The sequence below is a fragment of the Somniosus microcephalus genome, chromosome 27, assembly GCF_052327205.1.
Source record: "Somniosus microcephalus isolate GS21.2 chromosome 27, FLI_Smic_1.0, whole genome shotgun sequence".
NCBI lineage: Eukaryota > Metazoa > Chordata > Chondrichthyes > Squaliformes > Somniosidae > Somniosus > Somniosus microcephalus.
In genome coordinates, this window is record NC_141013.1 from 18,013,596 (window position 1) to 18,085,684 (window position 72,089).

At 44.9% G+C, this 72,089-nt stretch overlaps 1 protein-coding gene across 2 annotated transcripts; it reads right to left on the reverse strand.

The window, feature by feature from the left end:
- Positions 1–389: 389 nt before the first annotated feature.
- On the reverse strand, positions 390–25,010 carry slc24a5 (solute carrier family 24 member 5). Of its 2 annotated transcripts, none has more exons than XM_085968605.1 (9): positions 24,566–25,010; positions 23,858–24,037; positions 21,337–21,420; positions 20,694–20,797; positions 20,154–20,254; positions 16,422–16,705; positions 11,445–11,651; positions 9,317–9,418; positions 390–737 (listed from the first exon to the last, which is right to left on the reverse strand). In XM_085968605.1, the coding sequence occupies exons 1-9, from the start codon at positions 24,723–24,725 to the stop codon at positions 421–423; spliced, it is 1,539 nt and encodes a 512-aa protein (XP_085824731.1). In that variant the 5' UTR covers positions 24,726–25,010; the 3' UTR covers positions 390–420. The 2 variants fall into 2 exon arrangements, with proteins under 2 accessions (XP_085824731.1, XP_085824730.1); XM_085968604.1 differs by having other exon boundaries at positions 23,858–24,040.
- Between the last annotated feature and the right edge of the window lie 47,079 nt (positions 25,011–72,089).

Sequence of the window (72,089 nt, forward strand, 5' to 3'; positions counted from 1 at the left end):
GAGCAGGAGGTGGGTCTCATGGACAAGATGAGCTCCGCAAGGGCATGAGGGGCGATGGTGGAGAAACTAGTGAAAGATGCCAGGGCAGGGGGCAAGCTTGGCTTGGTGGGGAAGAGGGCGATTCGGCTGAGACAGCTGAATGAATGGTCTCGATCTTAGTGACAAATCTATAAGCTCCTTGAACTCTGAGGTGAGGGGTTTAAGGAGACTGATGGTAGTGGAGAAAAGTCAAGGGCCACTTTTGCTTTCTAGATGATCCTGGAGTGGTGAGTAATTTTGGCTAAGGAGAGCAGGGCCCAGTAGCACTTGATGTGGTCCTTGTACAAGGTCAAAGTATGAAAGGAAGAGAATCGAAGAAGTAAAGTTTCATCTTTGGTTACAAACAAAAGTCATAATTGCACCTTAATTTGTATTTCAGTATTAGTCGCATATCCTTGCAGAAATGTTGCCTAGTATTCCCAGTTCATTTAGAATTGAGATAGTGAGAAAAACTAAATAGGCAAACAAACATGTTGCTCCAAGTTTCTTATCCAGTTTCCATCCATTAATTTGAATCACCACAAATATGAAAACAATGGATAACAGAAGAGAGGTGGTCGTGTAGGTCAGGCCACTGCTGTTCACTTCTACAGGTGATGTGTCAACAAACACAGTTTTAATAAACCAGGGCATACCTAGACAGAGCATATCAAATACATTGGAACCTACAATGTTTGACATGGCCATATCTCCTTTGCCTGCAGGGGAAGAAAAATATTGTACTCATTACAATTATAGTAAAGCCATCAAATTCCAATACCCTACATTTATATAGCACCTTTAACATAGAAAAATGTCACGGTGCTTCATAGAAGTGTAATCAGACAACAATAGATGGCAAGTCCAAGGAAGGGTGACTAAAAGTTTGGTCAAAAAGGTGGATTTTTTTGAAGGGCCTTGGAGACAGAGAGGCAGAGTTTAGGAAGGGAAATCCAGAGCCTCGGGCCCTGACCGCTGAAGGCAATGAGTGAAGAGTAGGGGGTAATACATAATAGGCCTGGCTTGTAGGAACAGAGGGTTGTAGGGATGGAGAAGGTTAGAGATGGAAGAGACAGCCATTGAGATTTAAACAGGACGATCCAGTGAGTATTGGTGGTGGTGGATGAACAGGATAGAATAGGGGCAGCAGAGTTTAGGATGAACTGTTTACAGAGGATAGAAGGCCAACCAGGAGAATATTAGAATAGTAGTCGGTGTTTTTTGGCAGAAGTGGGCGATGTTATGGAGGTGGAAGTTGGTGGTCTTTGTGATGGAGCGGCTTTGGGGTCAGAGGCTTGACTTGGTCAGATAGGATGCTGAGGTTGTGAGCAGTCTTTGGCGGGCGGGCGTTCATATGAGAGAAGCTGGCAGGAGGATGGAAGCAGTGGCAACAACTGGCAATTTAGATAGTGCCTTTAACATAGTAAAACGTCCCAAGGCCCACAAACCATATGGAGTTTGTGGCAGGGGCTGAAGATAACTGCTTTGGTCTTTATGGTTAACATAAGGAAATTGCAGCACGGCAGACTGGAGGTCAAACAGCAGAGGTAATGGAGGGGTAGAGATGGTGGAGAGGTTGACAAATGGTACTTCTATTTCTAAAACTCTTACCAAATAAATTAGGAAGTTACTATGCCCATTGACCAAACTCTGAAAAAAGTTAAGTGAACCTTGCAGTTAATCTTGTAGAAAATGTGTTAGTCACTGAATCTAAAACTGGGGTGTCTAAAGTGCAGTCCCGAGCCCCTGGAAATCTAGCCCTTTGACTAGGCAACTCTTCGATTTAGATAGTGTGCTTCTGATTGGCTTATCTTGTTTGAATTTTGTAGGCATGGGGGCTTGAAAGGGCTGTTGCCTCATTGATGGATAAATCCTAAATCAGAACACTGGAGATACTACTTCATTGTATATACAAATTTAATGGAAATATGTTTAAGCTTTATAATGTGGCCCTAAAGAGAAGACCGAGACCACCCCTAATGTAAAGGATCCTTACAGGTCACCCTTGAGTTCTGACGGGAAGGTATTCAGACTACAGATTGTGGAAACTGATGTGATAAGTACTTTTCTTCAGATTTGGGTCCAGTCGTATTCAGCAGATGCTTTTCTATCAGTGTGACTTTGATATTTATACGCATGGCTGTAGTGCTTCCTCTCTGAACAATTTGCTCCAAAGAGCTAGCCAAAGTGTACTATTTGTGCTGAGCTTCCAAACAGAATACTTCTTACCGGAGCTTTCATAAAGTCTTGCATTTAAACTTTGAAATATTTAACCACTCCTGTTTTATTGTTTCCCTTCGCATCTTTCTCTAGCATGCGATCACAGTAAAAATTTAACTTAACTATATTCATGATGTTGAGCCAAATAGAGTTGGGTTGGTTATGTGGGATATGAAGAATGTTCTGTCACGAGAAGATAAGACAACTTGCAATGACTTGGGTATTTTTCAATCTTATTGTCTTCATGTACCACTAATATCAGACCTTCAAGCTTTTGGATGATTCCCAAATTTGATGATCTAGTAACAAGCAGGTCTTCATAAAATAAGTTAAAATATCAGGAACGGTAGGGGGATTTCTGGATGAAGCAGTTTATACATATAAATTAATGCTAAATTTTAATATCTACCCACGAAATGGCACTGGTGGATATAGAATGAGCCTCTTCTTAATACTTTTTCCTGCCCATGACTAATGGGTGGTACGAGTGTACCACTCGTTTTACAAGCACCTCTTCCAAATTTGAAAAGATTATTATTTTAATAGAAGTAATGGGTCACTGGATAGAGGGGGGTCAGGCCTATTAAATTATAATGAAAATGTGGCTTCATCTTTGAGGGTAAAAATCAGACTCCACTGTTGGACGTGGAAAAGTACTTCATTGGCTGGCTGTAAAGTGCTTTGGAATGTTGAGGACATGAAAGGGTGTTTGATATTCCAAAACTACCCAATGCCACCTGACGACGATAGCACTGTTGGCAGTGGTTTGCTTTTTATAGGTGACAGCACCACCAACAATTGTTTTGCAAGTAGCACGGATTTGAAAAATGCACGTATAAACCCAGCTTCTGAATTCGTTTCTAAAGACACTGATCTCCAATCTGCTATTCTGCAAGCATAAGGTAAAGAAACAAACTGGTGCCATGGGTACATGCTCCAAACACAAGGGTGTAGGTACACAGGATTTGAGAATCTGCAAATAAAAAAGGGTTCAATCCTGTGATTATGGCACTGAATATTTTTTCTCTAAGGTCCCTTCTGTAATGATTTTCCTTGCATCCCTTCAGTGTATTGCATCCAGTCTGCTGCAAAATGATATGCCACCTTGCATGGAGTTGAGATGAGGCTGGTATCCTCCAATCAGCAACATTCAAGATATCAAAGGGATGCTCTTCTTTCTGGGATTCCCATCAATAATAACTTTGAATTGTTTGTCATATGGATGCAATTTGTTTTCCACTTCAATTCCTTAGTAAGTAGGAAATCTCTTAAATGTTTCTGTAGGGGTGTATGTTGTGGATAGGAGTTAAACTTTTGCAGGCATTGTGCTGCTATTTCTGAGCTAACTAATGTATATACCTTTAAGGGGGGGGGGGGAACTATCTTTTACAGCTCATGTATACTGCAGTACCGGCAGTGACCACACCTGTATATAGTACTGAGTAGTAATCTGTACAGATCAGTTCCCGAGTGAGCCACGTTGAGTAAACACCTGTTATACCGTTCTCCTCCTGCAGTCTGTGTCTTATTATACACAGACACAACATTGGCGACGAGGCAAGTTCGAACCTACCTGCAACTCTGCATCACCTCCCGGGGATTCGTTCCTGGAGATCAGTGGATTGGAGGTCAAGGCCGGAGACTTGGGCGTCGACCACGGGCAACCGCCCAGTCATCCAGCAGAGACTCGAGAATTGCAGGGGAGGCTGTCGAGAGCCAGGCTTGGCTTTCCAGTCGAGGTGGTCCAGCGAAACGGGCTGGCAACAGGTAGTGCGCAGACCCTTCCCGGACAGCGGCGGGCTAGAGCCCGACCGAGTGGCACAGAAAAGGGCCAAGCAGCGTTGACGAGAGAGAGAGAGAGAGAGAGAGGGCAGAGCGCACAGGGCGCAGCCGGTGTTCAGGGGCCGAGCAGCGTCGAAGAGAGGGGGAGAGAGACGCGCAGAAACCCACAAGGTGCCGCCATTGCCACGAGGACCGCCGAGAGCGGCGTTGGCAGCAGCGCAGGAGAAGCGCGCGAAACCTACAGGGCGCCGCCATTGCCACGAGAACCGCCGGGAGCGGCGTTGGCAGCAGTGGGGGAGGAAGGAAAGCGCGGGAGATGCCATTTTAAGCAATTGGGAGACGCCATTTTAAACCACACCCAAAATGCCAAAGAGTGGCAGTATCACCGCATTTGACAATGAAGTCGAAGATTGGACTACATATGTCGAACGAATAGAGGTATACTGCAAGGCAAATGAGGTGTCAGATGACAAGAAAGCGTCGGTATTGTTAAATTTAATGGGTGCAAAGAAGTATGGTTTATTACGAAATCTAGTAACCCCAACGAAGCCAATGGAAAAGAGTTTTGAAGACATAGTAACGATACTACAGAAACATTTAAACCCCACACCGCTGCCAATAGCAGAAAGATTCAAGTTTCCCCAAACGGAACCAGCATAAGGATGAAAGCAATGTTGATTATTTAACAGAACTGCGCAAACTATCGAAACACTGCCAGTTTGGAGCGGGACTGGCAGATACCTTAAGGGACAAGTTTGTGTGTGGGCTTCAAAGTGAAGGAACCCAGAAACGGCTTTTATCTGAAAAGGACCTTACGCTGGAAAAGGCTTTCAGCATTGTGGTATCATATGAAGCAGCAGCACGGGGCGCTGCAGAGATACAACAGAGACCGCAAGAATATGGCACAAACGAAATGTCATATAGAACAGAGAAGTGCTATCGCTGCGGCAGAACACACGACCAGAATGATTGCTGGTTCAAAGACAAAGTGTGCAGACAGTGTGGAAAAGTAGGACACATAGCACGAGTCTGCAGGTCGGGAAAGAAAACCAGCAATAAGAAACCTACCAAAGAAAAGTACAAGAAGGTACATAAGATGACGGAGAATAGTTCAGACGAACAAAAGAGTGATACCGACTCCGAAAGCAGGGAACGGAGTTGTCTGAAACTACATAATGTGATCACAACGGAGGATCACCGAACCATTTGGGTCACTCTCAAGATAGCAGGAGTCCAGGTAAAGATGGAATTGGACACAGGATCAGCCCCAACAGTCATAAACCGACGGGACTACGAGCGGCTATTCTCACACATACCCTTGGCGAGACACAAAAATTATTTTGAAGACGTACACGGGGCAAAAAGTCTACCCCAAAGGAAAAATAAGGGTGACCGTTATATATAACGGTAAGGAAACACCAAAACTAGACCTGTATGTATTGCAAGATGGAGGACCACCATTACTGGGACGTGAATGGATCCGGAAAATACAACTGGATTGGCATTCCATACAGGCACTGACTGTGGCTGACAAAAAGGATGACGACGTCACACCTGGGCGACTGTCAAAGATCCTAACTGACGTGAAAGAAGTGTTCCAGCAAGGACTCTGAATACTAAAAGGCATGACAGCGACAATTAAAATTGAAGAAAACGCAAGCCCAAAATTTTTTTAAGGCCAGACCGGTACCTTATGCGATCCGCCCAGCCGTCGAAGCAGAGCTGGAGAGTCTGGAACGTTCAGGTGTACTGTCCAAGGTAGACTGGAGCGAGTGGGCTACACCCATCGTCCCTGTGATGAAAAAGTCGTTGAGCAGCACGCCTGGGGAACCAAGGAAGGTTCGCATCTGTGGGGACTTCAAGGTAACAGTGAACCCAGTCCTTCACACTGTACAATATCCACTTCCGCGGATTGAAGATATTTTCGCCTCGCTATCTGGAGGGAAACGCTTCACTAAGATTGATCTGGCCCAGGCGTATCTGCAAATGGAGGTAGAAGAAGCATCAAAAAAATACCTCACAATCAACACCCATAAAGGTCTCTACCAATACAACCGGCTGGTATTTGGGGTAGCATCAGCTCCGGCTATTTGGCAGAGGGCAATGGAACAAGTCCTGCAAGGGATCCCAGGGACCCAGTGTTATTTGGACGACACCCTGGTCACGGGCGAAAATGAGAGTGATCACCTTGCCAACCTGGAGCAGGTGCTCACTAGATTGCAGGAATATGGGCTCCGAGCTAACCGCCCCAAATGCGAGTTTTTTAGAAAACAGATCTCGTATTGTGGCCACATTATTGATAAAGAGGGGTTACATAAGTCCCCAGAGAAGATTGAGGCAGTAGTCAAAGCTTCAGCACCGGAAAATGTGTCACAACTGAGGTCGTTCCTCGGGCTGGTAAACTACTACCATAAGTTCTTGCCAAGTTTGTCTACAATACTACACCCACTGAACACCCTACTGCAAACTGGGGTGCCATGGAAGTGGAGTGACGAATGTAGGCGAGCTTTCCAGAAGAGCAAAACACTAATCACATCGAAAGAGGTATTGGCCCATTACAACCCGGCATTACCAATTCGGTTGGCATGTGATGCGTCACCCTACGGCATTGGCGCGGTGTTGTCGCACAAATTCTCGGACGGCTCAGAGAGGCCAATAGCCTTTGCGTCACGATCACTAACCTCAGCCGAGCGTAACTACGCCCAGATTAACAGGGAGGCCCTCAGCCTAGTGTGGGGAGTGAAAAAGTTCAATCACTATCTGCACGGGCAGAAATTCACCTTGCTGACTGATCACCAGCCTCTTGTCTCCATTTTTAATCCGAAGAAGGGCGTTCCGGTGATGACTGCGCAACGACTACAAAGATGGTCACTTTTTCTAGGGGTGCACCACTATGAGATTGAATATAAGGGCACGAAACAGCATGGAAATGCTGATGGGCTATCACGCCTGCCACTGCCTACTGCGGAGGAAGCACCAGCAGTGGATCCTGTCGAAATATTCCATTCGACTATAGTTGAATACCTACCGGTAACTAATGCTTGTATCGAAAAGGAAACCCGAAATGACCCGACACTGTCTCGGTTATATGATTTGACGGTGAAGGGATGGCCAGCACATGGCGACTCACTGTTGCCAGCATTCTCGACAAGGAGAGAACAGCTGTCAGTATGCCGGGGGACCTTGATGTGTGGATCCCGAGTGGTAATTCTACCCAAGTTAAGGGATAGAGTGCTCAATGAGCTTCATGAGGGTCATCTGGGAGGGGTAAAAATTAAAAGCCTAGCCAGGGCTTATGTGTGGTGGCAGGGAATCGATAAACAAATCGAGGACCTGACCAAGAGTTGCTCAGGATGCCAGAAAGTCCAAAATGCACCACCACTGGCCCCTCTACACCCATGGGAGTGGCCCTCATCTCCATGGCAACGGGTGCATATTGATTTTGCTGGTCCATTCATGGACTCAATGTTTTTAATAGCCGTGGATGCGCACTCGAAATGGCCCGAGGTCATCAAAATGTCCTCCACCACCACGGAGAAAACTATTGCAGTCCTACGGACCATTTTTGCCAGGAATGGCTTGCCAGAACAGATTTGCTCTGACAACGGACCACAGTTTGTGGCTGAAGAGTTCCGGAGGTTCTTGAAAAAGAATGGGGTAAGGCATTACACATCCGCCCCGTATCATCCAGCCACCAAGGGATTGGCCGAGAGGTTCGTACAAACCTTTAAGAAGGCAATAAAGGCTATGTACAATGACAACATTCCGCTGCAGCACAAGGTGGACAATTTCCTGTTCGCCTACCGGAATGTGACACATGCAGTCACCAACCAGGCCCCAGCCATGATGTTCTTTAACCGAAGGTTAAGATCTCGCCTGGATTTGCTCAGACCAAACATACAAAGAGATGTTGAGAGTAAGCAATTCCAGCACATCCATGAGAAGCCAACAAGGAGCTTCAATGTAGGGCAACCAGCCTTGGCCCGCGACCACCGAACAGAAAAATGGCAGCCAGGAACGATATGCACACGGCAGGGCCCACTAATGTACACAGTGGACGTTGGGGAGAGCATCGCGAGACGCCATGCTGACCAGATCCTAGAGTCACAGGAACAAGTCAACCCCATGCCTCGCCCATACGTACCTGGTGATGAACCAGACGTACAGGTCGCATCTACCCCAGAAACAGTAGCATCGGAAGCTGATGAACCAACCGACGACAGGGGGCCAGAATCGCCTCCGCACCAAGAGCAAGACACTCGGGAAAGGCGCTATCCAGAAAGGATCAGGAAGCCTCCCCAAAGACCGAATATATAAATAGACTATTTTCAAATAATGTTGCATGTTAAAAGTGTTAATTGTAATTAGTTTGATATTTAATTGTTAAGAGTGTTATGGTACTGTTAATCTAAAAGGGGAGGAATTATAATGTATATACCTTTAAGGGGGGAACTATCTTTTACAGCTCATGTATACTGCAGTACCAGCAGTGACCACACCTGTATATAGTACTGAGTAGTAATCTGCACAGATCAGTTCCCGAGTGAGCCACGTTGAGTAAACACCTGTTATACCGTTCTCCTGCAGTCTGTCTTATTATACACAGACAACACTAACCAGTAGATGTCTTCATTGGAGAAAAAACACTGTTGCTTAGGTGTATTCATCCATTTGTTGTTTATAAAAAATACATAAATTTAACAATTTTAAAATGACATGGGATTTTTTTCCCCCCAAAAAAGCATTTCCCCCCCGTGCCCTAGAGAAACCCAACTTTTTGAAACCACAGCATGCCAAGTCTTTCAGACTATTAATATTCTAACTTTGATCTGGGAGGTAGTTGATCTCAGCCAGGTTCAGTATCTGTGCTGGGGCAAGACAAAAAAACTCAGCAAACAGCTATCCCACTCTTGATTGGGCATTTTATGGATGTCATTTGCAGCAGGGATAGTGGATGGCAATGAGGACTAATCAAGGGCAGCTTGTGGGGTCACCTGCAATTGAATAGGTTCATTCGTGAACACCCATGAAACTGTCTCTTACACTGCATCTTTAAGATATTGCATTCTATTAAATGTTCTTTCAGTTTCACATTACACCATTAAATTGTATTTAAAGACTAATTGTTTGTGTAATGTATGTCAAATTGGCTAATTTAATGTACTCCCAATTAATAGATGTCTAGCATCAAAATTACTAACTTGCCTCTTTTTTCGCAGTCTTTCTCCTACTCCTTCCTCTCCACATATGTATAAAAACCAGTCAGTTTAATTTTACATTTAAAATGTAGTCATACCTTCTCTGGCAACAAGTACACTGGCCACAGTGTCTGGAATACTGGTGCCTGCTGCCAACAGTGTGAGACCCATCACTGTTTCAGGAATTTCCAGGGTTTCTCCTGAAATTATAAATGAAAGGGTTTGAGCGGTGTCAAGTTGTCAAAAGATAGTTAACACCACCCCTGCCCCATTTAGTTTAGCAATAAGACTGTATAGTCACAATCTATGAAAATGAAATAGTTAAGGATTTAAGACCGACTAAAGGACACATCTTGCATCCAGTATACAAGTTACGGTTTCTGATGGGGTTGGCATGCGATTATGTTCTATAATCTCAGCACAATAACCTTATCAACTGACTGTGGATCAGAAAATAAAACAGGTTTTGATACAGCATACCAACTTTCAGCTTCCGAGGCCTACATTTTTGCCACGATATAGCTTAAGCAAAAGGCCATCAAATTTCTATGTTCACACTTCTAAATTGTATATGTACTCATTCAAGTTTTACAATATTCATATTTTCAGTAATGCAAATTGCATCACCATAATGAGACACTTAGGTAATGCTTCATTTTGGCCTTCCACACATGGATGCACAGCTCTTTCCAAGCTAATTTACAGTAGAATAGCCAGGTCAAAAACAAACCAAAGCTAAACCAAAAATTCTGCCCATGCACAGCAGATTTATAATACTCAGTAAAGAGAAAAGATAGGTTAACATTGAGTTTAAATCCTCAAATGAAGGGCCTACACCCAAACAGTTAACCTTTCCAGTCTATTTACACAGTACTCCAACCCTTTCTTTATCTCTAGCACTGTTAAACTAACCATAACATGTTATTTTATATAGTTGAGCACCACACGAAAAATGCACACTGGCTTCATGAAATGCAAATATACACATATACAATGATTTGATATATTTAGTGCTGCAAGGTCAGAGGTGCTGTCTTTAGATGAGATGTTCAAGTCAAGCCTCGGCTGCCCTTTCAGGTGGATACAATATCCCATGGCACTATTGGAAGAGCAGGGGTGTTCTTCCTTTGCCCTGGCCAACTTTATCTTTCCACCACCACCAAAAACCATGTCATTTATCTCTCAGGCTTTGGGACGGCCTGAGGTAGCAAAAGGCGCTATATAAATGCAAGGTTTGTTTTTGCTGTTTGTGGGAAGTTGCTGTGTGCAAATTGACCACCATGTTTCTGTACATTACAAGTGACTACACCTAAAGTACTTGGGGACACTGAAGACGTGAAAAGCACTATATTAATGCAAGTTCTTCTGTGAATTTAAAAAATTTAATTCTCAAAAAAGGACCCAGTTGCATATGCTTTCAGTGGCCTGTGGAATTTTCTTAAATAAAAATGGTAGTGCAACATTGCCTCCAGTATACTCAAATCCAGACTTAACCATCATTTATTGAACTGTTTGTTGGCCATGTTTTAGGCTATTGGAAACCTTTGGTTTGCCCATTGGCATTCTGCACAATTTATTAAAACATTCCTATATAGCAACTACAATTGGGTCACTTGTCCTTATATTTGCCTCTCGTTGTGACACTGAATATTAAAGGCAATAAAGCAAATTGTGGAAAGTCACTGTCTTTGTGTTTCCATTTATACAAGACCCATTCAGTGAAATGCCATAATTATAAAAATTTGAAGCTTTCCAGAGTGTCTCAAATTTGTGTGAATGCCAGTGAGCACTCAAAGGCAATGATATGCAGTGAATACATAAATGTGTAGTACCTTCCCTTTGTGGCTAAGAGACCCAATCAAGTTTATTTCATTTTTCTAAACATTTGTAGAGTAGGGTTATCAAGTCTTAAAGCTAAACTAATCATGGCTGTGCATTGCAAAGTTAGCAACCCAATAAGAGAACCTACTACTGTAAATCTTAGTTTCCATAATGGTTACTAGCAAAAAACTGATGTAGATTGGACTAATGTGAAATAACAGGAAAAGATCACTTACACTAGTGAGTAAATTACACCCAGGCTTATATACAGATAATAAAAACCAATGCGAAAGTGAACTTTTTACATATACTGCCAAGAGGCAAAAGTACTACCCCACTGATATTTCATTTATACTAACTGAGAAACAGATTTTGCATTATGTATAGTTTCTAGATTCTTCTTACCCACTATGGTTACCATCCAAACTAACACGTATGTAAATCCAGAAATCCACACAGCACACATGAAAAAAGTTAGCACGAACCACTTTCTCCATCGATGTCTGCGACAATCTGGGGTCGTTATGAACAGCAGTGCAGTGATAGGAAGAGACAGTACCCACATGATTCTCTTCATATCTGATTCAGGCACGACAAAAACACTTGACTGATCTGCATCAAAAAAAATTAACCTGGTCAAATAATTTTAGTGTATTAAAAACATCCGGATCATGATAGTAGTTATGTTGTAGAATCCAGTGATGCCATTCAGAGGTTTTTTTTTTTTTAAATTTCCCTCCCCTTACACTTCTGTGAAGTGCCTTGGGATGTTGTCCTATGTTAAAAAGGCACGCTATAATGGTGACAAAAGCAGAAAATACTGGAAACACTCAGCAGGCATCTGTGGAGACGGGTGGAGTTCACATTTCAGGTGTGGACCCTTCATTAGAAAGGTTTTGTTAAATGGTTCTCAGAAACATAGGAACCAGGACTAGGCCATTCAGCCCCTCGAGCAATGTTCCCTTTAAGCTGCGCAGCACTCCAGGGGTCCCACGCAGCTGGAAATCTGGCTTTTAAATTGAAAGAAACCACACGTGCACGCTCTGCTGTGCAGAGAGCCGGTACAGACTCGATGGGCCGAATGGCCTCCTGTGCTGTTATGACCATGACTTTTGAATGGGCTGCGTGTCCCAAAAAGAATTATGGGGAACTTTGCACTGGAGCCTGTTTTGCTGTTCAATCAGGTCATGGCTGATCTGCATCTTAACTCGACTTACCTGCCTTGGTTCCATATCCCTTCACACCCTTGCCTAACAAAAATCTATCAATCTCAGCTGAAACATCAACTTCTGTGCTCTCTCCATTGAGGCTGACTAATCTGCTGAGTGTTTCCAGCATTTTCTACTTATTTCAAATTCCCAGCATCTGTGTTTGCCCTCATTTCTTCACGGTGGAGGTTTATGTTGGCTCATGTTTGTGCTCAAAGCTTTCCAATACTTCATCCAAATGACTATTCCTAAAAATAGGTGAACCTTTAAAGGGAACAGGCTATTTGACTGGGGAGGGGGAGGGGACATGACAGCAGCGCTGAATCCAGTTTGTGCTGGTTGGTTAATCAAAGTAAACCAACTACCTTTCCTTAGTTTTACTTCCAAATATCTGCCCACTTTAAAATGGAGCATTAAAAAAAAACAACTTTAAATTATATTTTAAAGTGTACAGCTTCATAGGATTACATACATATTATATAGGATATACAGCACAGGAACAGGCCATTCGGCCCAACCAGCCTATGCTGTTTATACTCCACGCGAGCCTCCTCCAGTCTTTCCTCATCGAAATCTATCAGCATAACCCTCTATTCCCTTCTCCCTCAGATGTTTGTCAAGCCACCACTTAAATGCATCTATACTAGTCGCCTCAACCACTCCCTGTGGTAGCGAGTTCCACATTCTCACCACTCTTTGGGTAAAGAAGTTTCTTCTGAATTCCCTATTGGATTTCTTGGTGACCATCTTATATTGATGGCCTCTAGTTTTGCTCTTCCCCACAAGTGGAAACACTCTCTCTCTCTCTATCCCCTCTACCAAAACCTTGCATCATTTTAAAGACCTCCATTAGGTCGCCCCTCAGCCTTTTTTCTTTGAGAAAAGAGACCCAGCCTGTCACTTCAGTTACAAGAATCTTTTAAGTGAAAGATCAAAAAAAATTGGTCCAAATCTCTGATGCAGGTGCTACTCAAGAACTTTCCATTTCAAATTATTTTAAAGGGTTTCTTTTTGAAATGAATAAAAAGGTCATCTGTGCGTTCAGTGTAACTAAATTGTAAACCAGTTTATAAAGAATGCAGTTATGATTTCACAACAAAGACAACATTAAAAAAAAAGCTGGGAACACACAGGTCAGTCAGCAGCTGCAGAGAACAAATGGTTGATTGTGTGTGTATTCAAACAAACTGGAAATTAAAAAAATGAATATGGATAGAAATATAAAAAGCAGAAAATAGGAAATGAGTGGATTGCTTGTTAGACGAGGTAGCAGAACATCTCAGATGAAGTAACAGAAAGAAGCAGTAAACAAAATTAAACAATGGACGTGTGAATAACTCAGGCAGTAAGAAGCCCAAGGAAAAGGGGAGATGGAAAACCAAAAACCTGGGGATCAAATTCGTAATGTAAACAGAAGGTGCTGGCAAAGTGCAGTGCTGGTATGGTGCTACACCCTCCTTGTGGAACTGTTCTCCATCTTTGGACTTGCTGTACTCTATACTATAGGTTCACCTAGTTTTAGGAATAGTCATTTGGGTGAAGTATTGGAAAGCTTGAGCACGAGCACGAACACTAACCAGCATAAACCTCCATCGTGAGGAAAATGAGGGCAAACACAGATGCTGGAAATTTGAAACAAATAGGAAATGCTGGAAATACTCAGCAGGGTCAGTCAGCCTCGATGGAGAGAGCTCAGAAGTTGATGTTTCAGTGGCGAGCCTGCACCCACAATGCCAGTTTTTCCATTCTTGCCACAGATGCTGCCCGAGCTGCTGGGCGTCTCCAGCATCCTCTGTTCGGTTTCAGATTTCCAGCATCTGCATTATTTTGCTTTACTTTCCCATAGGTTTTTCCCCACATTGTCACCTTTTAAATCAGGCCTCCCGCTGCCGGAGCTATCACACCCCCTTTGTTTAAAGGTCTTCAACTTCTTTAATGCTTTGTTCTATTACTTGACTGAGAAGATCTATAACCACATCATCCAACAATCATTTCAGGTTGGGGTTACGGAACCAAGATGTGAAGATGTTCCACCAACATTACTGCGGTTTTTTTTTTTAAACCCTTCCCTATTCTATTAATAGACTTGTCTCTCATTTTTTCAGTTCTGAAGGAGAGCGAGCTCAAAACATCAAACTATCGGATTCTCCACAGATACTGACTGATCTGCTCTAGGTTTACGTTTCAGAAATCCAGCATTTGCAGTATTTTTGGCTTGAATGGTTAAAATGTTCTCTTCTACAATTATTTAAACTTTGTTCATTTCTTTCATTACCTAGGCTGCATTTATACTGCAACTTTAGTGAGTGCCGCTCTGCAGGGACACTAATTTACAGTTCAACTCTGGAGTCATGGTCCACGCGGACTCCTCAGTGATCAAAGACTCCCTAGAATTTAACATTGTATGGAGTACAACTCCAGTGTAGCGTCAAACATGCGTTAGAAAGTACTCAAGGAAGCCTTGGGACTTCAAAAAGGACTTGGGCCTTAAACTGGACTCGATTTTAAATCTTGAGAGCGTGCGCAGATACACCTAGAAAACTTTAAAATTTTGGCTGTTGGGAGGGCAGCTTTGTGTATGCATTTCAGATTGGCAGCTTTAACAAATTCACCATGAATACGAAAAGGTAAATCGGAAATATTTTTAATCAAGTTGCGAGATTAGGACAAGGGGGACACAGGTTCAAGCTAATAAAAAAGGTGAATGAAGTATCGAGCTGAGGAAATTCTTCACCGAGAGTAATCAATATCTGTAATAGATTTCCAGGAATAGTAGTGGATGCAAAATGCCAGAAATCCTTTAAGAAACAACTGGATGCTAAAATAGGGAGGGGGTGGGGGCGGGTAGGAGAAAAGAAACTAAACACTCAATGGATGGATAGCAATCATCCATAATTATCTTGTGAAATGGAAAATTCCGGTTCTTATTTTTGAAGAATGATGACTACTCATTTTAGCCTTTTTGGGTCTATGATTTAAAAATCTGATCATCCTGAACATAACTTAACTGTTAGCAATATTATTCATATTTATTTCTTCTCAGCAGAATTTTAATGTGATCTAATCATTTGTTCAAAATGATCCACCCATCCAAACATTTCTGAAAATACAGGAAGATGAATCACCTTTCAATCCACACACGTAGAATTATTAACCACTGGGTTGAATAAACATGCATAATACCCACCTCTCATACACACAGGTTGAATTTGTGGCATGGTATTTCTGTATGCCTACTTATTAGCAGATAGGTCTGGATTCAAGCGGTTTTCAAATAAGTGTTTCTAATGCTCCACAAAAAAATGCAGCATTCAGAAAGGTTCACACACCAGATCAAATGATCTTGATCAGTGTAAGAATACATAGAATGTTTGGCACAGATGAGTAAATTTAAAGAGCTTATTCCACTGAATCACCACATAATCCTGAACGTTCTGAAAAAGATAACTCCGCACTCCTTTTCAATCATGCTTTGTTCCAGTGTTTGACACTTTCAAACTGCTGGTCTGATGCAGCCTGCATAAAGATAATAATCATACAGCACAGAAGGGGGCCCTTCGGCCCATCGTGCCTGTGCCGGCTCTTTGAAAGCACTATCCAATTAGTCCCACTCCCCTTGCTCTATCTGTCCAGTTCCTGAAACAGTATCTGTATAAGGATACCAAAAGTAGTCCTATTGCAAAAATGGCATCACTTGAGAGAAGCACACTATAGAAAATGTATAAATGACCAGTGGTTTGAAAGGATTTTTAAAAAAGGATCAAAATCATCAGAAATATTGGTAAGTGTACAGGTACCCTGTGGCAAATTAGTACACCACTGTTGCTTCTAGTGGTTGAGTCCACAGCACAAAATTTAATACAAGTGACATTTTACTCAGACAGACAAGCTACAAAGGTGTGAATTGGGAAAATAAAAATTACATTGGAGGATAAATTGCTTTATATGCCTTAATCCACATCTAACATGGACTATTCTTGAATGAGTGTTTTATATTGACACCAAGTACAAAAATGGAGCAGTTCCCAATGTTAACATGCCTCACTTTGACCAACACAAAAATTCTTCCTCGTTACAAAAAAAACAAGGAGGTACATTTTCTATGTATGCAAAGTAGCAGACGAACTCTCATGCAAATGTTCCACGCAAAGCGAATGGCTAACCCCAGTTTTACCTTCAATAATCTCCGAGAGCCCGTGTAAACTGAGAGAGAGTTGGGAATAATCAGAGTCGTCCTGAAAGATCCCGCTGTCTGATCGAGAACGGCGATGTACCAGCGGTCCATTTTTTCCTTGCCAACCTATTAGGGGTTGCTGCTCATTGCCTTCTTCCATTGCTCGTGTCAAACAAATACAGCACGGACTAAATTTCTCCGTTATGTACTGGTTTATTCGAATGTCAAAGCACAGAACCACAATGTATAATGCATAGATCAGTAACAAAGTAGCGGACTCATACCTAAAAAGGCAGAACGGGCAGTTTTTAGATAGGTAGATAGGTACACCAATTAATTCATGCACTGTGGTCATTAAGTGTTACACTCAGCAATGTAATATAAAAAGTTAATTCAGCCCATGTACTAGGTATTCAACATTTTATTATAGTGACCAATATGGAAAAAGTTTGAGATGGACTAAAAAAAGTCATTAAGTTACATATATTTATTTAAAAATAAAAAGCCAGCTAAATATTGCAACTGTTTAATACCATAGTTTTAAATAGTTACAGTACCAGAGTGACTACTGAATTTTAGGCACAGATCCAGTAAAAGGTGAGGGATGACAGTGCTGGGAAATAGAACATTGCCATTTCTGACACCCAGTGTCAGCATCAAATACTTCCCACGTAGCCCAGTTAGATGCATATTAAAGCTCCTTCACGCAGCCCCAAGCTTAAAAGAGTTTCTAAAACTGCACCACTGAAACTTTAACTTTCCCACAGTCATCCTGTGGCCGTTCAGTGAATTGAATAGTTTTTGTGCCCACAAGAAAGATTGAAACTGTCCTGACCTCATTTCACACAGAACCCTTAGACAGACGACAGTCATCTCATCAATCTAGCTAGATTACCATCACTGCAGGAGTTCCTCAGGGCAGTGTCCTAGGCCCAACCATCTTCAGCTGTTTCATCAATGACCTTCCCTCCATCATAAGGTCAGAAGTGGGGATGTTCGCTGATGATTGCACACTGTTCAGCACCATTCGAGACTCGTCAGATACTGACGCAGTCCGTGTCCATATGCAGCAAGACCTGGACAACATTCAGACTTGGGCTGACAAGTGGCAAGTAACATTCGCACCACACAAGTGCCAGGCAATGACCATCTCCAACAAGCGAGACTCTAACCATCTCCCCTTGACATTCAATGGCATTACCATCGCTGAATCCCCCACTATCAACATCACAGAAATCACAGAAACCCCACAGTGCAGATAGAGGCCATTTCGGCCCATCGAGCCTGCACCGACACATATCCCACCCGATCCCCGTAACCCCTACACCAACACATATCCCACCCTATCCCCGTAACCCCACGTATTTAATCCCCCTAACACTAAGGGTCAATTTTATCATAGCCAATCAACCTAACCCGCACATCTTTGGACTGTGGGAGGAAACCGGAGCACCCGGAGGAAACCCACGCAAACACGGGGAGAATGTGCAAACTCCACACAGACAGTCACCCGAGGCCGGATTCGAACCCGGGTCCCTGGCGCTGTGAGGCAACAGTGCTAACCACTATGCCACCGTGGTAATCCTGGGGGGATACCATTGATCAGAAACTGAACTGGACCAGCCATATAAATACGGTGGCTACAAGAACAGGCCAGAGGCTGGGAATTCTGCGGCGAGTGTCTCACCTCCTGACTCCCCAAAGCCTTTCCACCATCTACAAGGCACAAGTCAGGAGTGTGATGGAATACTCTCCACTTGCCTGGATGAGTGCAGCTCCAACAACACTCAAGAAGCTCAACACCATTCAGGATAAAGCAGCCCGCTTGATTGGCACTCCATCCACCTTCAACATTCACTCTCTGCACCACCGGCGCACTGTGGCTGCAGTGTGTACCATCTACAAGATGCACTGCAGCAACTTGCCAAAGCTCCTTCAACAGCACCTTCCAAACCCGCGACCTCTACCACTTAGAAGGACAAGGGCAGCAGACGCATGGGAACATCACCACCTACAAGTTCCCCATCAAGCCACACACCATCCTGACTTGGACCTGTATCGCCGTTCCTTCACTGTCGCTGGGCCAAAATCCTGGAACTCCCTTCCTAACAGCATTGTGGGTGTACCTACACCATATGGACTGCAGCGGTTCAAGGCGGCGGCTCACCACCATCTTCTCAAGGGCAATTAGGGATGGGCACTAAATGCAGGCCTAGCCAGCGACGCCCACATCCAATCAATGAATAAAAAAAATTTTAAATTTTTTTAAGTCTTAGGAGGTGAAAGACTAGTTTACTAGCCCACTGCACCACCTGATCCAAACAGTCTTAAACAACAAAGTTAAAAAAAGTGAAAATTATTACAGAAGTTAATGTTAAATGAAATATAATAGCTTAGAAACATAGAAGATAGGAGCAGGAGTAGGCCATTCGGCCCCTCAAGCCTGCTCCGGCATTCAATGCGATCATGGCTGATCATCCGAATTCAGTACCCGGTCCCTGCTTTCTCCCCATACCCCTTGATCCCTTTAGCCTTAAGAAATCTATCCAACTCCTTCTTGAATATATTTAATGTATTGGCCTCTACTGCCTTCTGTGGTAGAGAATTCCACAGGTTCACCACTCTCTGGGTGAAGAAATTCCTCCTAATTTCTGTCCTAAATGGCCTACCCCTTATCCTTAGACTGTGACCTCTGGTTCTGGACTCCCCAACCATCGGGAACATCCTTCCTGCGTCTAGTCTGTCCAGTCCTGTCAGAATTTTATAAGTTTCAATGAGATCCCCTCTCATTCTTCTAAACTCCAGCGAGTACAAGCCCAATCGACCCAATCTCTCCTCATACGTCATTCCTGCCATCCCAGGTATCAGCCTGGTGAATCTTCGCTGAACTCCTTCCATGGCAAGAACATCCTTCCTCAGATAAGGTGACCAAAACTGCACACAATACTCAAGGTGTGGTCTCACCAAGGCCCTGTATAACTGCAGCAAGACATCCTTGTTCCTGTACTCAAACCCTCTCGCTACGAAGGCCAACATACCATTTGCCTTCTTAACCGCCTGCTGCACCTGCATGCTTACCTTCAGTGACTGGTGCACAAGGACACCCAGATCTCGTTGCACTTCCCCTTCTCCCAATCTATTGCCATTCAGATAATAATCTGCCTTCCTGTTTTTGCCACCAAAGTGGATAACCTCGCATTTATCCACGTTATATTGCATCTGCCAAGCATCTGCCCAATCACCCAACCTGTCCAAATCATCCTGGAGTTTCTCGGCATCCTCCTCACAGCACACACGCCCACCCAGCTTTGTGACGTCTGCAAATTTTGGAGATATTACATCTAGTTCCCTTGTCTAGATCATTAATATATATTGAAATGTAGTGCTGCCCTAACAAGATATATTGGGGATTTTGATGCACAAAATATCTGATGAGGCAACAGCTATAGCTATGAATGCAAGAACCTGCCCACAAGCCAGTGCCTTTAATGTTCTGAACCAGCCAACATGAAGTACCCAGGAGCAGTACCAGGGATGAATCTCCCTCCTGATTAGTAATGTGGCCGAGATTGGGACGTCAGTAGTGAGTAAACCAAATTGATGATTGATTTGGGGATCATCTTGGTACATACAGCTCATATCACTTCATGTTTTACATCTACCCACTGAATTATTGGGTAGGGAAAATTAGATTTTTTTAAACTATTATTTTAGTAGGCTGAGAAATCTTACCAGTAAATCACATTGTCAAAGATAATAGCAATAAGTGCTGCAACACTGATAGCGTAAGCTGTACAATCTCTGAACAGTGGCCAGCAGGTCAACCTACAAACCTAGAAGAAAGTTTACAAAATTATTTCATTATAAGAACATAACCTTTTGCTCAACCCTGATGAAAGACCTTTTCTAATACATGACATTTAACAAAATAGTTTTGAAAACCACTGAAGAGAATTTTTTTATATGAGAAATGTAGTCTCAGCCTAGGGTACTTTCCCAATCCATGATCGATGTTACCACATCGGTTTCAGTTCCTCTTATGTGACTGGGTTTTACTTCAATAAATTCTAAATGCAGGAGCTTAAAGGAAATTTGAGCTGGTTACATTTGGATAACTTGAGATTTGATATAATTTATACACAATTTAATGAGGAAGATATATAGTTAGGTATTCTTGCACTGAGAAAATTAAAATTAATCCAATTGCCAAACCAAGATACAGGCGCAACCTTTTCGCTCATAATTGTCAGCACCAAGATTCTATTTACATACCATGGTGGTTAATAATCCACATGCAGCACAGATGCCAAGCAAATTGTAAACTGCAGACCCAACTATTGTACTAACTCCAATATCTCCCTTCGTCACAAAGACTCCTATGTACAAAGAAAGAGAAAAGAGAGAGATCAGATCGCAAAATCCTGCAACTTAGTATCCCACAAATATGCAGAGTGCATTGTTTAACTATATCCAAGAGGTTCCCATGAGTGTCCAGTTTAATAGAAGTTCTACACAGCCTGAATGTGAGCATCCAAGATTGTTTTAAAGAGCACACTTCGATAGAAACTTCTAAAAACACTCACATGAATTTGGGACAATGACACATTCTGTGCTATTATAACAATTGCAGACACCTTTTCAAAATATTTTACACAAAATTAGTTATTTTTAAATAATGGGATCAAAAGTATGTTTCTAAAAAAATAAAAAATAAAAAATTCTCCCAAAAATCTTTACAGATAAATTTGAACAATCTAAACATTAGTGTAATACATTAAGAAAAAGACATTAATACTGAACTCAAACTGATACAAATGAAAGTGATCACTGAATATTAATTGGAATGTGCTGTTCTTGTGTTCAATAATATTATCCAGGTATTGTCACATAAAAAAAAGAGGATTACAAATGTTACCTAAAAAGGCTGTGACCAGTTCAGGTGCAGAGCTTCCAGCTGCCATAAATGTTGCCCCAGCAACATCCTGAGAGAGACCAAGACCTAACGATCAATCACAAATGCTGTTATTATACTATTGAAATTCTATGGAAAAGAAAGAAAAACTTGCATTTATATAGCGCCTTTCATGACCACCAGACGTCTCAAAGCGCTTTACAGCCAATGAAGTACTTTTGAAGTGGAGGCACTGTTGTAATGTGGGAAATAATGATGAATTAAGTATGTATTTAACTGAAGTCAGCTAAATGATATACAATAAAAGTCTGCAATAACTTTGACATAAGAAAACTACGAGGCACTTGGTCTGAGTATTAAACAAAGCTTTAATCAACTGGTTTTCAACATGGAGATCTAGTTGTGTCCTTCACTAGTTCCTGTTAAAGAATGTCCTGAGCAAGCTGGGCCCATGCCCGAGTATTTATACTCTCCCTGGACAGCACCACCAGCAGGCCGCCTAGTATTACTTCATAAGTCATTTCCACATGAATGACAAGATTCATGTCAAACTTGCCATAATGCTCAAGTGGTTCAGCAGATCCCCCGAATTCTTTTCAAACTTGGCTTCACACTGCAGTGGAGTTATATACGCCACAGAAAAGCAGGCCCAAGCACTGAGAGATGGCCACCCTGAGGGGTCTCGTATGGTTTGGCTCTAATGCATTCCAGAATAAGATGACCTAACTCTGCAGTTACTCTTCACATCAGTGCAAAAGTGGCAGTACAACTACAACCTTAAGCCAGGCCCAGTAACCCGCAATACAGGTACGTGCCAAAGGGTACGCATCAGAAATTCAGTTAATGTATTTTTATTGCAATCCAGTAGAAAGGTGCAGAAGAGTTCAGACAGCAAGTCAAAATACCTGAAAAGAAAATTCAGGCCAGAAGGGAATGCTGCACAGCAGTTCGAGTGTCCTGGACATAACAGAACAAACCATACTGTGAACTATTTCTTTACAAGATGCAAAGCTTCCCATCCCCTGGAGCCAAGAATAAATATATGCATTACATGTTAAAGCTACAAAGAATCATCAAGCACTAGTACGATAGCAAAATACTGCAGATGTTGGAAATCCGAAATAACAACAGAAAATGCTGGAAAAACTCAGCAGGCCAGGCAACACCGGTTGCCTGGCCTGCTGAGTTTTTCCAGCATTTTCTGTTGTTAGTAAGAATCATCAAGCGTTCAACTCCATTTAATGACTTGTAAAATAATTTCAAATTGAAAAAAAAACTTATGGTTATATAAAAAGTAGAGTGTATACACTAAATTCAATGGGACATGGATTATCTTTTACTTTAATAAACTATTTAGAAAGTGGTCCTGAACACAATCTCTGTTATACAAGTGCATAAAGTCTAGAGTGAGAAAGGCTCATTCTGCTGATCAAACTTGCTCTATCCAGACATACATGATCATTTTACCATGGACTTAGTATATGTCCTCCTTTAGGTCCACTAGCTCCTTCCACTACCTCCCCTGGGGAAAACAAAAAAGTTAAACAGAATTGGTAATACCTCTATAATCCTCAATCCCTAATCTTGATAGATAGCCATCCAGCTCCCTTTTAAAAGGATGGCATTTGACCCTAAAATCAACTCCATTCCCTCTGGGCGGGGGCGGGGGCGGGGGGGGCAAAAATACTACAGATGCTGAAAAATCCAGAACAAAGACCAAGTGCTGGAAACATTTAGCAGGGCAAGTAGTATCTGCCAAGAGAACAGAGAAGCTAATGCCTCGGGTATGGTCCCTACATCAGAACCCCTTCTCTTGAAGTCTGCTCCACATATCCACCATCGTGCAGGAAATTCCCCCCCTCCCCCTAATGTCCAACTTTGCTAGAGACTTGTAAATTTTGTGCTTGTATTCTCCACTTTTCTGTAGTACAGGCCAGTCTGTTTGAAACTTTAAATTAAGCATCTATAGAACTCTCAAAACTTACTTTATTCATAAAATTGTTGTAAAAGTACCTTAAAAAGAGTTGCACGAATTTAGTAGTAGCACATCTTAACCCATCTCCCATGGCATTGCCCATCGGGAGTCGAGACAAATGAATTCCTCGGGTTAAGTTGAGTTAATGGGCAGGGGGTAATTGGATCAGGGAGTGTGGATGCGAGTCATACATTTGGTCTTTATTTTTACACTACTTTGATTTGATATTATAGTTAAATAACAAAACTTGGGTTTGATTTGATATTATAATTTTTAAAAACTTGGGAAGCAGAGAAAGGGTTGGTTGGAGCGTAGGTGTTTGGAGATACAAAACTGAGGTGCTGCAATACCACCACCACTAGTCAAAGGGTATTCGACAAGGTCAAGTTTACAGAGACAGTTTCCATTATAAATGTGGAGATAGGAATTTGTAATTGGAAAAAGTTAACACTAAAAAAAGTGTGACAAGAAAAAGTAAAGCTTTGTAGCTGAGAAGTGTGTGCAGATGCAAAAAAGGATTACACATCATAGTTTAAAATTTACACTTACATTCACTGATAACTTCTAAGGAAGGTAGGAAATAATCTTCACAAACTATGTCTATAGCCAGCAGCATATAGAGGATGATGATAAAGTGAATAATTATCCCTCCCTCCTTTCTCTCGTCCCGCGTAAAAAATCCTTCGGGGAATTCAGATGAAGGAGACTGTACGCACCTGGTTACATTATCTGCTTAAAGTGAAAAAAACACAAAATTGCATTTGAACCAGACCATGAACACAATTTAAAAAAAATATTCATTCCTGGGATGTGGGCATCACTGGCAAGGCCAGCATTTATTACCCATCCCTAATTGCCCTCGAGAAGGTGGTGGTGAGCTGCCTTCTTGAACTGCTGCAGTCCGTGTGGTGAAAGTACTCCCACAGCGCTGTTTAGTATACATCTTTGCAGTAGTTTGGCACAACGGCGTGGCTTGCTAGGCCATTTCAGAGGGCCAGACCGACTAAGGATGGCAGATTCCCTTCCCTAAAGAACATTAGTGAACCAGATGGGTTTCTGCCACAATCCAGTAGTTTCACGGTCCTCATTTTATTCCAGATTTATTTAACTAACTATGCAATTCCATATCAGACATGGATATTTACTACTGGTGAAAATATTGGCATGGCCAAGAGCTTGTGAAACGACCAGCTTTAAAACGGAGGACTCCCTTAAACAATCCGTGTTGCCTTGTTAAGGTCGTTAATAGACACTAACCAGTCAGAGCTCGACGAACTCGCTCAGCATTGTTTAAGCTGGAAGAGGCTGCTTTGTGAATGAAATGGGCTATTCCATACACGGGAAGGCATATCCCCACCACGTAGAGGATCACTTTTGTTCGCCTTTTTCTGGGTTTCAAAAATACTGCTGCACTCATCGTTGATCACGAGCTTGCTTACACAACTTTTTCCCTTAACGATGCTCTCTGATCGCAAACTTCGATTGCCACCACAGTGCAATAGCAACTCTTCAAAGTCGTATAGTTCTGGTTTGCAACTGCATCATCTCGACACAACTACCTTTCATTCAAGCGCATTGGCGCTCAGATGACACGGATCACGAGTTGCACTAACTAATCATCTGAGTCAACCAGCTTTCCCGGGAGGGCCAATTAATCCTTGATCAGGGAAAGAGGCTGGAGATGGAAAGGGGAGTGGTTCCTGAAGGGAAGGCTGTGATTTCATCAGACAGTGCGGGGCATTGTATGCTGTAGCTATTCATTTATAGTTTTAACAAGAAAGAAAATCTTGGAACAGGGTAAAGTCAATCTTTATTGAGTGTAACAGTTAATAAGTTAAAGGAGATGTCCTGGTAGAATAGGGTTTTGGAGCACGTATTCAGAACAACGTAAGTACATTTTGGATACAGATGATTATACGCCTATTTCTCACTGATTGATTACATTTCAAAATAAAATCTGTTTCCCTCAGCCGCAACATTTTTTGGATCTTCTATTTTGCTGGCATCACAACTATTTCTCGTGACTATGAACATAATGGGCCTTTCAGGGAAGCTAGACGCAAGTGGAAAAAAAAAAGTGACCCGTGTACATTTTTTCTTTCTGAAGACGTTGGGTCTTTGTTGGGTTGGGGTTAGAAATATAGAAACAGGAGTAGGTCATTCGGCCCTTCGAGCCTGCTCCGCCATTCAATATGATCATGGCTGATCCTCTATCTCTACCATATTCCTGCTCTCTCCCCATACCTCTTGATGCCTTGGTTCCTACATGCACAGCTTGGCTTTCAGTACCTGGTCCAAGTCCCCATCACTCATGTGAGAGCCTTGATAGTGACTGTCATGGGCAAGCTGTGGAGCATATTTGGTTGGGAGAAGAACCCAATTTTCACACATCTGGACTTCAAGCAGGGATCCTGGTCAATGGTTAGGAGCAGGAACACTAGCTGCTTCTCTCCATTCCCCACGCCGCTATTTTTTTACAGATGACTAAACACAAGAAAATGTTTCAACGAGCAGTGAAATATTTGTGTATTGAGCCTGTTTTACTGTAGTTAATTAGCATTGAATAAATGTAACCGCATAGAAGGAGGCCATTCGGCCCATCGAGTCCGTGCCGGCTCTCTGTAGAGCAATCCAGTCAGTCCCATTCCCCCGCTCTATCCCCATAGCCCTGCAAGTTTATTTCCCTCAAGTGCCTATCCAGCCTCCCCTTGAAAACATTGAGTGTCTCCGCTTCCACCACTTCCGTCGGCAGCGAGTTCCAGGTCCTCCCCACTCGCTGCATAAAAAAGTCTTTCCTCACTCCGCCCTGTATCTCTTACCCAAAACCTTAATCTGTGTCCCCCAGTCCTTGTACGATCAACTAGTGGGAACAGCCTTTCCCCATCTAGCCTATCCAAACCTGTCATAATCTTGTACACCTCTGTGGGAGATGGGCAAATGAAAGAGAGACTTTTGTTGCTGGAATGTTAAATTTGATCACCTTCAATGGTCTGGGCTTGGAAATTGAACTTTAAGCATCAGTTAAGATGATTTACCATAATTTGTGCATAGAAAATTTCATATGATTGTGATTTCCCCTTCCCTATTTTGGTTTTGATATAACGTGCACACTAGAAGGCAAGTGTGCATATGCTACAAGCTCCAAATGGCTTTACTGCTGGCAGCCTGTGACATTTCAGGCTTTTGAAACATCATTTCTCTTTTAATAGTGGTGTCTGAAACCTCCCCTGTAAGCCATGCCCCTTGTGATTTGGTAGCCTGGGCCTAGTTGGGTAGCTCAGGGTTAACTATTATCTAATTTAGCAGACAACTGCACATAGGAATTTGTGTAGTACCTTCACAGAGGGGCATGGTAGTGTAGTGGCTATGGTACTGGACTAGCAACCCAACAGTCATGAGAATAAATTCCACCGTGGCAAATTGTGAAATTGAAATCGATTAAATCTGGTAGTTTGGGGACTAGTATGAGTATATTAAAAAAAAAAAACCCATGAAAGCTTCTGAATCATTGTTAAAAACCCAGTGGATTCACTAACATCCTTTAGTCTAGGCTAAATGAGTCTCCATTCCCACACTGGTTGACTCCTGATGCCCTAGCAACTGTGTAAAAGCAAGTCCCTACCTTAGCAAGGCAATGAAGGATGGGCAATAAATGTGGGAACATAATCCCACATCCCAGGAATAAACCTCCCAAAAAAAATCTACATTCCCTGTCTCTTGAAAGACAAATATCAAACTGGTACAGTCTAAAATTGCTAGCTAAACTTATTTACAATTCACAAAAGTAAAGTACTAGGCAAATACTAAAGAGCACAACAAATGCCGAACATCTAGAAACAGCCTCCAGTTACCCATTTCAAGCTTCAGACCTCTTTCCGTAGACGCAGCTAATCCAATCAGCCCTACACCAAAAAGGCCATTTGATTCTGTGAAATTGCCCTTTGTGAGAATAGCGTAACGTCGGCTTTTGTTCTGACCTGTTTAGCATAAGAAGGAACACTTTTTTGAATTGAGGCTGCTCAGTTTTAAAGGACGCTTTCCCCTCTCGAGCTAGGACCTCCCTGATCTGTATGACTTGGCCTGGTTTAGTTAATCACTAGAAAAACCCACTTGAACCATCATGGAGCCCCCCCGGGTAAAATTATGGCTTCTGAGTTAAATAATCAGGTAATAAGTTAACTAATACCCACTGCTTTGATTGTATCACTTGGCAATGGGCATCAGCAAAAACAGGAAGTTTTATTTCGCATTAACTTCCCGGTGATTTTCAGCACCATGCATTGTGAGAAACATGTGCTGCACATTCGACCGCCAGGGGGTTAAGATTAATATAAAGATTTTGTATGATTTTTTTGCCATCAAGTTCGAGTAAACTGAATATTAAAGTAACAAAATAACAACAGAAAACACTGGAAAAACTCAGCAGGCCAGGCAACATCCGTGGAGAGAGAAACAAAGTTAACGTTTCAGGTCGAAACCCTTCTTCAGAACTGAGAAAAAAGCAGGAAATGAGACAGATTGAAAAGCAGGTTTGGGGGCTGGGAAATGGGGGAGGGGATGAAAGAACAAAAGGGAAGGTCGGAGAGGTGAAGAGACATTAAGAGATATTCAAGACGAGACGAGATGGTAATAGGACAGGTAAAGAGACAAAGGATGGCTCTAGATGAAGTGTGAAATGTGCTGGCAGAGTGAGAGACAGCTGCCATGTGGGAGAGAGAAAAAGGCACAAACCAAAAGTGTGGATAAAAAATATATAAAAGTATAATAGGGGCCGAGGTTATGATCTGAAATTGTTGAACTCAATGTTGAGTCCAGAAGGCTGTAAAGTGCCTAATCGGAAGATGAGGTGCTGTTCCTCGAGCTTACGCTGAGCTTCCGTGGAACAATGCAAGAGGCCGCGGACAGAGAGATCAGAGTGGGAGTGAAGCGGAGAATTAAAATGACAGGTGACCGGAAGCTCGGGGTCACCCTTACGGACTAAACGGAGGTGTTCCGCAAAGCGGTCACCCAATCTGCATTTGGTCTCCCCAATGTGGAGGAGACCACAGCGTGAGCAGGGAATACAGTATACTAGATTGCAAGAAGTACAAGTAAATCGCTGTTTCACCTGGAAGGGGTGTTTGGGGCCCTGGACAGTGGGAAGGGGGGAGGTATAAGGGCAGGTGTTGCATCTCCTGCACTTGCACGGGAAGGTGAAGGGGAAGGGGTGCTGGGGGTGATAGAGGAGTAGACTAGGGTGTCTCGGAGGGAGCGGTCCCTATGGAATGCGGAAAGGGAAGGGGAGGGGGAAGATGCGTTTGGTGGTGGGATCACGTTGAAGCTGGCGGAAATGGCAGCGGATGATCCGTTGAATGTGGAGGCCGGTGGGGTGAAAGGTGAGGACAAGGGGCACCCTATCATGGTTCGGGGAGGGAGGGGCAGAAGTGCGGGAGATAGAATGGACACAGTCGAGGGAAATCCTCGGTTGAGGAAAAAGGAAGACATGTTGGAAGCACTGGTGTGGAAGGTGGCATCGTCGGAGCAGATGCGGCGGAGACAGAGAAACTGGGAGAATGGAATAGAGTCCTTACAGGAGGCGGGGTGGGAGGAAGTGTAGTCCAGGTAGCTGCGGGAGTCAGTGGACTTGTACTGAATGTTGGTCAATAACCTATCCCCAGAGATGGAGACGGAGAAGTCAAGGAAGGGAAGGGAAGAGTCGGAGATGGACCATATGAAAGTGAGGGAAGAGTGGCAATTGGAGGCAAAGTAAATGAAATTGTCTATTTCAGGGCGAGAGCAGGAAATGGCACTGATACAGTCGTCAATGTATCGGAAAAAGAGGTGAGGGAGGGGACCCGAGTAGGACTGGAACAAAGAGTGTTCCACATATCCCACGAAAAGGCAGGCATAGCTAGGACCCATGCGGGTACCCATAGCAACACCTTTAATTTGGAGGAAATGAGTGGCGTCAAAGCAGAAGTTGTTCAATGTGAGAACAAGTTCAGCCAGGCGGAGGAGGGTGGTGGTGAATGGGGACTGGTTGGGCCTCTGTTCAAGGAAGAAGCGGAGCGCCCTCAGGCCATCCTGGTGGGGGATGGAGGTGTAGAGGGATTGTACGTCCATGGTGAAAAGAAGGCGGTTGGGGCCAGGAAACTGGAAACTGTTAAAGTGACGGAGGGCGTCAGAAGAGTCGCGGATGTAAGTGGGAAGAGACTGGACAAGGGGAGAAAAGATAGAGTCGAGATAGGAAGAGATAAGTTCCGTGGGGCAAGAACGGGCTGAAACGATGGGTCTACCAGGGCAGTCCTGTTTGTGGATCTTGGGAAGGAGGTAGAAGCGAGCTGTGCGGGGTTGGGGAACTATGAGGTTGGTGGCCATGGGGGGGAAGATCTCCAGAGGAGATGAGGTCAGTGACAGTCTTGGAAACGATGGTTTGATGTTCGGTAGTGGGGTCATGGTCCAGGTGGAGGCAGGAGGAGGTGTCGGAGAGTTGGCATTCAGCTTCCGCTAGGTAGAGGTCGGTTCGCCAAACAACAACAGCACCACCCTTGTCAGCAGGTTTAATGACAATATCGGGGTTGGATCTGAGAGAATGGAGTGCTGCAAGTTCAGAGGGAGGTAGGTTGGAGTGAGTGAGGGGAGCAGAGAAATGGAGACGGCCGATGTCACGGCGGCAGTTAGCAATGAAAAGATCTAGAGGGGGCAAGAGGCCAGAGGGAGGGGTCCAAGTAGAACAGGAATTCTGAAAGCGGGAGAAAGGGTCAGCCATGCGGGGGGAAGACTCCTGGCCAAAGAAGTGGGCACGGAGACAAAGGTGGCAGAAAAAGAGCTCAGCATCGTGCCGCGCTCGAAATTCGTTGAGGTGGGGGCGTAAGGGGATGAAGCTCAGGCCTTTGCTGAGGACTGATCGTTCGGGGTCAGAGAGGGGAAGATCAGAGGGGATAGTGAAAACACGGCAGGGGGTAAGATTGGAAGAAGGGATGGGGTCAGAGGAAAGTGAAGGGGAAGAAGGTTCCGGAGGGGCGTTGGTGTTCAAGAGTTGATGAAGCTTGCAATCCTTGACAGCGGAAAGGAAGAAAAAGAGTTTTTTGTTGTAGCGTCAGATGAGTCGAAGGATGAAATGGAACTGTGGACCCGGACAGCATTGAAATAGAGTGCGTTGGTGCTGCTGAAGAGAGAGGTCGAGAGTGTTCATGTGGCGCCTCATGGCATTGAGCGTGGATCTCAAGATGCGGCAAGAGCAGTAGTTCGAGGAACGATGAATATCTTGGAGATATTTGTAATCCTGGGTGGATCCGAAACACGAAGGGTGGAAGTTTAGTTGGAATCCACGTGGAATAAGTTGGAACCGGAGACAGTTGCTGAGGAAAATGATGTGGCTGTGAAACCGAGTCTTGGCAGATACCTGATCAAATACGAGAAGAGAAACTGAAAGCAATGAAGATGAACAAGGTTGAAGAGCCAAACGGAGATCCCGTCGAAGAGAAGAGCAGAACTTCTTCAAGGTGGGCATTCCTAGAAGAGAGGTGGCGGTGAACCAAACACTGATACAATAGCAAAATACTGCGGATGCTGGAAATCCAAAATAACAACAGAAAACACTGGAAAAACTCAGCAGGCCAGGCAAACCCGTGGAGAGAGAAACAGAGTTAACGTTTCAGGTCGAAACCCTTCTTCAGAACTGAGAAAAAAGCAGGAAATGAGACGAGCATTAATGTAACAATGTTGTTTCACCCTGTGGCAATACCTATATATACACACACATTATATGATGGAAGACCATCAAAACTGCCCCTTCTGCAAATAGTGTGCATGTACAATCTGAGCAGCCATTGACTCTATCCAACTCGCATCATCTCCTGAGGGACAATTCTATAAAAGGTTTCCCTGACCTTCCGAGGTAATGAAGTAAAACTTCAGAATATCTAACTGACTACGCTGTTACTTAGCCGTGGCAGCTTGCTTTCCACAAATGTCATTTGAATGGTCCCTGCAGCGCCTCGCGTTGCGGACTATTTCAGGATTTTGATTGCTACCACCTCTTGTTCAGTCAGCAGTGACTGCTATTGGACATCTTGTGCCCTCCACTTTTACGGGAGAGTTACATTTTCCATTTATTCCATCATATTTCGGAATAGCTGAATCTATGATAAAGAACCCTGTTAAATGTTACCCAAAAAAGTGACTTACTTTACAGCTTTTATATTAACATTGCAGATTCCATGGACTCTCCTTTTGAAGTTTCATTATTCTCCCCGAATTGAATTTCCCTGCACCATCCGTATCCACAAATGTGGGTAGTTGCCTCAAAGGCCTGCATTAATGTGCCTGTAAAGTCAGCTGTTTGGAAGTGTATGAGACTGCCCATGGTGACTTTCTCCCTCTGATATGATTACCGCAAGCTTAGTGTTTAACTTCTGCTTGGTGTTTTGCTGTGTTGCCACCAATACCCCATTTATGTAACGTGCTGTGTGTTATATGCAAAAAATTAGCCAGGAATCTTAAAAGTATTTTCAGAGGCATTTTCTAATGTTAAAAAGGTTGGTGTACATTGATATAGGATGTTATTGGTCAGTTTTGCTGAATATGTCAATAACATTTACTGCAATAGTTTAGATCGCAGTGTAACTTCCATTTAATTAAACAATACATCAGTTTTTCCTTCTAGCCAATTTTGTTCCCTCGCATCCTTTCCTGAATGCAGCTTACTAGGAAAGAGGAAAGAAAGACTTGCATTTATATAGCGCCTTTCACAACCTCAGAACGTTCCAAAGTGCTTTACAGCCAATGAGGTACTTTTGAAGTGCAGTCACTGTTGTAATGTAGGAAATGTGGCAGCCAATTTGCACACAGCAAGCTCCCACAAACAGCAATGAGATAATGACCAGATAATCTGTTTTAGTGATGTTGATTGAGGGATAAATATTGACCAGGACACCGGGGAGAACTCCCCTGCTCTTCTTCGAAATACAGGTAGACTACCCTTTATCCGGACTTCCGAAAACCGAAACCCTCTAAAAACCGAAGATTTTTTCGTTCAGCGTAAGTCGTGCGTACGACTTACGCTGAACGAAAAAACCTTCGGTTTTTAGAGGGTTCCGGTTGCGGAAGTTCGGATAAAGGGTAAGTCGTGCGCACGACCCCCCGCCGACCGACCCCGCCAGCCCCGACAACCGCCGACCCCGCCAGCCCCGACAACCGCCGACCCCGCCAGCCCCGACAACCGCCAGCTCCGACAACCGCCGACCCCCCCGCGGACCCCGCCAGCCCCGACAACCGCCGACCCCCCCCCCCGCGTACCCCGCCGGCCCCGACCCCCGCCGACCCCGACTGACTTACGCTGAGTGTCAGCGTAAGTCGTGCGCACGACCCCCCCGCGGACCCCCGCCGACCCACCTTCCGAAATCTGAAATTCTCCTTTATCCGAAACTCGGCTGGTCCCGAGGTTTTCGGATAAAGGATAGTCTACCTGTAGTGCCATGGGATCTTTTACATCCACCTGAGCGGGCAGACGGGGCCTCGGTTTAACGTCTCATCCGAAAGACGACATTTCCAACAGTGCAGCACTCCCTCAGTACTGCACTGGAGTGTCAGCTTAAATTTTTGTACTCAAGTCGCTGGAGTGGACTTGAACCTACAACCTTCTGACTCAGAGGCGAGTGTGCTACCAACTGAGCCACAATATATATAATATGGATGTAAGAGCTACCTAGTAACTCGCCCATCTGCACGCCATTCAACTCTTGGGAACATCACCTTCCTGGTCTGTATGACCTCGACATCACCTTCCAGTCTCTATGATCTTGCACTGTCTGCAGCTCCTTCAAAGCTACTGCCATCACTCCCTTTCTCAGGAAACTCACCTTAAGCCCCTCCATCCCTCTGCAACTACTGTGCAAACTGTCTCAAGCCTTTCCTTTCTCTCAAAGTCCCGGAACACATTGTCGCCTTGGAACTGTGCTTCCACCTCTCTCTTCATTCCTTATTTGACTCCCTCCAATTGGACTTCTGCCCCATTTACACTACTGAAACTCCACTGGTCAAAGTCATAAGTGACATTCTGTGTGACTGTAACCATGGCTTTTTATCTCTCCTAATGTTCCTCAGTCTCTCTGCCATCTTTGATGTAGTAGACTGTCTTATCCTCCTCAAATCGTTTCTTTGTAGTTCAACTCCAGGGCACTGCTCTCTCCTGGTTCCACACTTACCTGAATCAATGCAGGCATTACATTACTGCTGATGGCTTCTCGGCCTCTGTTCAAACGATCACCTCAGGTCCATCTTTGGCTCTCTCTTCAATATTTACATTCTACCCTTTGGCAGCTGTGTTATTGGATTCTAGACCATATATATTATGATCTACTATACTGAAGGCACTGATGTACAGTTGTTTACTTGCTGCTTTGGCTATTGTCGGATAACAGACATCTATTAGATTGCTCCTGTAATGAAGATGGTCATTGTCATTGGATGGGGCCCTGTTGGATCATTCAGATCAATGGGTTTCCCAAGAAGGAGTCAAGCCATTCAATTATAAGCATCTACGGCAATGCTTACAATCCACATTTGTTTCGCAACTGTTTCTGTGTGGGGAAAGGTTATCTTGAGTTCTGTAAATCTCTGAATACTTAAATGTAATTATGAGTAATACTGTTTTAATGTCCTTTGCTCAGGGATTTCTTAAAAGGATTTTGAAGCTATATCTTGGGGGTATTACATGAAGACCACGGCCAGTTTGAAGTAAGCAGAGGTACAGGGCTGTCAGTGACTGTGATAGAGTACAGCATGTAAGTGATAAAAGAACTGGGTTTCAAGTGTCATCTTAATGTTGAGGGTTAGAACAGAAGAAGTGTCTTTGTTGCTTTTGACATTTTGAGGACATTAGTAAACTTTATGATTTGTAAATATATTATTTGTGCTGACTATTGTTTATTTACCTGCTTAATGTTTAACAATTTGTCTACTGATTTGTAGCCTAAGGCATGATGTGATAGAACATCCATTTACTGAAGATACGTGGCGGCACTGGAATACAATGATGAGGGTAGTCTCCTGGGTCTTGTTACATCTATTTAGATAAGGAGGGCAGGTCAAGGCACACTCTCGTTCACAGGGGATGAGGTCCATGTATGGGAGTGGCCCGTGCTGCTGAACCCAAGGCAATATCGAGTGTAAATCCCCCAAAATGTAGCCGCAACGTATGGGGTCAGCTTTCAGATGTATGCCAACAACTCTCGGCTCTGCCTTGCTGCCCCCTCCACTGTTGACACTCTCAAACTGCCTGTCTGATAGCAAGACCCAGACGAGCAAAAACTTTTTTCCATTAGAATGTTGGCGAAACATGAGTTCTCATCAACATCTCCGCATCCCTGACCTCCGCTCCCCTGGCTTCCATCTAAAACTGAACGAGGAGGTGCAGCACCTTTGTGTCCTGCTCAACCTTGAGCTCAGCTTCCTCTGCCACGTCTGCTGAGACATTTAGGTAATTGTACAGCATTGTGTTTTTTTTGGGACGTTATAGAATGCCCACTATGGTCTGCCTTGGCAGCTATTTTTTTTAAATTCTGGAAGAGGGCATTTTATGAAATGCAAAATCATGGGCAGGTGCAATCCATGTTATTGAATATGTTATAGAAATTGTTGTAGAAATAGCATCATGTTTTAGAGATGAAGACACCTATAGCAATGCTATTTGTCTTCACTCAGGACACAAATGTGATGGCATTTTTCCAATGTCACTTTTCTATTAAAACAAACACCATAACACAAATTGCACCTGGCAGGAGGTTTTACATTACATTAACTGTTCCTTTCTGCTTCACTTTGTCATGTTTTATGCAGTAGCAAGGACTAGGTTCATTTCATGGAAGGCGAGACCATGCAGACACTGCGACGACGGATGAACGGACACCGCGCAACAATCGCCAGGCAGGAGTGTTCCCTCCCAGTTGGGGAACACTTCAGCAGTCAAGGACATTCAGCCTCCGATCTTTGGGTAAGCATTCTCCAAGGCGGCCTTCGAGACACACAACAACGCAAAATCGTCGAGCAGAAACTGATAGCCAAGTTCCGCACTCATGAGGATGGCCTCAACCACGATCTTGGGTTCATGTCACGCTACATGTAACCCCACCTGACATAGGGTCACCCAGACTCGAGTCGTCATTGGCTTGTTCTCTCTACACAGATGCGGCCGGACCTGCTGTGATTTCCAGCAAAAAAAAAAATGTTTTTTGTTTTTCATACAGACCCCAGCATCTGCAACATTTGACCCCTTGTGACCCCACCTCATTGTTCTTTGATGTAATGTTTTCCTGACTAACCTGTTTGGACACCATTCACACCTTTGATCGCTGTGATTATCTCTCTGCCGAGGTGTGATAAATGGCAGTTAGAAAGATTACCTGTAATCATCTGGCATTATTCTCTGACTATATAAGCTGTGTCTTTATGCATCTCTCCACTTCACCTGACGAAGGAGCAGCGCTCCGAAAGCTTGTGATTTCAAATAAAACTGTTGGACTATAACCTGGTGTTGTGTGACTTCTTACATTTGTCCATCTTTTAAAGTGTGAGCATCAACACCCTGTGGAACAAGGTTCACTTGCAGCAGAGATAGGACAGGACTCGAAGATTCACTCTCTGTGCTGGAGGGGATAACCCTAATGGCCCGTATCAGCAGTGTGCAAGCTTGGCAGCAACTTAATCATTGGGTCTAAATAGCCAGCTGTCAAAAGAACTGGGACCATCTCAAAATCAGCTTCAGAAAGAAGAAATACGAGACAAATAAATAAATAAAGGAAGCAAGCAAAAAGAACATAAACACAAAATTGAGAAAAAAGACACATTAAGTGATTATTAGGAACAATAAATTTGTACAAATGAGAGTTCATAAAATGGGAAGATAGGAAAAAACAAAGCAAACCAGAAATGGTTTTGAAGAAGGCTTAATGTTACAATTTTTTTAAATCCCTGGATTTAATATCTACAAATCCTAGCCAGGTTCCTCATGATGCTTGTTTTCTTGAGGATCTGATTTATGATGGTTTGTTTCATAACCACTAATTGAAATTCTGTATCTTGTTTATAATGCACATTGATGACTATTAAAATGCATAAAGGAACTTGCTGTGTTTGCAGAGAACATTTTAAACTGTAACACTGGGGTGGGGTGTCCAAGTTATGGCCTGTAGATTATACTCAGCCCGAGTGTCTCGGCTGATGACGCCTAGACAGCACAGTTCTACATGTGCTTACATGTGTGGATAGTGGGTTCATGTCCCACTCCAGAGACTTGAGCACAAAAATCTAGGCTGACACTTCAGTACTGCACTGTCGGAGGTGCCGTCTTTCGGATGAGATGTTAAACCCTCTGCCCTCTCAGGTGAACATAAAAGATCCCATGGCACTATTTTGAAGAAGAGCAGGGGAGTTATCCCCGGTGTCTTGGCCAATATTTATCCCTCAACCAACATCACTAAAACAGATTATCTGGTCATTACCACATTGCTGTTTGTGGGAGCTTGCTGTGCGCGAAGTGGCTGCCGCATTTCTTGCATTACAACAGCGACCACACTTCAAAAAGTACTTCATTGTCTGTAAAGCGTTTTGAGACATCCGGTGGTCATGAAAGGCGCTATATAAATGCAAGTCTTTCTTTTATTTCTTACTCGCTGGCTTGCCCTGTCTGAAGTTTGTAGAGCTGGGGGTGTGGAAAGGTATATTCTAACATTCCGACACAACCTCCTACCTCCGCCTGGACCATGACCCCACTACCGAACATCAAGCCACCATTTCCAAGACTGTCACTGACCTCATCTACTCTGGAGATCTTCCCCCCCCACGGCCGCCAACCTCATAGTTCCCCAACCTTGCACAGCTCGCTTCTACCTCCTTCCCAATATCCACAAAGAGGACTGCCCTGGTAGACACATCGTTTCAGCCTGTTCTTGCCCCACGGAACTTATCTCTTCCTATCTCGACTCTATTTTTTCTCCACTTGTCCAGTCTCTTCCCACCTACATCCGCGACTCTTCCGACGCCCTCCGCCACTTTAACAGTTTCCAGTTTCCTGGCCCCAACCGCCTCCTTTTCACAACTCTGTTTCTCTCTTCACAGATGCTGCCTGACCTGCTGAGTATCTCCAGCATTTTCTGTTTTTATATTCTAACACTGTTGCCTCAGTGGTGGGTAGATCTTTAGGCAGATGTGTCGGCAGCTTACCCAGTGCTGGGACTTAATAAAGTTTGGACTGGACATTTAGAAAATGGTCTATGGTGGGTGCAGAAAATAGCGAGGGTGAAGGGTCTCACTCTTTTCACTAAGGGACAAAGCTTAATTTCCAGTCACCCACTTGAATGTAGAGTTCTTCAACTAAGACTGGTAATCTTAACGGGCATTGTTAAGTGCAAGATGGGCAACAACAAAAAATCTGCAAGTACAGATAGTTAGATTTTACTATTTGGTTTATAGTAATTACCCATCTGTGAGAAGCTTGTTAAAATTGTCAGAACAAAGCTAATATGTGCACTGGTTATCTCGAATGTACCTAAACAGAACAGCATTTTTTTTAAATATTCAATTTTGTTATATAGAGCCAACCGCAGGACTGACTGTTATTAAGTGTAGGCTGAGTTCCTGTCACTAGCAGGATTATAGGAGGCATAGACATGTGTAAACCTCATCACTACGTCAGGGTGCTTGTGTGTTTGAGGAGTTGATAACATTGCATGCTCACTTGGTCTTGTTAGAAAAAAACTGCACCTTCGTAACAGTTTGTTAACTCCTTTCTCCCCCAGAGTATCAAGAATTGTGGTCAGATTTTGGGACATCTTGAAGAGAGGACCTTGCGTCGTCACTAAGAACCAGTAAGTTTGAAACTTGGTTTTTCTTTTAAAAATCGCCTCGGACTATTGTACTTGTTACCGATTGAATGAGGAAAAAAGCTGTACAGGGTCCAATTGGATAATGGCGCTAAAAATATGGGGGGGAAAAATTGAGTCGTGCCACCTTTGGGGCACTAACTTCGCCAGGGCGCTACTTTTAGCTCCCCGGAAAAATTAGCGCCCCCGCGGCCAAAATTCATCAGTAGCGTCCCAAGAGGGAAGTGGAGCGCTACTGGAAGCGCCCCGCCTCCCTCTTGGGACGCTGCGAGGGAATATCGCGGCGCTACGTGCTGGTACTGCAGGCCTTCCTCCCCTTCTTAAAGGGGAGGGGGCCTTGCGCAGCGCGACCCGGGACCCAGCTGAGCCACCAGGGATCGGAGTGCCGGCAAAAGAGCCCGGCACTCAAGAGAAGTAACGGGCTCACGGAGCACAGCCGGCACTCTGGGGGGGGACTTCTCAGAAGGCCGGGGACGGCGACGGGGGCAGGTGCTGGCAGGCAGCCAGCAACAAAAATGGCCGCCCGGCACCTCGCCTTTAATTAGCGCCGCCCCGGCCGCAGGTAGGCCCCTCCCTACCCCGTCGGACATAGCATCCGGCGGTAAGTCAGGGAGCACTACCGAAGATCGCGGTTGGGACACTGCGCACGGTGGTGATGTCATCGCCGGTGGCGCAGCACCAAGCGGTGCTAACGGTCACCACCGCCGCTACCCTCCCGTTGAATTTCGCAGGAGGCGCTGGCGGCGCTGCGCCCGGGTGCTAGCTGCTTTGCGCCCCATTAATGCCCTCTTCTAACGGGAGGCGCAAAGCAACCGAATTTCTCCTCCATGAGCTTTGCCAAAATCAACTTTGTCTACACAAGAGATTTGATGCTGGTGAAATATTTATTTGGAAAAAATACATTTTGTTGCATGGACAGAGCCGGATTAAGAATTCTTGGAACCCCTCCACACGCCTCGCACAATCCCCCCGGCCCATTGAAACACATAGGAAGAAATAGGCCCATAGAAAATGTAAACACTGCGTTAATAATAAAGCAAATCATATCACAATATACTCCGCTTAAATGAAACTGCCTCCTGTCAGGAGACTCGTATTTGATTGGGGCCCCTGGGCTCAGGCTCCGTAGGCCCGTGCGTTAATCCATCCCTGACTATGGCACACTGAAGTGGAATCTTGCCTGAACTATGCATGCTCTGTAAATCATTCGCCATTGAAAGAAGTATTGCACCGAATAATTAGATTAAAGATGCTTCAGTCTCCCAAGGAGGTTGATGGTTCATAAAAGGTGTCAGCTGTGGCACAGTGGTAGAGCACTCGCATCTGAGTCAGAAGGTCATGGGTTCAAGTCCCACTTCAGTGACTTGAGACACTTCAACAACATCAACAACTTGTATTTATATAGCGCCTTTAACGTAGTAAAACGTCCCAAGGTGCTGCACAGGAGTATTGTAAGACAAAAAATTTGACACCGAGCCACATAAGGATGAATTAGGGCAGGTGACCAAAAGCTTGGTCAAAGAGGTAGGTTTTAAGGAGCATCTTAAAGGAGGAAAGAGAGGTAGAGAGGCGGAGAGGTTTAGGCAGGGAATTCCAGAGCTTGGGGGCCTAGGCAACAGAAGGCACGGCCACCAATGGTTGAGCATTTATAACCAGGGATGCTCAAGAGGGCAGAACTTGAGCGCAAATATCTCCGGGGGGGGGGGCTAAAGGAGATTACAGAGATAGGAAGGGGCGAGGCCATGGAGGGATTTGAAAACAAGGATGAGAATGTTGAAATCGAGGCGCTGCTTAATCGGGAGCCAATGTAGGTCAGCGAGCACAGGGGAGATGGGCGAACGGGGCTTGGTGTGAGTTAGGACACGGGCAGCCGAATTTTGGATGACCTCAAGTTTATGTAGGGTGGAATGTGGGAGGCCAGCCAGGAGTGCGTTGGAATAGTCAAGTCTAGAGGTAACAAAGGCATGGATGAGGGTTTCAGCATCGGATGAGCTGAGACAAGGGCGGAGACGGGCGATGTTACAGAGGTGGAAGTAGGCGGTCTTTGTTATGCTGCGGATATGTGGTCGGAAGCTAATTTTAGGGTCAAATATGACACCAAGGTTGTGAACAGTCTTGTTCAGCCTCAGACAGATGTTAGGGAGAGGGATGGAGTCAGTGGCTAGGGAACAGAGTTTGTGGCGGAGACCGAAAACAATGGCTTTGGTCTTCCCAATATCTAATTGGAGAGCATTTTTGCTCATTCAGTGCAGTACTGAGTCAGTACTAAATATTCACCGCACTGCACTGTTGGAGATGCTGTCTTTCAGATGAGATGTTAAATCACGGTCCTGTCTGCCCTCGTGGATGGGCGTAAAAGATCCCATGGCACTTTTTGAAGAAGAGCAGGGGCGTTATCCCCAGTGTCCTGGTCAATATTTATCCTGCAACCAACATCACTAAAACAGATTATCTGGTCATTATCACATTGCTGTTTGTGGGACCTTGCTGTGTGCAAATTGACTGCTGTGATATCTACAGTACAGCAATGACTAAACTTCAAAGTAGTGTGGCTATAAAGCGCTTTGGGATGTCCTGCGGTTGTGAAAGGCGCTATATATATGCAAGTCTTTCTTTAAAACCAATAGTATAGACTGACACATAACTGAGGAGCCCATAGGATGAATACGTTGTGTAGATCTGATGCACAATAGTTGTTTCATAACCAACAAAACCCATAGTTTATCTTTAGAAGAAATTGTCAAAGTGATTGAAACAACATAATGGCTTTATTCTGTTGGCAATTACACCACAGTGTTGAGAATTGTATTGTGATTCGGTCATGTCGCAATTGGTGAAATGAGTATGGAGGCATGCTGGATGGTATGCACAATGTGGATTGGTAACAAATAGTCACAAATGTTATTCCTAATTATATAAAATGGATCCTGTAACAAAGATCAAATTAGAAATTAATGCAAGGGAGGATAATTGAAAATTCGACATTACTGGATTGCCATTGAACACCCCATACAGTTTTGGGAATTGAAGAAATGCTGGTTTCAGAAAGAATCTATTGCAAATAAACGATATGAATATTTAGTTCACACAAGTACGATATGCAACTTAACAGACATGTATTTCTGAAATAATGGCACTATCAAGTGAAATTGCTGCACCAATCCTTTTCTGTCACTGCAACTGTGACAAATTATGTTATAAAAGATCAAAAAGTAACTGGTTTAATTCTAGGTTGCCAAGATGTTTAAAATTGACAGAACAGTTTTTAAGATGGCAGCTTGAGCAGAGATGCTTTCTTGAATTTGATTGCAGTAGTAACATCGCTTTGAAAAGTAATGTGATTCAGAGAATGTTACAGTAAGTGAACGAGCACTAAAAGATCACCCGGTTTCGCACCAATATGAAACATATAAGATACTGAGGGGGCGCGACAAGGTAGATGCAGAGAGGATGTTTCCCCTCGTGGGGAAATCTAGAACTCAGGGGCATAGTTTCAGAATAAAGGGTCTCCCTTTTAGAACTGAGATGAGGAGGAATTTCTTCTCTGCGGGTTGTAAATCTGTGGAATTCTCTGCCCCAGAGAGCCGTGGAGGCTGGGTCATTAAATATATTTAAGGTGGAGATAGACAGCTTTTTGCAAGATAAGGGAGTGAAGGGTTATGGGGAGCGGGCGGGGAAGTGGCTTTGAGCCCAAGATCAGCCATGATCTTATTGAATGGAGGAGCAGGCTCGAGGGGTCAAGTGGCCTATTCCTGCTCCTATTTCTTATGTTCTTATGTTCAATCTCCCTTATGCGTACAGTTCTAATTCAACTACCTGCAAAGGAAGGTTTATCATAATTGATACCTTATTCTGCCTGCAGGCAGGTGCGAAGCTTTCTTTTTATTGGTTGATGTTTCACAGTGGCTCAATATCAGCGTCTGTTATTGAATACTTTGCAAACTTATTTTCAAAAGGACTTTGTGTTGAGCAGGTACACTCCATGCAATGCCCTCTTGTGGTAGGTTATGCAGACGTTTAAATTCTGTGAAACCAATCTTGTTAATTGGGTGGGCTGTTTTAGGAAAATTCTTATTCATTTGAAAATGGCTGAAACTTACGTAAGAATTAATAAAGAGTTGCTGGGTTCTAGAGGGTGCAACGCCAGGTGTAACTGGAGTGGTTTTGTGAGTAAGTGCCAGCGGGGAGAAAATCCGCCTGCGTATCAGCGGATTTTCCGATATATGCTGACATGTACACAGGACATTTAGGCCAAGGTGTTGTCGCTTTTTTTTTTTCTTTGCAATTGTTCTTAGGTTCAGGAGAACTCCCTGCTCCTCTTCAGCTTTAAATAGTGCCAGATGACTACTGGCACATGCATAACTGCATCTCAATAAAAGTCAAGACCTTTGGGGGCGGAAATTAGCTTTTTATTCCGCTAAAATTTTTATTATCCTTTTCTATTTCCTCCTTTCACCCCTCTCTCCTAAAGGCATTGGAGCTTGTTGTGGCACAGTGCCATGTGGCACAGTTCCATATATGCCAGCAGCCATTTGGTGCCTCACACACTGGGCTGTTTTTCTAGTTGAGTTAAGACAATGAATGTTGGCAGGTTGTTGTAAAGACATCTGGGCTGAGCCTGATCCCGCCCTTCACCTCAAAGTCTACACAAGCACGCTTGCAGCAGGGGGTCGCTGGATGGTAACCAGGGGCAACAACTCTGGTCAATGTTGTCCTCCTTAATCCAGGGCACGGAGACCAATCATAGCACCTCAATTATCTGGATGAGATCAGCTTAAATCTCCTTTTACTTTATATTTTCACCATGGGAGAGTAATGCAGAACTGATCTCCGTGCACCCTGTCACTTCTCTCTGCTCTGCTGTAGGCCCGATGAAGGCAAATTTGGAAAACAGAAACTAAAATTAGCATGGACAGTTTATTCAATTTTGAAAAATTCTTCTTCAATTTGAAAAATCGGAATTAAGGATGTGGGAACAGATCCAGTATATTATCCATGCTTGTGCTATGATATCACAATGAAAACACATCGATGCACTGACCCAGCTCAGCGTGATTAACAAATCAATGGGAATGATTGTAGTCCCAGTAGCAGTTTGGAAAACCCATGGAAAAGTGGGTATCAGTTGTGTCAAAATGCATGACACGCACATCGGGAGTTGATGGTGTTGGTGTGAAATCTTAGCTCAGTACAGTCTAGGAATTGTCCTGGACTTTCTGGTGTCTATGGCTGAGTGCTACTTTGGGCAGTACCTTTAGTATTCGGCCATCCTGGCCTTCCAATTGTAGGGCTCCCCACTGAGTTGTTTTTTTTGTTGCTCCATATGAAAATGCAAGACTTCGAAGTAGAGCGATGAGCTGCAGGAAATGCTGCATACTGCAATGACATTGAAATAAATAACTGAGTAGAATAAATTGGTAGAGAGATACCAACAGTAATAAGCTGCAGCATGGAATAATTTTCAAGCATTTTTCTCTAATGTGTAAGACTTTGCACTACTCCATTGAGTGGTGAAATGTATGTTTGTAGCCATATTTCCCCCAGAGAGGCTGAGCTCCTTATACAAGTTGTGTCACCATGGAAAGGTGAAGAGAGATCATACATGTTCCTTTTAGTAGTGGAAATCGGATGAAGACTAATGCTTAGCCCAAGCTCATGTACCTTGGAGATAACTTGTTCAGGCAGCAGTGACTGAGATATGGGAGTACATTATCATCTTGGGCACTGGTTTATGTGACATGGGGAGAAAAATACTTTTCAACAGGTTAGATTGCTGTAGCAGGCATTGACAATATACTCATTGGAATTTAGAAGAATGAGAGGTGATCTTATTGAAACATAGAAGATACTGAGGGGATGTTTCCCCTCGTGGGGAAATCTAGAACGCGGGGGCACAGTTTCAGAATAAAGGGTCGCCCTTTTAGAACTGAGATGAGGAGGAATTTCTTCTCTGAGGGTTGTAAATCTGTGGAATTCTCTGCCCCAGAGAGCTGTGGAGGCTGGGTCATTAAAAACATTTAAGGTGGAGATAGACAGATTTTTGCAAGATAAGGGAGTGAAGGGTTATGGGGAGCGGGCGGGGAAGTGGCTTTGAGCCCAAGATCAGCCATGATCTTATTGAATGGAGGAGCAGGCTCGAGGGGTCAAGTGGCCTATTCCTGCTCCTATTTCTTATGTTCTTATGTTCAATCTCCCTTATGCGTACAGTTCTAATTCAACTACCTGCAAAGGAAGGTTTATCATAATTGATACCTTATTCTGCCTGCAGGCAGGTGCGAAGCTTTCTTTTTATTGGTTGATGTTTCACAGTGGCTCAATATCAGCGTCTGTTATTGAATACTTTGCAAACTTATTTTCAAAAGGACTTTGTGTTGAGCAGGTACACTCCATGCAATGCCCTCTTGTGGTAGGTTATGCAGACGTTTAAATTCTGTGAAACCAATCTTGTTAATTGGGTGGGCTGTTTTAGGAAAATTCTTATTCATTTGAAAATGGCTGAAACTTACGTAAGAATTAATAAAGAGTTGCTGGGTTCTAGAGGGTGCAACGCCAGGTGTAACTGGAGTGGTTTTGTGAGTAAGTGCCAGCGGGGAGAAAATCCGCCTGCGTATCAGCGGATTTTCCGATATATGCTGACATGTACACAGGACATTTAGGCCAAGGTGTTGTCGCTTTTTTTTTTTCTTTGCAATTGTTCTTAGGTTCAGGAGAACTCCCTGCTCCTCTTCAGCTTTAAATAGTGCCAGATGACTACTGGCACATGCATAACTGCATCTCAATAAAAGTCAAGACCTTTGGGGGCGGAAATTAGCTTTTTATTCCGCTAAAATTTTTATTATCCTTTTCTATTTCCTCCTTTCACCCCTCTCTCCTAAAGGCATTGGAGCTTGTTGTGGCACAGTGCCATGTGGCACAGTTCCATATATGCCAGCAGCCATTTGGTGCCTCACACACTGGGCTGTTTTTCTAGTTGAGTTAAGACAATGAATGTTGGCAGGTTGTTGTAAAGACATCTGGGCTGAGCCTGATCCCGCCCTTCACCTCAAAGTCTACACAAGCACGCTTGCAGCAGGGGGTCGCTGGATGGTAACCAGGGGCAACAACTCTGGTCAATGTTGTCCTCCTTAATCCAGGGCACGGAGACCAATCATAGCACCTCAATTATCTGGATGAGATCAGCTTAAATCTCCTTTTACTTTATATTTTCACCATGGGAGAGTAATGCAGAACTGATCTCCGTGCACCCTGTCACTTCTCTCTGCTCTGCTGTAGGCCCGATGAAGGCAAATTTGGAAAACAGAAACTAAAATTAGCATGGACAGTTTATTCAATTTTGAAAAATTCTTCTTCAATTTGAAAAATCGGAATTAAGGATGTGGGAACAGATCCAGTATATTATCCATGCTTGTGCTATGATATCACAATGAAAACACATCGATGCACTGACCCAGCTCAGCGTGATTAACAAATCAATGGGAATGATTGTAGTCCCAGTAGCAGTTTGGAAAACCCATGGAAAAGTGGGTATCAGTTGTGTCAAAATGCATGACACGCACATCGGGAGTTGATGGTGTTGGTGTGAAATCTTAGCTCAGTACAGTCTAGGAATTGTCCTGGACTTTCTGGTGTCTATGGCTGAGTGCTACTTTGGGCAGTACCTTTAGTATTCGGCCATCCTGGCCTTCCAATTGTAGGGCTCCCCACTGAGTTGTTTTTTTTGTTGCTCCATATGAAAATGCAAGACTTCGAAGTAGAGCGATGAGCTGCAGGAAATGCTGCATACTGCAATGACATTGAAATAAATAACTGAGTAGAATAAATTGGTAGAGAGATACCAACAGTAATAAGCTGCAGCATGGAATAATTTTCAAGCATTTTTCTCTAATGTGTAAGACTTTGCACTACTCCATTGAGTGGTGAAATGTATGTTTGTAGCCATATTTCCCCCAGAGAGGCTGAGCTCCTTATACAAGTTGTGTCACCATGGAAAGGTGAAGAGAGATCATACATGTTCCTTTTAGTAGTGGAAATCGGATGAAGACTAATGCTTAGCCCAAGCTCATGTACCTTGGAGATAACTTGTTCAGGCAGCAGTGACTGAGATATGGGAGTACATTATCATCTTGGGCACTGGTTTATGTGACATGGGGAGAAAAATACTTTTCAACAGGTTAGATTGCTGTAGCAGGCATTGACAATATACTCATTGGAATTTAGAAGAATGAGAGGTGATCTTATTGAAACATAGAAGATACTGAGGGGATGTTTCCCCTCGTGGGGAAATCTAGAACGCGGGGGCACAGTTTCAGAATAAAGGGTCGCCCTTTTAGAACTGAGATGAGGAGGAATTTCTTCTCTGAGGGTTGTAAATCTGTGGAATTCTCTGCCCCAGAGAGCTGTGGAGGCTGGGTCATTAAAAACATTTAAGGTGGAGATAGACAGATTTTTGCAAGATAAGGGAGTGAAGGGTTATGGGGAGCGGGCGGGGAAGTGGCTTTGAGCCCAAGATCAGCCATGATCTTATTGAATGGAGGAGCAGGCTCGAGGGGTCAAGTGGCCTATTCCTGCTCCTATTTCTTATGTTCTTATGTTCAATCTCCCTTATGCGTACAGTTCTAATTCAACTACCTGCAAAGGAAGGTTTATCATAATTGATACCTTATTCTGCCTGCAGGCAGGTGCGAAGCTTTCTTTTTATTGGTTGATGTTTCACAGTGGCTCAATATCAGCGTCTGTTATTGAATACTTTGCAAACTTATTTTCAAAAGGACTTTGTGTTGAGCAGGTACACTCCATGCAATGCCCTCTTGTGGTAGGTTATGCAGACGTTTAAATTCTGTGAAACCAATCTTGTTAATTGGGTGGGCTGTTTTAGGAAAATTCTTATTCATTTGAAAATGGCTGAAACTTACGTAAGAATTAATAAAGAGTTGCTGGGTTCTAGAGGGTGCAACGCCAGGTGTAACTGGAGTGGTTTTGTGAGTAAGTGCCAGCGGGGAGAAAATCCGCCTGCGTATCAGCGGATTTTCCGATATATGCTGACATGTACACAGGACATTTAGGCCAAGGTGTTGTCGCTTTTTTTTTTTCTTTGCAATTGTTCTTAGGTTCAGGAGAACTCCCTGCTCCTCTTCAGCTTTAAATAGTGCCAGATGACTACTGGCACATGCATAACTGCATCTCAATAAAAGTCAAGACCTTTGGGGGCGGAAATTAGCTTTTTATTCCGCTAAAATTTTTATTATCCTTTTCTATTTCCTCCTTTCACCCCTCTCTCCTAAAGGCATTGGAGCTTGTTGTGGCACAGTGCCATGTGGCACAGTTCCATATATGCCAGCAGCCATTTGGTGCCTCACACACTGGGCTGTTTTTCTAGTTGAGTTAAGACAATGAATGTTGGCAGGTTGTTGTAAAGACATCTGGGCTGAGCCTGATCCCGCCCTTCACCTCAAAGTCTACACAAGCACGCTTGCAGCAGGGGGTCGCTGGATGGTAACCAGGGGCAACAACTCTGGTCAATGTTGTCCTCCTTAATCCAGGGCACGGAGACCAATCATAGCACCTCAATTATCTGGATGAGATCAGCTTAAATCTCCTTTTACTTTATATTTTCACCATGGGAGAGTAATGCAGAACTGATCTCCGTGCACCCTGTCACTTCTCTCTGCTCTGCTGTAGGCCCGATGAAGGCAAATTTGGAAAACAGAAACTAAAATTAGCATGGACAGTTTATTCAATTTTGAAAAATTCTTCTTCAATTTGAAAAATCGGAATTAAGGATGTGGGAACAGATCCAGTATATTATCCATGCTTGTGCTATGATATCACAATGAAAACACATCGATGCACTGACCCAGCTCAGCGTGATTAACAAATCAATGGGAATGATTGTAGTCCCAGTAGCAGTTTGGAAAACCCATGGAAAAGTGGGTATCAGTTGTGTCAAAATGCATGACACGCACATCGGGAGTTGATGGTGTTGGTGTGAAATCTTAGCTCAGTACAGTCTAGGAATTGTCCTGGACTTTCTGGTGTCTATGGCTGAGTGCTACTTTGGGCAGTACCTTTAGTATTCGGCCATCCTGGCCTTCCAATTGTAGGGCTCCCCACTGAGTTGTTTTATTTGTTGCTCCATATGAAAATGCAAGACTTCGAAGTAGAGCGATGAGCTGCAGGAAATGCTGCATACTGCAATGACATTGAAATAAATAACTGAGTAGAATAAATTGGTAGAGAGATACCAACAGTAATAAGCTGCAGCATGGAATAATTTTCAAGCATTTTTCTCTAATGTGTAAGACTTTGCACTACTCCATTGAGTGGTGAAATGTATGTTTGTAGCCATATTTCCCCCAGAGAGGCTGAGCTCCTTATACAAGTTGTGTCACCATGGAAAGGTGAAGAGAGATCATACATGTTCCTTTTAGTAGTGGAAATCGGATGAAGACTAATGCTTAGCCCAAGCTCATGTACCTTGGAGATAACTTGTTCAGGCAGCAGTGACTGAGATATGGGAGTACATTATCATCTTGGGCACTGGTTTATGTGACATGGGGAGAAAAATACTTTTCAACAGGTTAGATTGCTGTAGCAGGCATTGACAATATACTCATTGGAATTTAGAAGAATGAGAGGTGATCTTATTGAAACATAGAAGATACTGAGGGGATGTTTCCCCTCGTGGGGAAATCTAGAACGCGGGGGCACAGTTTCAGAATAAAGGGTCGCCCTTTTAGAACTGAGATGAGGAGGAATTTCTTCTCTGAGGGTTGTAAATCTGTGGAATTCTCTGCCCCAGAGAGCTGTGGAGGCTGGGTCATTAAAAACATTTAAGGTGGAGATAGACAGATTTTTGCAAGATAAGGGAGTGAAGGGTTATGGGGAGCGGGCAGGGAAGTGGTTTTGAGCCCAAAATCAGCCATGATCTTATTGAATGGTGGAGCAGGCTCGAGGGGTCAAGTGGCCTATTCCTGCTCCTATTTCTTATGTTCTTATGATCACACCTTCACCTTTCTTCCCATCTGCAAAGCTGGCAATGCATATTGTGGTTTGAATCAACAGACACTGTCAGTCCTTGGGTACCTCACATAGCTGGCCATTTCTCATTTGTGAACTTAGCTGCTGATTGTTGTCGGGCTTTTTGACTGTTGCGCATCAAGAACATGATTTGGAGCAAAACATTTGAACTTCTTAACTGGTTTCAAAAATATGCTTTTGCACAATTAAGTGTTAATGCTGAGGATGATTTTCAAATGATGTAGTCAGACAGCTTTGGAGGATAAATATTGGCACTTGTGATAACTGGCCATAATGCATTTGCATATTTGTTCTCAAGATGTGGGTGATGTTGGCAAGGTCATGTTTATTATCCATCCCTAACTGCACCTCTGAGCAGGTGGCTGTGGGCTACCCTCGCTTCACAGAGATTGTTTTTTTACAACTGTGTGGCTTGATCTAATTAATTGTGTTGTCCGGTGGGAATATTCGTCTGATAGTTTTACTGGCCACACACATCTTCAAGTCAACCTTTTTATTACCTGCTTTCAAACTGCTCATTTACATATCCTACCTACAAAAATACATTTCCTGTGCTATCAAAAAGAATTTGAAATTGATGTAACTGGGTCATTTAATTTATAGTGGTACATTCTCTGAATGAACTAATGGCTTGTAATTATTCACTTGGTTGCTGAATTCTTGTTGCCTTTTGCAAAGGTCATCCAATGTCGGAGGCAGTGATTCAAGTTTGCTGTGCTATCTGAGTGATTATTCATTCCTTTCAAGAATGGAAATAGAACTTTTTTAATGGGTTATTGCTTGCACTGTCACTTTATAAAAACAACTGAACTGATTCGGTATTGGTTCTTTTTTTGTATATTGGAAGCCAGAATCCAACCTGCAAGGTTTGTCATTGCTCTGAGCAATGGTTTGAATAATTGTTATCTCTACCCCTCGTTAGTGTTAAATGGAAAAGCTAATGGTTCTGTAAAGTGTGCCTTGTTGAATTATTTGTTTTTCTTCCCCAAAAGCTTTGAAATAGTTTTTTTTCTCATTTATATGTTAAGTTTAATTTTGTAATTTCTTGGTTGATGTGCAATGGAAATGCACATGTAAAAGTAGATCACTTATTTCCAGGAATTCGGTTACAAGGATTCTGGCCTGAAATGTTAACCCTATCTTCCTCTCTCCACAGGTGCTGCCTGTCCTGTTGAATGTTTTCAGCAATTTTCTGTGTTTATTACAGATTTCCAGCATTTGCAGTATTTTGCTTTTAGTGCATTGATCAAGCGCATAAGGTGGAATGGAGCATACGATGCTTGTCAATCTTGCCTGCCACAGTGGACGTCGAGCCATTTTTGTCACTGGCTCCCTCTCCCATATACCCTCAATGTTACAGGTTAGCAGATGCACACAAAGTGCAACTGAGGCCTCTCCTCCTCTCTCCACCTACATGTTGAATCCTCAGACTGGACACCTATATCCACACACCATCCACAGGCCTTCAAACAGCTTGGAGCAAGGTTGCTGATGGTTTGCACAGGAACCCTATTAAAACTGCTGTTCCTAGAATTCATCGCAAGCCCCCAAATATGTGAAAAATGCTGATTTATTTTAAAATACCAGATACACCTCAAAAAGTTCTCTACTTCCTATAGGCATCTAGTCACAAATATCATCTAATGGGTAGAAATACAGAATTCTTGTCTGTAACCACATGTGCTTCAACACATACTTGTTTCAATATTAAGCCCAATAAGGTGACCTTATTAACTGCTTAAAATAATGCTTTCAAACTGTATCGAAACAGACATATAACTTCAATTTGGGTCATGTGGTATTGTCATATTGTGATTATTGTTCTTGCTTACAGTGTTCTCAACAGTTTTTTTGAGTATGTTCCATCACCCATGCTTATGGGTGGTCTGGGATCTGGGCCATGTTTGCAATGCTTGGCTTCTAACCTGGCCTGTCCCTTTTAAAGCCATAACTGAGGAATGACTTGTGGGAATCCATTTAATTATAGGTGCTTGTAATTTTCACAAGTCAATTAGACTTCAGTGATTTGATCTTAAATTTCTGGCTTCAGGATGAAATACTTGACTTTCTTTTCTTAAAGATTATTTTTGCATCTGGAGAGTGTTAGACACATGTTAGAGGCAGAACACACTGCTGGGCCTGAATTCACATTTTACCCTATTTTCATGTAAAGAGTTCAGGTGGCATCCTTTTTAAAGATGTAATGTAATAGATGCACACTGGACACAAGGGCTGGATTTTCATTGAGGAGGTGGGTAGGAGGCGGGACTACAACTTTCGGGGTTGTAGTCCCGCCTCCATCAAGTTGTGGCCAACCCACTCGATTTTCACTTGATTGACCTTGTTGAGCCCACCCAGCGGGCTCAGCAGGCCAATTAAGGGCCACCCGGCAACAGGTGACGTCACAGATTGATATTTCATCTGTCAAGACCTTTTGACAGATGAAATATTAGTGTTTGACAGCTGTTTGAAGCTGTCAAACACTGACAATCTGTGCTCTAAGTTAATTCCTTCCTCTCAGGATGATTTAGAGATCTCTCCGGAACAGAAAGCTGAATGCTGCAATTTTTGACAGATTGCGGCCATTCTGCTTTCTGTGCCGGTGAGATGAGGGACTCCTGAGACCTGAAGGAAGGAAGGCTGTAAAGGTAAGTAAAACTTCTTTAAACACACCAAACACACTTACCTGTGCACTCATGCACCCATCACTCACCTGAACACCAGACATCTCGACCCCCTCCAAGCCCTTCAGTCCAACGGCCCGCCTCGCTAACTTGGCGTGGTTTGGAGCTGTCGGGAATCCCACACTTCAAGAATGAAAATAGGGATTAGGCTAAAAACTGCCTGTTAACTACCTGTTAACAGGCAGTTAATTGGCACTAATCCCCTTCCCGCCTCGGGGAGGCGGCTCCCAGCACAGGTTGGGTATCCGCCTCCTTTGAAACTGGCATGGAGGTGGGTTGGGGGCAGGATGGGTTCGTGCCCCCCCCCCCCGATTTCGGGATTTTAACCCCCCACACGCCTCCAAACCCGCCTCCACGGCCCAATGAAAATCCTGCCCAAGGTATTTCAACATAGGGAGGTGTACCAACACAGGTCAAATAGTTAATACCACCTATTTCTGTGGCTTGACAGGGTAGATGCTGAGAGGCTGTTTCCCCTGGCTGGTGAGTCTAGAACTAGTCTTAGTCTCAGGATAAGGGGTCGGCCATTTAGGACTGAGATGAGGAAAAATTTCTTCACTCAGGAGGGATGTGAATCTTTGGAATTCTCTACCCCAGAGGGCTGTGGAGGCTCAGTCATTGAATACATGCAAGGCTGAGATCTTTGGACACTAAGGGAATCAAGGGATATGGGGATTGGGCGGGAAAGTGGAGCGGAGATCAACGATCAGCTATAATCGTATTGAATGGCTGAGCAGGCTCGAGGGGCTGAATGGCCTACTCCTGCTCCTATTTCTTATGTTCTTATTAATGACTCATGTTCTTTCTGTATCCTCGATTGTTTAAGTTGCAGTTTTTAAATGGGCTCTAAAACAGCAGCAAAGTTGGCCATTCACCGTTGGCGACTGTGCCTTCAGCTGCCTAAGCCCTGGAATTCCCTTCTAAACCTCTCTGCCTCTCTACCTCCTTTGAGACACTCCCTAAAACTTACCTCTTTGACCAATCTTTTGGTCACCTATCTTAATAGCTCCTTCTGTGGCTCGGTGTCAAATTTTGTTTGATAACGCTCCTGGGGTGTTTTACTACATTAAAGACGCTACATAAATGCAAGTTGAAAGAGAAGTTACTGTCCTACAAACTATTTCCATGTTGGTTTGAAGCTGAATCCTGGCGAATAATGTTATGCAGCAAAAAGGAGCAGGGAAACACATCTTGAATTGGTTCTGGGGTCACTATATGGCATTAACATTAGTGTAACTGCATCATCAATGTTTTTCTTGTCATATTTGCAACACGATGGACACATGTGAATGTTCACATCTGGGACCTGTGTGGCTTATTGTGTGTGACACACTAGTGCTTCAGATAAAAAGCTGTTACTCATGGGAACTCCCAGTCTTCATGCCATGTTGTACAGTGAGTTCAATGCAGCCCTGTAGCACATCAACTTTGATAAAAATAGAAGTGCCTAATTTTATTAAGAATTGAAAATTGTATAAATGTTGAAATGTATATTTGGATTTAGTTGTCAATGTTAGAAAACGCAACCTGTTACTGCTGCAAGGCATCTGTCTTGATTTTGGGAGACTGTAGTGGTTGTTTCTTCGAGTGAGAGAATGTTTCAATGCATCATTTTCATCTGAAAAGAGTTTTGCTGGCTATTCATTCTGAATGGTGCTCACTTTTCAAACAACCCCAACTCTTATGTTGCCGTATCTGTATAATTAGCTCTTGTGTCCTTCAAGCATCCATAGAATTTGGTCTTTATAGGCACAAGGCTTCCCATCACAATAAATGTCACACATCCATCGGTTAAAAAAAATCCTGAAATAGCCATTTTACCTGTTCAGGTGCGTGTCATTGGAGACTTGACAGTGGGAGCGTCGTACCCGAGCAGAGCTACACCTTCCAGGAAAACTGCAAGTCACCGTGGGAAGTAAGGGGAAGAAAAAATATCTTCTATAATTATGTTAATAACCAAGAAAAAGAAAGATTCGGGGAGAGAGGAGGAAAGAAAAAACAAATAAAGTACTTGCATCTTAAGTGAATTTTGCAATGTGGTAGGTAATCGGTATTGTAAGGCCTGTATCTTTCAGTTCGCTCATAAGGGCCGCATTGATGAAAGAAGTGGAATTGTCTTTGAACCTAAAAGGACTGTCCTTGAATCCATCATTATCTGTGGTGGCATTGAATCTGTAACCTTTACAAAGAAACTGCCACAGCAATACAAATGAAGTCCAGAGTTGAGATGCTTAACTAAGTACGTGCTACATGCCAAATTATGATGTGATGATTCTAAATCAAGATCATTTAAGAAACTCTTATCAAACTGTGTCCCTGCATAAGATGGTCTGATTTCAGGGTCAATGCTTTGAATCAGCTCCTTTGAGTCCATTGTTGATTGAGACTTGCAATAACTGATAATATAAGTAACACCACCAGTATGGCTGTAATACAGCATCTCCATCATTGTAGATGCTTTTTAAATTTGTATGTTGCTCCACTTTGTTAAAACTCTCCATTCCCTGACAGACAGGGAAGGCCGCGCTCTCCTAGAACCGTGCCAGCGCCAATCTATACAGTTAGGAGATGTAATTGGAAACTTGGACTGCAATCTCCATAATCCCAGGTAAGACGGCAGGGATATATGCACACACAACTGTTCTGAATAAAATAGTCTGGTAATGCAGCCTATTAATGTGATTTGCTGTGGCCTAGGAGACCTGGATTCAATTCCTAGACTTGGTTAATGATTGCAGCTGGTCGCTGATCTCACCCAGGCCACTGTGTGCAGCTCTAAGAAGGATTTTACCTCGTGCCCTTTATCAGTTGGTCATAAGGGTGGCATTGGCAGAACAAGCAGCATTGTTTACGATTTCCCTTCTGTATTGCACACTGGAGTACAGGGTGTATGACTTTGAAAGATAGAAATGGCAGTGTTTTTAAAGAAGAGGGACAAACGAGTACATATTGCTGGTTGGGTGTAGGTTACTGAATCCCATGTTTTCAACAGACCTGCGGCAGACTAACCAAAACGGTCTGCAAGTCACACACAATCCTGACTTAGAAGTATATCGCCGATCCTTCATCAAAATCCTGGAACTCCCTCCCTAGCAGCACTGTGGGAGTACCTTCACCGCACGGACTGCAGCGGTTCAAGAAGGCGGCTCACCACCACCTTCTCAAGGGCAACTAGGGATGGGCAATAAGTGCTGGCCTTGCCAGCGACGCCCAGATCCCATAAGCGAATAAAAAAAAAAAAAAAATCCGTTCTTCAAACACTACCAAACGTGAATGGTGACCTGTTTTTTTTTCTCTCGACCATTTTTTCTTCTCCCCTCCTCTTAAGGTGTTGTCTCATTGCTCGTCTATGGCTCCACAGGCACCAGTGCCATTGATACCTTGCCTGCGTGGCCTGGACATTCAGCATCGGGGGTGGAGGAGGATAGGTGGGGAGGACATTAGAAGCGAAGTCAGATCTTGCCTCACCCGATGTCTATGCATGAACGAAGAGCAGCGCTCCGAAAGTTTGTGATTTCAAATAAAGTTGTTGGACTATAACCTGGTGTTGTGTGACTTCTTACATTTGTCCACCCCAGTCCAACTCCGGCATCTCCACACCATGAACACTTCATCAGAGGCACTGGAAAGCAATCAGGAGTGGCCGATTTTCGTTTTCTTAACTCCAGGGCCACTGATGCCAAATGTAATACCTCTGCTGAGATCAGTTTACTCAGCACAGACTGGGAATCAGACCTTTTGGTCTGTGCTCACTGACCCATTGCAGGATCTTGGTGAGCTATTATTGCTTGGCTCGCCATAAAGGTTGTCCTGCTATGATGTCCCTTTAGATGTCAACCATGAATGACATTATAGTCTCAGAGTTAGCAAGCGTACAGATCTAACTAGGAAACTATTATGTAGTTTCCGGCCAGATAAGCGGGGGAAATAAAAACACACATTAAGTCAAACCGGTGAAATTGTGTTGCCCCATTAATTAATTTAAAGGATATCCCAAAGAGTGAGTTTCATCAGTTCTCTGTTTAGAAATAAATCTATTGGAAACCAAGGATCTTAAAAGTTAAATTATTCTATTTCTTTTGATTTTGTTTTCAATATTTTTGTTTAAATAGTAAGTTTTATCTGTCAAGAGAATTGGGTCGGAGGAGTTAATGGTGCGTAGGCGCAAGTTGAATTAATGTGGTTGAAATGACCCTATCATTAAAGCTGTCTGGTTTAACGACTGCACGCTAATGTTAATTGAGCACTATAAATGTTAATTCAGTGCCCTGGGATGGTCAAGCTTAGTAATTCACATAACCTATTTCTCTAATAATGCCATCACCGTTTGCTATTAACAGGTGAATGTAAAAATTGAGGGAAGGGGAGAGCTTTCAATGAAAAATACTAAACTTCACCCAGCCTAGGTAAAATGGGCAAATATAGTTTAGAAAATTGCTACCTTGTGGGAGATAGTTCATAAAGTAAGCTTAAGTCCCCCTCTGCACTGAGAACCATCATTTTGCCCAGTCTGAGCTCACCTCACGTCAGCTTTGGAGTTTGCACTAAGTGATTCCGTCCAAAAGAACATCGATCAGCATCTTCCTTTTGATCTTGTACATCAATTGGGAGGTGCCTTAGCCGGAAAATGTCTTTGTTGCCCTCGGAGATGCTGGGCTTGAATCCAGCTCAGACGACAGGTGGGACAACAATCACAGCACAAATTGTCAATCTCATTGAGAGAGTTGGCAGGCATGGGAAATAACAATTACACGTAATGCCTCAGGGCAGCTTTCTTACGGTTAGAGTTGTCGCACATTGCTTGGGGGGGGGGGGGGGGGGGGAGGAAAAAGAGGAAGCATATGGCCTGCGTTATACCAGACTGGGGAATGCTGAATGCAGCTGTCAAAAATGGACAAGTGTTCAATTCTGCGCACTGTCGTGCCTCACCTTGACGAGCACAAGCAGAAATGATAAACTATCATCATGCATGCCACGCCACGGACTCTCAATTTTTTGTGCACTGGTAAATCGACCCAAAATAGGTGAAAAGATGGCTGAATATTTTACCCAATGGACACCTGTTGTTAAAAAAAAAACACCAGTCAGGGAACAGAGAGCTACAACAACAACTTGCATTTATATCGCACCTTTAACATAGCAAAACGTCCCACGGTGCTTTGCAGGAGCGTTATCAAACAAAATTTGACACCGAGCCACACATGGACACATTAGGACAAAGCTTGATTAAGGAGCAACTTAAAGGAGGTAGAGAAGTGGAGATGTTTAGGGAGGGAAATTCAGTGTTTAGGGCCTTGGTAGCTGAAGGCACGACCACTGATGTAATAAAACTCACTACGCACTTGGTTTGAGTATAAAGCAAGGCTTTAATCAACTTGTTTCAAAACATGGAGGTGTGGCGGAGCCACCAAGGGTCTCAGAACAATTAGTAATAATCCCTTTTAACTACAGTGTAGTGCAGCCGCGGACTGCACCTTTAAACTGCCTGTTAACTGTACTGTATTGTACTTTCCTGCACTCCACGTGATGACGTCATGACGCCGATCACGTGACCGCCAGTGGCGCGAAGAACGCCATGACGTCAGCTTCCAGAATCTTCCAGCAGTCGTCGAGTGCCCAGCAAGCTGATTAGACCTGTGTACCGTTTCTCCTGTAGTTTCCCTGTTAACTTCGTTGTTCATTAAAACCTGTTGATTTGATTCATCGAGTCGAATACCTTTATTCAGATAGGAACCTCCGTTCCTACATTGGTGACCCCGATCTCGTCGGACAACTTTCGTCGAGGATGAACACGAACGCCGTCGCCCTTAAACTGCCGCAGTTCTGGGAACAGCAGCCAGCAGCATGGTTTTTCCAGGCAGAAGCACAGTTCGCTCTCCGGGAGGTCACAGTGGATTCGACCCGTTATTATTATGTGGGTTCCGCTCTCGACAGTGCCACGGCCTCGCGGGTCGTCGGCTTCCTTGGCAGCCCACCGGAGGAGGGCAAGTACGAAGCGCTTAAAGCCCGTTTGCTACAGGTATTTGATCTTAATAAGTCGGAGCGTGCACGCAAGCTTATTTCCATGCCCGGCCTCGGGGACTCCAAACCGTCAGAACTGATGAGTCAAATGCTCACGCTGTTGGGTGCGGAACCCCAGTGTTTTTTATTCCGTGAGCTTTTCCTCTGCCAGCTACCCGATCCGGTTCAGGCGGCCTTGGCCAACACTGCCGGTGCTGAACTCGCTGCAGAGGCAGACAAGATATTTACTGTTACTCAGCAATGTTGTGCAGCCACGAGGCGCTTTTCCCCCACGCGAGCGAAGCTCAGCCCTCCCCCAGCAGGATGGTGCGCGTACCATGCTCGTTTCGGCGCCAAAGCTCGATGCTGCCGCCTCCTTGCAGTTTCCCTCAAGAAAAAAAAACTCCAACAAGCCCGCGCCCTCCCGGACGGACGACAAAGTCTGAAAAGCATAGCAAGTTAGCTATGGCGGTGGGCTCAGCGGGCAAACTCATTTACGTTACGGATTCTGTTACGGGCCGACGATTCCTGTGCGACACTGGTTCACAGTGCAGCATCCTGCCAGCTTCAAAGCTGGACCTACTATCCGGCAGCCATGGGCCTTCCCTCGTGGCAATAAATGGCGCTGCCATGCGTACGTTCGGTAAACTTAACCTTCGCCGGTCAGCGTTTTGTCTGCGACTTTATTACTGCTAAGGTCTCACAGGCCATCCTGGGAGCTGATTTTTTCTGTGCCAACGGTCTGCTGGTCGACGTCCAACACTGCCGACTCATTAATGCGTCCACTTTCCACGCAGTGCCCTGCCACCGCAGCACCGCCGTGTGCTGGTCGGTGGCCTGTGCGGTTCAGTCGCAAGACGGGTTTACACGCCTGCTCGGCGAATTCCCGGAGCTCACCAGGCCTACTTTTTCGGCTGCAGTCACACGGCACGGGGTGGAGCACCATATCCCCACGACCGGAGCACCCGTTTACGCTCGGGCGCGGCGGTTAGAAGCCGGCAAGCTGGCAGCCGCAAAGGCTGAGTTCCAGACCATGGAATGCCTCGGGATCATCCGGCGCTCGGACAGCCCTTGGTCCTCCCCACTGCATATAGTACCCAAACCAGGCGGCAGATGGCGACCTTGCGGGGATTACAGATGCTTAAACGACACCACGACACCGGACAGGTATCCTATTCCCCACATCCAAGATTTTTCGGCACATCTGGCTGGCAACTCTCTATTTTCTAAAGTGGATCTCGTTCGTGGATATCACCAAGTTCCGGTGCACCCTCCAGACATCCCCAAAACGGCGGTCATCACTCCGTTCGGCCTTTTTGAGTTCCTCCGCATGCCGTTCGGTCTGAAAAATGCAGCTCAAGCATTCCAGCAGTTGATGGACTCTGTCTTACGGGATCTGCCCTTCATTTTTGTATATTTGGACGACATCCTAATAGCCAGCAAGGATACGACAGCTCACATGGCCCATTTACATACACTTTTCGCCCGGCTCAGCCAACACGGCCTTATTGTCAATCCGGCCAAATGCACGTTTGGAGTATCCAGTATTGATTTCCTGGGACACAGGATTACCCCAGAAGGCGCCGTCCCGCTAGCCACCAAGGTAGAGGCAGTTTCCGCATTCCCGCGGCCTCACACAGTCAAACCCCTGCAAGAGTTCTTGGGGATGGTAAATGTTTACCATCGTTTCGTCCCCAAGGCGGCCCGGTTAATGCAACCTCTGTACGAAGCACTAAAAGGAAAGTTGGGCAAGGATGCTCTCACTTGGACACCGCAAATGGACCAGGCGTTCCGCGATACCAAGGCGGCGTTGGCAGATGCAACTATGCTAGCACACCCACTCCCGGGCGCAACGGTTGCCCTCACTACGGATGCCTCCGACTACACCATCGGAGTAGTTCAAGAGCAGTGGGTCGACGGGAGTTGGCAGCCGTTAGCCTTTTTCAGCCGCCAACTGCGCAAGAACGAGCGAAAGTATAGCACTTTTGACAGAGTTGCTAGCCCTGTTTTTGGCCATCCGGCATTTCCGTTTCCTTCTAGAAGGCCGTCCGTTCACTGCATTCGTGGACCACAAGCCGCTCACCTTCGCCATGGACAAAACGGCGGAACCTTGGTCAGCTCGGCAGCAGCGCCACCTCACGTTTATATCCGAATTCACAACGGATTTGTGGCACGTGTCAGGCAAGGATAATCTCATGGCGGATTGCCTTTCCCGGGTTCCAGTCCAGGCAGTCCACCTGGGCATCGATTTCATCGGACTGGCAGCGGATCAACTGACAGACCCAGAGGTACAAGCGTTTAGGACCACGCCTTCCAGTTGGCAGGTTGCAGACGTGCCGTTTCAGGCGGCAGGAACCACGCTCTTGTGCGACACATCCATGGGAGTGCCCCGGCCCATTGTGCCGGTCGAATGGCACAAGAAAGTATTCCAGGCAATCCACGGGTTATCTCACCCGGGGATGCGGGCTTCTCAACGGCTCATGTCCCGCAAATTTGTTTGGAAAGGCATGCATTTGGACGTCCGGGACTGGACAAACAATTGCGTCGAATGTCAAAAATCCAAAGTCCACCGTCACGTCAAGGCTCCGGTGGCCAACTTCCCGCTGCCTGAGCGCCGCTTCGACCACGTTCACGTGGACTTAGGTCCCCTTCCCGGGTCACGCGGATTCACACACCTCCTGACGGTGGTAGGCCGGACCACCAGGTGGCCAGAGGCGATTCCCTTGGCCGCTACCACCGCAGCAGACGTCGCCAGGGCGTTTCTTTCATCGTGGGTGGCTCGGTTCGGGGTGCCATCGGACATCTCCTCGGACCGCGGTCCGCAATTCACATCAGAGCTGTGGAACGCAGTGGCACAAGGCCTGGGTACCAAGCTGCACCGTACCACCGTGTACCATCCGCAGGCGAATGGTCTGTGCGAAAGGTTCCATCGGTCTCTCAAAGCGTCCCTCCATGCCAGCTTGAGGGGACCCAACTGGGTGGACAGGCTCCCATGGGTGATGCTAGGCCTCCGGACAGCCCCAAAGGAGGATCTTCAGTCTTCGTCGGCTGAGCTGGTTTATGGCCAGACACTCAGAGTGCCAGGTGACTTTCTCCCTCTACACAATGAACCATGGTCTGCAGCTCAACAGCTCCTGCTACATCAGGAGGCGGCCAGGAATTTCCTGCCCATCCCAACCTCGCATCATGACCTGCAGAGGCCTCATGTCCCGGCAGAACTCATGAAGTTGGACTATGTCTTTATTAGACAGGACGGTCACAGAGACCTGCTCAAGCCGTCGTATACTGGACCGTTTCGTGTCATCTCATCAGAGGAAAAGTTTTTCACAGTTGAAGTCGGTGGAAAGTCCGATACCATCTCTATCGACCGGCTTAAACCAGCCCACCTAGATTGGAGTGAGCCTGTCGTGACCGCCCGACCAGCCGTGCACCAGCCCACCGTCTAACAGCCCAATTCGGCCTCAGACGCACCTGCACCTCTGACTACTGTTTCTGCCTCGCCCGAGATGCCGTTTCTGCCGCAACCTGGCACTAGTTCATCTACTAACGCTCCGTTTCCGCTGCCTGAGTTTCGTCGCCGTTTGGCCAGGATCATTAAACCTCCTGCTCGGTTGACAATGTCCGTTAAAGTGGATTCTGGGGGGGCGCCTGTGGCGGAGCCACCAAGGGTCTCAGAACAATTAGTAATAATCCCTTTAACTACAGTGTAGTGCAGCCGCGGACTGCACCTTTAAACTGCCTGTTAACTGTACTGTATTGCACTTTCCTGCACTCCACGTGATGACGTCATGACACCGATCACGTGACCACCAGTGGCGCGAAGAACGTGATGACGTCAGCTTCCAGAATCTTCCAGCAGTCGTCGAGTGCCCAGCAAGCTGATTAGACCTGTGTACCGTTTCTCCTGTAGTTTCCCTGTTAACTTCGTTGTTCATTAAAACCTGTTGATTTGATTCATCGAGTCGAATACCTTTATTCAGATAGGAACCTCCGTTCCTACAGAGGTCTAGTTATCTTTCACTAGTTCCTGTTTACAAAATGTCCTGGTCAAGCTGGGCCCACGCCCGAGTATTTATACTCCTTGGACGGCGCCACCAGCTGGCCGTCCAGTGTTATTTCATGAGTCTTTCTTCATGGATCATAAGATTCATAACAACCACCAATGGTGAAGCGATAAAAATCGGAGCTGTGGAAGATGGCAGAATTGGAGGCGCGCAGAGATCTCTGAGGGATGTAAGGCCGGAGGATGTTACAGAGATGGGGAAGGGAGAGGCCACGGAGGGATTTGAAAACAAGGATGAAAATTTTAAAGTCAAGGCGTTGCCAGGCCGGGAGCCAATGTAGGTCAGCGAGCACAGGGGTGAACGTGAGCAGAGCATAAACCTTCCGCACTGCATCTGATATTATATTCTTGTAGCTGAATATTCCTGGTCACAATCGCCCCCCCCCACCACCAATCTTTGTGACATGGGCTAGATTGTCCTGTCTTTGTGCTAGCGTAGAGCTGGTGCCAGCCTTTACCGGCACAGATTGTGCTGGGAATGCACAATTGAGGCTTTAGTGTCAGCAAAGTTAACTGTATAAATTGTAATTTGCACTGGGTATTTAGATCCAAAGTGGTAGCCCCATCAGTCCCCTTGCTGAAGTGGCCATTCTTTGTGAGTGAACATAGACAACAGCAACAACTTGCATTTATATAGCGCCTTTAACATAGTAAAACGTCCCAAGGCGCTTCACAGGAGCGATTATCAAACACAATTTGACACCGAGCCACATACGGAGATATTAGGGCCGATGACCACAAGCTTGGTCAATGAGGTAGGTTTTAAGGAGCGTCTTAAAGGAGGAAAGAGAGGTAATGAGGCGGAGAGGTTTAGGGAGGGAATTCCAGAACTTAGGGCCTTGGTAACTGAAGGCACGGCCGCCAAAGGTGGAGCGATTATAATCAGGGATGCTCAAGAGGGCAGAATTAGAGGAGCGCAGAGATCTTAAAAGGTTGTGGGGCTGGAGGAGGTTACAGAGATCGTCCTACGTGTCTTCACACTGTTCCCTTTGGGGAACTGTATGAAGTGGTGGAAGGATTTCTGGCCGCGATTAACGCTCCTTCCGTGACCGTAACCATCTTCGTACCAGCCATTAGGGTGGTTAGTCCTATGGCGGGAGGGTTTTACGGGCTCCCACACCCATGGACGCAAGTATCCTGCTGGATGTCAACCCAGAATTTAGAGCCGGAGCTCTGACTCCACTTGCCGGGAGCGGGGTTCGAAACCCTACGTCTTCTGGCCCAGCGGCGGGGATGCTACCGCTACGCCAAAGGCCCACTCCCATTACAGAGAAAGGGAGGGCCGAGGCCATGGAGGGATTTGAAAACAAGGATGAGAATTTTAAAATCGAAGCATTGCTTAACCGGGAGCCAATGTAGGTCAGCGAGTCCAGGGGTGATGAGTGAACGGGACTTGGTGCGAGTTAGGACACGGGCAGCCGAGTTTTTGATGACCTCAAATTTACGGAGGGTAAAACGTGGGAGGCCGACCTGGAGCGTGTTGGAATAGTCAAGTCTAGAGGTAACAAAGGCATGGATGAGGGTTTCAGCAGCAGACGAGCAGTACAGATAGACAGTGATTATCAGCATGCTATTTGAACAGTTGAGGTTGATCTGTTCTGACCAGATGACCACGCATAAACACATTCCAATAGTGGTCACAAGATAGTCATTGGGAGTGGAAACCTGGCCAATTTTTTCATTCTCCCTCCTCCCAACTTGAGAACACTGATCCATTTTACTTAGAATGGAGCACTGGCGATTACAGTATTCTGCAGTACTAATAGAATCAAGGATTCAAAAAAGAAATCAGCCAACAGGATATTATTTTATATACCAAACCTTTGGGCTCTGAAATAATGCCATGGCACACAGGTGTCCAAACGTTTAACTCATTCATCTGAAATTCCGCTGTTTGCTATTTTAGTACAGGTCTTATTCCATTTAATTTGGTTAATGTCTCCACTAAAATAAGGGAGAAAATTTGGATAAACTTCAGGACTGCTTTAAGAAAGACTTACAATTATATAGTGCCTTTCACAACCACCAGACGTCTCAATGCGCTTTACAGCCAATGAATTCCCTTGTCCTACCCCGGTTGTCCTTTGGGACCTGCACTCCATTAATCTGGGCCAGTTTTAATTAAACTTAAGCACATAAACTAGGCTGACGCACCAGGGAAGTATTGAGAAGTGTTCTGCCCTGCTGGAGGTGCCTGTCCGTTGGATGAGCTGTTAACCTGAGGTCCTATACGCCCATCCCTCTGGTTCAGGAGCACGTTAGCGGTCCTGTTCGCTTGCACAAGAAAGATTGCATTTCCAACTAATTCATCATATGTAAAATACTTGGGGACATTTCTGAGAGAAATGATGAGGTTCTATATAAAAATGCAAGTTTCTTAAACTGCTTTTAGTGTACAAGTTATATTAATCTAGTTGGTTGGGCAGAGGAGCATTTAATTGATATTTCAATTTCTGAAATGAAAAACTGCTTCAGCATGATCAATTTGTTTGTAATCACTGTGTGTTAAAGACCTTGAATTATTTAGCCATTGTAGTAATCCTTCATCTGCTTTCATATTAAATGCATAAATATGAATGATGTTCTGCATCCATCCTTGGGGAGAGAGAAAAAAATCAACTTCCCCTCAAATCATTTACAATTGCAATTTCAAACTGCCAACTGCCGAACCTTTGGCCTACCGTTCACCACGACACTTCTGCAGCTGTCGATTTACTGACCCACTCCCTCACCTCCACCTTTGATATCCTTGTCCCTAGAAAAACATTTACTCTCTCCCATTCTGTTCCTTACATGGCCACCATCTTCTGTCCCTCAAGTTCAAGGTGTAGTGTATGTAACCTGTACCACCTTAAGAGGATACCTTAAGGTGATGGATTACTTTTGATGGCTCCTGTACATTGTAGTACCGGTGGTGACCACACCGGTATATAAACCCTGCAGAGCAAAGTGTATCCCAGTTCAGCCCTGACCCTCAATCACTAAAGACCTGTTTAATTATTTCTGTAGTCTGTGTCCTGTTATTCAGCATAACTACATTTGAAAACACAGACTCAACAGTGGCGACGAGTCTGATCTTGCCTAGCGGCAGTTGCATCAAAGGAAGCTTCGTCCTCTGAAACGGGCGTCGAACAAGGACATCCACCCTCAACATCCTGCTGGGCACTGCATCGCACGGGAGGCCATCGGGAACCCGGGTTGGTTTCTGGCCACGAAGTCAAACATCAGTGAACATCCCTTCGACGACAGCGGCGGGTAAGCCTGATCGAGCGGCACGGGGGGGAAGTCGGCCGAGTTGTCAGTAAGAGAACGGGAGGGAAACGACGAAAAGGGCGGAGAACACGACCGCAGCCGGTGTCAGGGGCCGGACTGCAATCGGGGCAGAGATGCGCAGCAGCCAGAAAAGCGTTTATGACCACAAGGACCGCGGGAGCGGCGGGGAACAAGAGCAGCAGCGTAGGGGAAAATAAAGGACCGCTGGGAGGCGTGAACGGCAACAGCGCGGGAATCGCCATTTTGAGTCGGCGGGGGAAGAAGACAAGCGCGGGAAAAGCCGCCAAGCGCAGGAAGCCGCCATTTTGAAAAAAAACCAATAAAATAAAATAATAATCATATCCAAAGGAAAGGAAACTCAACAAGGATGCCAAAAACGGGTAACATCACTGCTTTTGATAACGATGTGGAAGATTGGGCCACTTATGTGGAACGCATCGAAGTTTACTGTACAACGAATGAGGTACCAGAGGATAAGAAAGCACTAACCCTATTAAACTCGATGGGTGCGAAGACGTACGGGTTATTAAGGAACCTTGTAACACCAGATAAACCGGTAGGGAAGAGTTTCGCGGATATTGTTACTATCCTGCAAGAGCATTTAAACCCCATGCCGCTGCTGATAGCGGAATGATTTAAATTCTACAAAAGAATTCAACTTAAAGAAGAAAGCAACGCTGAATTCCTAACCGAACTGCGCAAGTTATCAAGGTACTGTCAGTTCGGTACAGGGCTAGCAGACGCACTGAGAGATAAGTTTGTGTGTGGGCTCCTAAGGGAAGGAACCCAGAAGCGACTGCTAGAGGAAAAGGACCTTACGCTGGACAAAGCTTTCAGCATTGCAGCATCGCACGAGGCAGCAGCACGAGGCGCTGCAGAGATACAGCAAAGGCCATTGGAATTCAGCACCAATGAAATGGCATTGGGCGCAGTAAAGTGCTATCGTTGCGGAAGGACAACGCATGACCAGAACCAGTGCTGGTTCAAAGATAAAGAATGCAGGCAATGTGGCAAACTTGGTCACATCGCGAGAGTATGCCGGTCAGGAAAGAAGACCAGCAGCAAAAAGTCGCCGCAGGAGAAGTACAAAAAAGTACACAAGGTGACAGAGAACAGTTCGGATGAACAGAAGATGGATTCAGACTCCAGCAGTAAGGAACTGGGTTGTCTAAAAATACATAATGTGGGTAACACAGCAGACCACCAGACTATCTGGGTTATGCTTCGGATAGCAGGAGTCCAAGTGAAGATGGAATTGGACACTGGATCGGCATTAACGGTCATGAATAAGCAAGATTACAAAAGGTTATTCTCGCACATTCCCCTGAGGGATACGGAGATTGTATTGAAAACATACACGGGGCAAATAGTATACCCCAAAGGAAAGATAAAAGTAAATGTGGTCTACAATGGTAAAGAAAGTCAGAAAATGGACTTGTATGTGTTACCTGATGGAGGTCCGCCACTACTGGGACAGGAATGGATCCGGAGAATAAATGTGGACTGGCATTCCATACAAGCACTGACTGTAGATGCCTGTAAGGAGGATGACGTCAAACCTAAACGACTGTCCAAAATATTAGACGATGCTAAGGAGGTGTTCCAACAGGGACTGGGAACACTGAAAGGAATTACGGCAAACATCAAAGTTGAAGAACATGCAAACCCAAAATTTTTCAAAGCTAGACCCCGGTACCTTATGCGATACGACCTGCTGTGGAAGCAGAGCTGGAAGGGCTAGAATGTTCAGGGGTACTGTCCAAGGTGGACTGGAGCGAGTGGGCCACACCCATTGTTCCTGTCATGAAGCGTTCGTTGAGCAACAAGCCGGGGGAACCTGGGAAGGTTCGCATCTGTGGCGATTTCAAGATCACTGTTAATCCGGTTCTTCACACGGTGCAATATCCACTTCCGCGGATTGAAGATATCTTCGCTTCGCTGTCTGGCGGGAAACACTTCAGCAAGATAGATCTGGCGCAGGCGTACCTACAGATGGAAGTTGATGAAGCGTCATGCCAGTATCTCACGATCAACACACATAAGGGCTTATATCGGTATAATAGACTGGTTTTTGGAGTGGCATCAGCTCCAGCGATTTGGCAAAGGGCCATGGAGCAGGTATTGCAGGGAATCCCAGGCACACAATGCTACCTGGACGACATCCTGATTACAGGAGATGACGATAAGGATCACCTCGCGAATTTGGAGCAGGTGCTCATCAGATTGAAAGAATATGGGCTCAGAGTTAATCGCCACAAATGTGAGTTCTTTCAAAAGCGAATCTCGTACTGCGGCCACGTCATTGACCAGGAGGGGCTCCATAAGTCACCTGACAAGATCGAAGCTGTTGTGAAAGCTCCTGCACCGGAAAATGTATCCCAGTTGAGGTCGTTCCTTGGGTTGGTTAACTATTACCACAAGTTTCTTCCAAATTTATCCACGGTGTTACACCCACTAAACACTCTTTTGCAAATGGGAATACCATGGAAGTGGAGCGATGATTGTAAGCGGGCTTTTCAAAAGAGCAAGGCACTGATCACCTCTAAGGAAGTGTTGGCTCACTTTAACCCAATGCTGCCTATTCGCTTAGCTTGTGATGCTTCTCCATATGGTATCGGGGCAGTGCTCTCACATAAGTTTCCAAATGGCTCGGAAAGGCCAGTCGCGTTCGCATCCAGATCATTGACCTCCGCTGAGCGCAACTATGCTCAGATAGATAGGGAGGCTCTCAGCCTCGTGTGGGGAGTTAAGAAATTTAACCATTACCTGCAAGGCCAAAAGTTTACGCTGCTGACAGATCACCAGCCGTTGGTTTCCATCTTCAACCCTAAGAAGGGTGTTCCGGTAATGACGGCGCAGAGGCTTCAGAGATGGTCCCTTTTCCTAGGGGCACATCAATATGATATTGAATTCAAAGGTACAAAGCAACATGGTAATGCTGATGGGCTGTCGCGCCTGCCACTACCTACAGCGGAAGAGGCACCGGCAGTTGACCCTGTCGAGATATTTCACTCGACCATCATCGAATGCTTACCAGTCACCAATGCGGGTATTGAGAGAGAGACCCGACACTGTCTCGAGTCTACGACTTGACAGTGAAGGGATGGCCAGCACGTGGCGAACCACTGTTACCAGCATTCTCAGCCAGACGAGAACAGCTGTCCGTCTGTCAAGGAACATTGATGTATGTAACAAGGGTGATTATTCCTCCTAAATTAAGGGAGAGAGTTCTGAAAGAATTGCATGAAGGTTATCTGGGGGGAGTCAAGATGAAAAGCCTTGCTAGGGCTTATGTGTGGTGGCCAGGTATCGACAAACAAATAGAGGATCTGACTAAAAGCTGCTCAGGGTGCCAGAAAGTTCAAAATGCACCTCCAATTGCACCGCTGCATCCATGGGAATGGCCTTCAACCCCATGGAAACGTGTGCATATCGACTTTGCAGGTCCATTCATGGATTCCATGTTTTTGATAGCAGTAGACGCACATTCTAAATGGCCAGAAGTGATTAAGATGTCGACCACTACCTCTGAGAAGACGATCGCAGTTCTAAGAACCATATTTGCAAGGAATGGGTTGCCGGAACAAATATGTTCAGACAACGGACCACAGTTCGTGTCAGAAGAATTCCAGAAATTCATGAAAAAGAATGGGGTGAAACACTATACATCTGCCCCATATCATCCGGCTACAAATGGGTTGGCCGAGAGATTTGTACAAACGTTCAAAAAGGCGATAAAGGCCATGAGCGAAGACCATATTCCACTACAACACAAGGTGGACAATTTCCTGATGGCGTATCGAAATGCCACGCATGCAGTGACAAATCAAAGCCCTGCCATAATGTTCTATAACAGGAGGTTGCGGTCCCGGTTGGATTTGTTAAAACCCAATGTGCGAAGGGAAGTCGAAAACAAGCAATTGCAGCATGTAAATAACAAGGCCACTCGTAGTTTCGAAATAGGACAATCAGTGTTGGCCAGGGACTATAGGGATGATAAATGGCAATCCGGAACAATTCGTGCCCGACAAGGACCCTTGATGTACACGGTAGACGTTGGAGAGAACGTAATACGATGTCATGCTGACCAACTTGTGGAATCGAGAACAAGGGTCGACCCCATGTCTACGACAGAGACACCAGTTGAAGAGTTTATTGAGCCTGTAGCATCTACCTCAGACTCGAACGTACATGATGATGTTCAATCCATAGGAGATCAAATGGATGAGTCATCCCAGCAACGAGAACCAGAGATCCCTGAAAGGCGTTATCCGGCCCGGATCAGGAGGCCTCCTCAGAGACTGAATCTTTGAACAGTGTTGTGTGAAAATTGTATATATGTTATCCATGTAATGTTTAATTTGGGGTGTACACTGTTGAGCTAAAAGGGGAGGAATTGTAGTGCATGTAACCTGTACCACCTTAAGAGGATACCTTAAGGTGATGGACTACTTTTTGATGGCTCCTGTACATTGTAGTACCGGAGGTGACCACACCGGTATATAAACCCTGCGGAGCAAAGTGTATCCCAGTTCAGCCCTGACCCTCAATCACTAAAGACCTGTTTAATTATTTCTGTCGTCTGTGTCCTGTTATTCAGCATAACTACATTTGAAAACACAGACTCAAGACAAGGGGTGCAGGCCCCTGGAATGGCCGCCATCTTAGAACATAAGAAATAGGAGCAGGAATAGGCCACTTGGCCCCTCGAGCCTGCTCCGCCATTCAATAAGATCATGGCTGATCTTGGGCTCAAAGCCACTTCCCTGCCCGCTCCCCATAACCCTTCACTCCCTTATCTTGCAAAAATCTGTCTATCTCCACCTTAAATGTATTTAATGAACCAGCCTCCACGGCTCTCTGGGGCAGAGAATTCCACAGGTTTATGACCCTCAGAGAAGAAATTCCTCCTCATCTCTGTTCTAAAAGGGTGACCCTTTATTCTGAAACTATGCCCCCGAGTTCTAGATTTCCCCACGAGGGGAAACATCCTCTCTGCACCTACCTTGTCGAGCCCCCTCAGTATCTTATATGTTTCAATAAGATCACCTCTCATTCTTCTAAATTCCAGTGAGTAGAGGCCCATCCTGCTCAACCTTTCCTCATAAGTCAACCCCCTCATCTCTGGAATCGTCTCCGAACTGCCTTCTCTTTGAGCCCTCAAGTTCCAGGGGTGCAGGCCCCTGGAATGACCGCCATCTTCAAGCCCTCAAGTTCAAGGAGCACAGGCCCCTGGAATGGCTGCCATCTTCGAGCCCTCAAGTTCAAGGGGCGCAGGCTTAAGTGCAGCCGGCTCACAACTGGTTCAGCAAACCATTGCCAGATCTGGCAGGACCACATCAAGCTCGATAGGGCCAAAAATTTATATAGTACCTTAGGATGTCCTAGGTTGATTCCTGGGAACGAAGGGTTGTCTTATGAGGAAAGGTTGAGCAGGTTGGGCCTATACTCATTGGAGTTTAGAAGAATGAGAGGTGATCTTATTGAAACATATAAGATTCTGAGGGGGTTGGACAGGGTAGATGCAGGGAGCATGTTTCCCCTCGTGGGGGAATCTAGAACGAGGGGGTATAGCCTCAGAATAAGGGGTCGCCCATTTAAGACGGAGATGAGGAAGAATTTCTTCTCTGAGGGTCGTGAATCTTTGGAATTCTCTACCCCAGAGAGCTGTGGAGGCGGAGTCAGTGAATATATTCAAGGCGGAGATAGACAGATTTTTGAGCGAGAGGGGAGTCGAGGGTTGTGGGGAACAGGCAGGAAAGTGGAGCTGAGGCCAAGATCGGATCAGCCATGATCTCATTGAATGGCGGAGCAGGCTCGAGGGGCCGAATGGCCAACTCCTGCTCCTGCTCCTATTTCTTATGTCCCAAAGCACTGAACAAGAACAACCAATTAATTACTTTTGAAGTGCAGTCATTATAATTAGTAGGCAATGCAGCCAATGCGTGCACAGCAAGGTCCCACAACCAGACATTTAAATTAAACTTCCCGATTTCCACGTTTAACTGCGTATGTGCGGATGCCGGAAGTTGCTGCCCGATTTACTCCATAATAACATGAGTGCTGATGGCCTCACTGTTGCTCTTACCTCAAAATCCGGGCCGTTGCTTCCTCCAAATGACAGCACTTCCAACAGTGCAGCACTCCCTCAGCACTGCACTGGAGTGACTGCCTAGATGGTGCGCTCAAGTCCCGGAGTGACTGCCTAGATGGTGCGCTCAAGTCCCGGAGTGACTGCCTAGATGGTGCGCTCAAGTCCCAGAGTGACTGCCTAGATGGTGCGCTCAAGTCCTGGAGTGACTGCCTAGATGGTGCGCTCAAGTCCCAGAGTGACTGCCTAGATGGTGTGCTCAAGTCCCAGAGTGACTGCCTAGATGGTGTACTCAAGTCCCGGAGTGGCTGCCTAGATGGTGCGCTCAAGTCCTGGAGTGACTGCCTAGATGGTGCGCTCAAGTCCTGGAGTGACTGCCTAGATGGTGCGCTCAAGTCCCGAGTGACTGCCTAGATGGTGTACTCAAGTCCTGGAGTGACTGCCTAGATGGTGCGCTCAAGTCCCGAGTGACTGCCTAGATGGTGCGCTCAAGTCCCGAGTGACTGCCTAGATGGTGCGCTCAAGTCCCGAGTGACTGCCTAGATGGTGCGCTCAAGTCCCGAGTGACTGCCTAGATGGTGCGCTCAAGTCCCAGAGTGACTGCCTAGATGGTGTGCTCAAGTCCTGGAGTGACTGCCTAGATGGTGCGCTCAAGTCCCGAGTGACTGCCTAGATGGTGTACTCAAGTCCTGGAGTGACTGCCGAGATGGTGTACTCGAGTCCCGGAGTGACTGCCTAGATGGTCTGCTCAAGTCCCGGAGTGGGGCTTGAA

Coding starts and splice junctions, on each gene's coding strand:
- slc24a5 (XM_085968604.1), bottom strand. CDS start 24,725: ATGAGTGCAGCAGTATTTTTGAAACCCAGAAAAAGGCGAACAAAAGTG. Junction 20,798..21,336: donor ACTGGTCACAGCCTTTTTAG/GTAACATTTGTA, acceptor CTTTGTACATAG/GAGTCTTTGTGACGAAGGGA. Junction 11,652..16,421: donor GCTCTCGGAGATTATTGAAG/GTAAAACTGGGG, acceptor TTTTTGATGCAG/ATCAGTCAAGTGTTTTTGTC.